This window comes from Macrosteles quadrilineatus, unplaced genomic scaffold (genome assembly GCF_028750875.1).
Source record: "Macrosteles quadrilineatus isolate MER2022 unplaced genomic scaffold, UCM_ALF_1.0 Scaffold_6__1_contigs__length_79288215, whole genome shotgun sequence".
Classification (NCBI taxonomy): Eukaryota; Metazoa; Arthropoda; class Insecta; order Hemiptera; family Cicadellidae; genus Macrosteles; species Macrosteles quadrilineatus.
Window position 1 is genome coordinate 66,116,149 of NW_026542599.1, and position 72,089 is coordinate 66,188,237.

Consider the following 72,089-nt stretch of genomic DNA (forward strand, 5'->3'; position numbering starts at 1 on the left):
ATGGAGATTTCAAGATTTGACAATTTCAAAGATTTCTGACATTTCGGTCATTGCTTTAACCTTAGTAGCTTAGAGCTTACAGCTTACAACATCAATGTTTGGCTGACAGATTCAATCATTTTAACATACAGGGTTTTCCTGAAATAAACAGCTTAACACCGGACAATGGTTCTATTGGTTAAAAAAATTACTGAAGCATTAAACTACAATAAAATTGAATCCTTTATTGCATAAAGCCCGTAAAATTTTTTTTTTTCTGATTCCGACTTGTAAGCATATTAATGTGCAAATTGAAATACATGGGACAGAAATCACACAGCTGCGAAAAAATGTTGGTTGTGGGGTTTTTGCAATGGACGATTTAATTGAATGAATTCCCAAAACAACACCGTATGAAAGTTCGGAATTCATCTGAAGATCCAACGTGACATGAATAATGGAGAATTTCTGGAAACAATGGAAACAATGAAAGATGGATTATTGTGCCAATGATCAGTTTTGCATTTTAGGTGTAGCTCCTGCCATTTGGAAAGCGTTTTAAAAATTTTTTCAAGTGGATTTTGATGCATTTATTTCAAATTCATTGTTGCAAGCCAAAAATATGTTCTCAGCACCTCTTTATAATATTGTAGAAGTGGCCCAAGACTGTGTGAATATTCAAATACTTACAATAATACTTACTTCAAATATACTTACTTCAAATATACTTACTTCAAATACGTACTTACTTGCAAATCCCTACAAATACTTTGAAAACGTGTTTACTTTAAATGTTATAATTTTTAGAGATGATAATATAAAGCATAAGTTTGTAGTAATGTAAATATTACTAAATCGATTTACCTAAGCTACATTGTAGCTCTAGAAAACACATTAGCAGTAAATCTGCCCCAACGACATTTATTTTTTATCACATTATGTTTCTTCTTTATACAAACCCAAGTTGATATAAAAAAACCTATAATATATTGGTTGATGTGAAGAAGAATGGGCTTTGGCCTATCTCAGAAACATTAAGATGTTTCAAGCTCCAAAACACAGCAACTTAGTACCTAGAAAGCACTTTGTATCTCAACCTATTTGCGCTGAATATAGATTGGACATCAGACCGTATTAGAGCCAAGATTTCGTGTGGTCTTTCAAGCCAAAGTAACAGAATATGCCAATAAAATACACTCAAGTGTTTACAACTGCTTTAAACACTCGAGTTTCCAAAATAATAAACTTTGGGCTAATAAGGGGAGAAAGTAGCATTTTAAAATTGAAGTAATAGAACAAAATACAAATCTGCTATTTTTCTTCTTATTTAACGTAATAATGAGGTACACAATACCTATTTGTAAAATATTACTAAATCCAGCTTATGATAAATAATTACATCTGTTTTCCGTTGTTTCAGGTATACACCTGGACAAATACCTTTGTTTACGAATCTATAAGTATAAAAGAGGATGTTTGTATATATATATATTTGGCAGTGATAAACTCAGACACCGCTGAACCGATTGCCACGACACTTGGTACATACGTGTAGAATTTCATGGAATAGGTTTATACACCATCAATTTCAACAGCTAATTTGCAACCAAAAGGTGAGTGAGCATAGCGAACGAACTTCAACCAGGACGTGATTGAGCCATGCGAACGAGATCATCTTGAAAATTAAGAAGTTCAACGGGGCAAAGCCCGCGGGTTACAGCTAGTAAATCTGTTAAAAAAAGTTGAGCTGAAAGTTGCTTGCCCTCACAGTCTTACAAATACAGTCCAATATACATTTTGTCAACGTTCGAACACTTAATGCAACTTGACAGGCATGAATATATTATGGGATCTCCAAACTGCTTACTTTTATACCAAAATATGAATCTTTTAAATGACTGATCTAACTTTGGCCTTTGAAATTCTTGACCTGACATTATAGTGTTTTCCCTTAACACTTCATGGAAAGATCACATTGCCACACCTACGTTTTACGTTTTAGTAATTTTAAAATAAGATTCAAATCCATAACATTTAGTGATCTTTCCCTAACCAGGTAAAACAAACAAATTGAAGCTAAAAAACGCTCATTTTACATTGTGTGCTTTTGGTTATAAGAACGCAATCGATTGCTTTTTAGTTAATAGCAAAACCGCATGATTTTGTTTTCAGTTTTAATTATTTAACTCTAGAACTGGTTAAATTTAAGATTTAAACAGTGGGCATCAGAATACCATTGACAGAAACTATTTACTACTTAGTTATATTTTTAAGCCCAAGAGGAAATTTTATATAATATTTGCGTGAAATTCAAATAAAAGAACAGAAAATACAGTTGACTAATTAGAGTTGTATTCAAAATCCAAAAATAATCATTATTGCTCTACTTGTTTTATAATATTTTTAATCAAAAAGTCCTAGATATGAGCCTGTGTGGCTCATATGCGATGGGTTTTGATGGAGAATGTAGGGTAAAATGTTTATATCTGAACAGTAAATTTACTTTTCAAATTAGTTTTATTTTATTTAATAATGACAAAGTAAAGACGTTGATCTGACCACTAGCCATGATGTATAGTGATGTTATAGACTGTTGGGTGGCTGGCAATGGGCCATATTGAAGTGATGGTCTAGACTATGGGGTAGCTGGCCATTGGCCATGGTAAAGTGATGGTCTAGACTATGGGGTAGCTGGCCATTGGCCATGGTAAAGTGATGGTCTAGACTTTGGGGTAGCTGGCCTGGGAGGCAATGCCGCACATGTTGTCGTGGTTCCTGGCAATCATGACGTATCCCTTCATTCCCCAGGAGGTTCCCCAGCAGTTCTTTGCTAACCAGTACTCTCCTCCCTTTTTAGCAGTGCCGTACCCGACAACCAACATTGAATGTCCTTGGACCTTTTTGGAGCACAAAGGGTCATTGTACACTCCTGAAACCACAATGGCACACATTCAGTCATGCAATACAACTAGAATCTAGCAAATAGTTAATTATTATTGTAGTCTTCACGGTACTAGCCAGAGCCACTATTATAGTCTGTATGATGGAACCTGTTGACCCTTCGTCTACCTGGAACTGACCCGGACCTTAAACCATTGGCCCTACGTACTTACTTTAGCTAGATATTTAGGAGACAGGTGTGATCACACAGACTATAAATTCATCTTATACTTATAACATTGATGATATATAAGTTAACCATTGGCAAGGCTACAAACTTGTTTGAGTGGTACTCCTCACACCACGATGACCTTGTAAGCTCTATTGTGGTATATTGTGGAGTACAGTCAATAGTTGAACACTCATCACGTACTAGTAATATTTCAGAAATATTAACTATGAGTATGCTTTCCACCATTACATGCAGACACGATAAGAGTAAACGGTGTAGGATAAATCAGGCAAAACCTTTGTCTCGGAAAGAAAAAAAGGAAATCGTCTGATGACAGTGATATTCTACGAAGCCTCATGAAGTTGTCAGATTCATGAAAGTAAATTGAAAGTGTTTCCTAACGTAAAAACTCTCAGAGACTACAACCAGATTGGATCAGAGAGTCAACCACCGTCTGCATCTTTCATTGAATGTTTGGCTGTTATGTAGAACCAAAGTGCACAACTTTCATTATCTTTCTTGGATTCAGCATTGGAAGCAAGACTTCACTTCATGTTTATTGATTGTCACTGCTATCTTTTGCTAAACTACTGAGGTTGAAACCCTTGGCCTGTAAGAATTCCACTGTACTATGTACCATGTACTACTTCAAAGCAATCATAATTATGTGTAGTTATAATTAATTTTACCGCTCTGGTACAGTATGAAGGAGCTTTGGCTGGCGTCGATGGCGACAGCCACTGGTCCAATCTTGGCCACGGCCTGTTGCATTTCCTGCTCATACCCTTCAGTCAGATCCACGTAGCCAGAGCAAGTGGCGCCCTTTTTCTTGGCATTGTATTTGCATTCGTTTTCCTGTAAAGTTGAGGTTAGCTTAATATAACTAATGTCTGACGTCCTACGGCATACATAGTGATAAAACACGATGGTTTTTTCGTCAGGGAGCCAGCTGACAAGGTTAACAAATGTACTAAATTCAGATCTTTCATGGAAGCTTGAAAGATTGTGAAACAGTGCGTAAAGTATAAATAATTATTTCCAATCATGCAAAGACAAGAAAAATTCAACCAGGTAGTAACGAGACTTGAGCTGTTCTAGTGGTAAGGCTCAACACGTCTGTCCCCTGGGTCTCGGGTTAAAATCCTTCGAATCAACAAAGGTAGTGAAATGATCTATGACTAGCCTAAAGTAAATAGTTTACTATTACTCGATCCACAAAACATCTGTATCTTATTTAAGTTTACCTCAGCTTTATAGGGATAAGAAGCTTCTGTGTCAATTCCGTTGTTTTGCTCGATGTAATCGAATGCGTAATCCGCAAATCCTCCGTTACACCCATCGTTATATTGATCATAGCTGCAGTCAACAAGGTTCTGCTCACTCAAAGACACCAGCTTCTTGGTCTTCAGGTAGACCTGTCCTTCCAAACTTCCGGTCTGAAAAAGGTAGAACATTTTACCTCAGAATTTCTTAGCAAGAAATGTAATTGAAAAGTAGGCTATTATATTTTTTATTTATGGGGGGGAAATGTTGTATTATTAAGGTTTGTATTGCCAGAATGTTTTTAAAATAAATAAATATTTTTTTACCCATGTTCCTTACTTAAAAAAGGTATTTATATGCCCTCATCCAAAATTATCTGAAATAAAACTAAGTGTATACACAGTAAGATTAATGCTTACGAAAGAAACACTTTAGCTGTACACTAATATGATTCGGTTAAAAAAATAAAAACTATTTTTATTTTAAAACTGAACTTTTAACTAATTTAGGCTAAAACATATTCTCAAGCCATCATCGTTTTCCTTCTCCGTATTTTAAAAGTTAATGTCGTAAATAAAACAATATTTTAATAAGTTATGCATTATTAGGTAAGTATTTATTAGCGTTAGCAGAATAGGCTTAATGAATGTATGTTTTACAATAAATCTTAATACTATAAATAAATCCCTCACACGCAGGATGCTGATGTTTTCAAAGAAAGGTCGAGACGAAATTGAAACAAAAGAGGTGACCGAGATGGTTTTAGGAAATGAATCATGAAAATTACAAGGGCCTCATTGTTCACCTCAGTCGTTGGGCAAAACCAAAATAATATTTTGGTTTATATAAATATGAAGGATTCATATTATGAATCCTTCCCTTGTAACACTATGTCCTTCAGATACTCGAAATGTTGAAATCATCTATAATTAATCAGTTTTGTAAAAGGATATTTTAAATTAAACTCTTAATTGAAAATATAACATGGAGACATACAATTTTGAGATTAAAGACATTAGGTAAACTTCGTGCAAATGCTTCTTAGTAAATAAATATTTCTTTAAACAAAATCTAATTGAGATATAAGGGTAAAGTGATGAATAAATAAGGCTTTTGGGAGAGCAGGCTTAACCTAATATTTATATTTTTTGTGAAGTATGGATCGAACCATATTGCATCGAAGTCTGAGACGCAATCCACAGGTCGAATCTGACAACGCACTGATCAAAATTTAGATTGAATTTGAAGGTCACTGATAAAAATAAAGATTGTCTCTGAACCAAGAACAATTTTTCATTTGGCTATGGATAAAGTTTGTTTTAACATAAGGTTGATGTTACTCAGTAGGACGACCAGGGTTTGGATGATAATATGACAAATAACCAAATTCATACAGTTATTTCACCTTACGATCCAATTACACATTGCATTATATGATGCTAAATAACAAATGTAGGACATTATACTTTAAAATATTATGGTTTGGACAGTGCCCTTTTAACATATTTATAAATAAAAAAATACGTAATTTAAACAAAAACAAGGTTTTCTGCTTTACCTTTACCTTGCACACCAAGCATGGCCCAAATACTACACTAATGTTTATGGGCCACCAATAAATAAATAAAAATATCAAAACTGAGTAATAAGACAGTAACGAGACCGGGGCTTAGAAAGTTCCCTATTGAGAGTTATACAAAAGTTCCATTTCCCCCGTCCTCCGCCATTACACTCCTCCCGGTAGATCATGTTTTTGTGACAGACTTATGTAACCACTTACCGCACTGAATGCATAGCTAGATCCACAATTTCCCTGGTTCTTGACGGGGGTTACGGCTCCCTTCTTCCTCCAGTCAACAGTCTTGGGAACTTCGAGGTTCTCGTCGAACTCAAACTTGGTTCCGTTTCTCTTGTAGTCCTCGGGCAGTCTGAATCCATTCATCCTCTGGCGAAACTCCTCAATAGTCTAAAAGCAATTTAGTCATATATAAAAAGCCATTGGCTTTTAAAGAGTGAAGTATACATTGAATCGATATGGCCCAGCTGACTTGAATTTCTATGAAAAGTTTTTGATTGGAATCTCGCAGTACTTTTACAGTTTATAATTGAAATGTTTTTGATATCCATTATTATACATAGTTGGCCTATTTGAAGAAAGCATTTTTTGTGTGAAAATGTTCAAAGAAAGTTTGGGTGGTAATATTCTGTTTTGTGACCTTGTAACTCGAAAAAGAGGGTTTCGAAGTGATTTCTGTGTTCAGTTCAATTAGCTCAAAAATCTTAAACAATACCTAATACATTATGTTTAGTAATGTATTCAATCTAAAATATCCTATAAACATATTTTCGATACAGTTCCTTTTTTTCAATGTTTTGAAAAAATACATAAAACCACCTTACTTATTATTTTATTTTTATTCATTCATAGCAGCGAATATACCATTTACAAATATTACATGTTTATAAATAAAAGTAGAGGGAAATAGTACTTAACATTGTATAACGCACGTATACTTTTTGTCATAACAATGATTAGCTTTAGTGGGCTATAAAGTTTGTATTTATGCTCTTTCTTCATTACCACTGTGGTCTTTGCTATTGTAAGCTTATTACAATGACATGACCACATAGGCCAAAAAACAAAGAACGCATACGGTCATACCATAGTCATAATATCATAAAATAGGTACATATTTATCATTACGAAGATAGTTTAACTGATAGATATTTTCACATCTCACCATGTCAGCGAACTGGTTGACTCCTACGGTGAAGGTAACTTCTCCTCGCTCGTGCTTCTTGTTGTGTTCACGGATGAAGTTGAGGTTGTTCATGAAGATTTCCTTTCTAGTGTGCTCCTCCTTCTCATCTCCATACAATCGCTCATGTTCGATCTGAAATAAAAGATTATCAATGTTAGAAATTTATTAATTTACTAACATTGTTTTGGTGTAAGATAAAAGTTGACATAAAATGTAATTGATTGTGGAATATTATAATTGTTTAATATTGTAGTTATATTATAAAGTATTATTTGATACATTTATGTTGTATTGCTAAATTTTAACAATTGTAAACTGGATTCAACCACACGATGGGAATTCAACGTTGAAGGGTGTAAAAAGTATTATTTCGATTTAATATTTACTAAAACTACGGAGTTAATTTAGAATAAAAGTTATTGTAAAACTATTAGATTAGAGGCATTATTTAGATAACGTTTAAGTTATACAAACATCTTATAAAATTGGGTAAATTTGTTTGGTGTTACTTACAGAAGGTTTATTTAGTATCCAAATTGAACTATTGTTTATAAATGTTTAGATCAACTTGAATTACAATTGCATTCTCAACTCTATTTAATTCTTTTACATACAATATATATCTTATGTAAACACTAACAAAACAAGAAAATTAATTTAAAAATAAAATAATTAATGTAAAGGTTCGTCATTTGAGACCATGTAAATTCCCTAGAAAATCACCTGATCAGGATTATAGTTACTATACCCACCTTTGTTTTGAATGCCTTACCTTGAAGAGTTCCCATTGGGCCTCGTCATCCTCGGGGAAGGCAATGTGGAAGGAGTTACCCAAAGCCACAAGGGTGAACAACAGTAACAGCTTCATGTTGACTACAAAGCAATATTGGAATAATCAACAAATGTTATTTAAGTTGCCAATAGTACTTAAATAAAAATGGACGGGTTTGAAGTAACCCACTGACAGATTGCACTGAAGTAAATTACTGATTTATATCAGACAGGTTTTTAACCAAATCAAGCTGATAGAACGATTTACTGTATACTACATCACCTCTTTGTCACGTCGAATATCTTAGTGGAAAGATCATGTAGAAAATTTAGTTTTGGACACCAACTTAATCTGTAACTGGCTTACAGTTTAATTTTTTTTATAATAATAATTCCAGCATGTGAAGGCTGTCTTTTAGAAAAACTATGTTCTTTTTAAATAAAGAATTGATGACAGATCCAAAAACATGGTATTTTAACTTCAGTATTATAAATGCTTTGTATTGGTTGCATTACTAATTTTCTTACAGATAAAATTAGCCACACCGAGGAAAACCTGCAGACTAACCGAATTTGTATGCTCAATTAGATTTAAAGTCTACTATTTTACTAAGAATTAAGTGGATGCACTGTTTTATGTCATAACTCAAACTCAACTAACTTTATTTACCTTTTTACAAACATAGAATAACAAATAAACATATGATTATAATTAATAGAAATTAACAGGTGTTATGAAATAAACTGTTCTCACAACATCCTCCCTTTTAAGTTTGAAAGTTCTTCAACCAGCGTATTTCCTATTTAAACAATATTAGATTAACGAGTAGGTACATAGGTTTGCTACAGGGAAATGTATAATAGTTTTCATTCTCAAGTCTACGCCAGTGGCATTTTTGTAATGATGGCAAACACTTTAAGTTAGTGTTGAATAAAATAAATAAATTTTCAAATAAATTGTTATTGAAAAGAAAACTAGCATTTTATTTACTCGCACTGTCCATTATAAATAACGTGATGATGTTAAATTTACAGCTATTTTTGGGGATTTCTTCTTAACTACTAAGTGCATAACAACGCTTCAATATACTAAATTATTGTTTTAAGCTGTAATAAATTGTCTAGAAAGAAACTTCATAAATCAGTGCTCAGACGGTAGCGTCATGGACTTAAGGCCCAAGGCGTGGGTTCGGATCATGGTTAATGCCTCTACTTTTTATCGATAAAGTAAAAAGACCTTTTGACGTTTCACACACAGGTCCATAGCCTACGTGGACGGGAGAATGTAAGGATAAAAGAGGCCACCGACCTCTTTTTTAAAGAAAAATCATTGGGTAAATAAAACAAATCTTTACCTCATAAGCTCCCGTTCCCATAGTCTGATCATGCTGGTTTGTGAGCTCATTGGATTTAATGTAATTTCACACGTCCATCCAACATTTCACAAAAATCGGATGATTTTGTTCAAATTATTGTGCCAATATACATCTATATATTATTACAACCAAGGAGCTCAAAACGAAAATTTGAGTATCTCCTGGATTTAGATCTAACCCTGAGACCTACAGTAATAGCTCATTCCCGACATGTAAAATGCACTAAAACATTATTCATAACTCAGATATAGTTTCTCGATAGTTTAAAAATCCTCACCTTCTATGATGAAATATCTATTCTATATATAATTCAGTTTTAAAAATCTTTGTACAACTAAATCTACAGTTCTACTGGACCGATTTTATTAATTAATGGGTCGTTGGAAAGCTTAAGTCGTGTAGATTTGCAAATAATTATGAAAGTTTGTTTTTGTTATGATTTTTGGTGATAAATTAAAGAAAACGTGTTTTCCATTATAAATACATTGAAAACGGCGTTTTTCACACTTTTTATTTGGGCGCGACTTTTAGCTGCCATTTTTTTATATTTCCAAGAAGTGCATGGTATCAATTTGTGGGAAATTGTATTCTCTTTCAGAATATCACCTTACACTTTGGTTGATTTCCTCACCATTTAAAAGTTATTTGCAAAAAAGCTAAGCAACCTCCGAATTTATAGTTAATAAGAAAATATTGAGTTTGGGATATTTTTGTTAAACTTTGTACAACTAAATCTAGACTTCTACTGGACCGATTTTGTTAACTAATGGGTCATTAGAAATTCTAACCCATGTATTTTTGCAAATAATTATAAAACCGTGATTTTATTAAATATTTGTGATAAAAAATTAAAAATAACAAAAATACATTAAAAACTGGGTTTTTAAAGTTTCTGTTTTCAAGATTCTATTTGTAGCCAGCTTTTGGCTGCCTTTATTAAGTATTTTCAAGAATTGCATGGTAGTTATTTGTAGTAAATTTTATTCTCTTTCAGAATATTACATTAACTTTGATCGATTTTCCCTCCATTTAAAAGATATTGGCAATAATCTAAGTGATCTCCAAATTTATAGTGGTGAGAAAATACTGAAATAGATTTATTTTTGTTAAACTTTGTACAACTAAATCTAGACTTCTACTGGACCGATTTTGTTAACTAATGGGTCATTAGAAATTCTAACCCATTTTTTTTGCAAATAATTATAAAACCGTGATTTTATTAAATATTTGTGATGAAAAATTAAAAATAACAAAAATACATTAAAAACTGGGTTTTTAAAGTTTCTGTTTTCAAGATTCTATTTGTAGCCAGCTTTTGGCTGCCTTTATTAAGTATTTTCAAGAATTGCATGGTAGTTATTTGTAGTAAATGTTATTCTCTTTCAGAATATTACATTAACTTTGGTCGATTTTCCCTCCATTTAAAAGATATTGGCAATAATCTAAGTGATCTCCAAATTTATAGTGGTGAGAAAATACTGAAATAGATATATTTTTGTTAAACTTTGTACAACTAAATCTAGACTTCTACCGGACCGATTTCGTTACTTAATGGGTCGTTGGAAAGCCTAATTTGTGTAGATTTGTAAATAATTATGAAAGTTTGATTTTATTAGTTATTTAAGGTAAAAAAATAAAAAATAAAAATAATACATTTAAAACTCCTTTTATTCCAGGTTTATATTTTCAATTCTATATTTTTAGCCAACTTTAGGCTGCCTTTATTGAGTATATTCGAGAAATTCATAACAGTAATTTGTAGGAAATTTTATTCTCTTTCAGAATATCACCCCACTTTGGTCGATTTCCTCGCCGTTTCACAGTTATTTCCAAAAACGTTAAGCAACCCCCAGGTTTATAGTAGTGAGAAAATACTGAATTAAAGATGTTGTTGTTAAACTTTGTACAGTTAAATCTACAGTTCTACTGAACCAATTTTTTAAATTAATAGGTCATTGGATAGCCTAATTTGTGAATATTTGCAAATAATTATGAAAGTACTGTTGAGGTTGCAAGCAAGATCGTTTGGCTATAAATCGATGATAAATAACTCCATTTTTTGAACAATTTGTGTTGGTCGTGATTTAGCTGCGTGCTTTAATGAAATGGAAGCTGGTATTTCAATGAGGGTTCTTAGGTCAAAACAAATAGAATAACGTAATTAGAATTAAGTAAATGTATCTAAAACTAAATTCCAAATCCAAGATATAATCAAATTTATATTTTCTGATTGAGCGATACAGTATCTTGAACTTAACTGATTAAAACTATCAATATCTCAAGTGAAAGCCTTTGAAGTATTTTAAGACCAAGACATATAAAATAACTTAAATAAAAATAGAGTTACGTATCATTGATTGCAGATAGGTACTAAAACTGTTGTATTTATTTGTTGATTCGTGATTCAGCAGTGTGCTTTAGGTAGTCCGATCTTAATAATCAATAGCTCAAATGAAAGCTGGTATTTCACCAAAATGCATAATGTAATTAGAACTGCTGGAATACATCTTTAATTGAAGAGAAAACAAATTCTTTCGTCGATTAATACATTAGATAAATTAATGATGATGCTTGATGACAAATATGTGCTTGCATAGCTTTATTTTAAGACCAAAATTATGAAAATCGGGCAGGTAGTAGAGCCCTTCTGTAAACCATCGCCCGCTTGCGAAACATTGAACTCGGAAAAACCAAAATTTAACTCCCATAAGAAATGTACAGGGAGGCAGTTTGTGCATAACTCGAAATATACGTCAAAATGAATGCCGATGCTTGATGGTAAATCTGCGCAACGTCCATACCTTTAGTTTAAGGCCAAAATTATGAAAATCGGTCGGGTAGAAGAGCTAACCCGCCTCGGAAAAGAAAAACCAATAATTTTTATAGATGGCAATAATTGGTTTACCAGTATGCATAATCTAATCATGCGAAACATGTGTTAATAATTCAACAGCTTATTGTTATATTGTTATCTAATTTTTCTTTGGTTAAATAATGTTGTTGCTAACAATTTGCATTTATGTTTAAAGTGTGTTCCTTATGTTAAATGTATGATTCTTATGTTATGTGCTTAAACTGTACCATTAATATTAGAGAGTAAAGTGGTGTATGGATTTCATAACCATTACTTTACTAGAGACCGTTGTATTTAACCACAACGGGCACTGTTGCTAGTTATTAAATAATAATCACTAAATAAAAAAAAAATCATTGAGACAAAATGATGATTTACCTGCGAGACTAAAACGTTACGTTCAATTGAATAATATATTGAAAGTTTATCGTTTTAATTCATATTTAATCCTCTTTCTTATTTGGCGTAGCCTACATAACTGTTGGAATCTTTTGATGTATGCATACAAATGGTAGATATATTAAAATTCTTGTAAAGAAAAAACATATTCCATAATAAATGCAATCCCAAAGAAACAAACTTAATTATTGAAACATTAACTATCAACAAATATTACATTGCATTATTACACATTAATTATTTGAAAACGTATATATTCTGGCGTGGTTTGGACCATAGGTCACTCTTACCCATGACCGGTTCCGTCTATATGCACTTGCGTTAAATTTAAGTTGTGGCTTGGCAACTTACACTATCTATAAATAAAAGAACATTGCAAAACATGTTTGCTTAAAAGCTATAATTTTTTTTATGATATCCAATTAAAGCTTACATTCGCTCAGTGTATTTAATTCAAATAGTTTCAATAGATGGTGAATATTTAAATATTTCAACCATTATCAAACTACAATTTTAAACGTGGTGAAATGCCATCAAAAAGCATTTCCCATCAAACTGATACAATAAATGAACAAGTAGCAACTTACCTTAGTTGTCCAATAAATAGAACCTAACTAGGTCTTTTAATTGCCGCCAATTTATAGTCTTGTTGAGTGGATCAGTGACTGATATAACTGTCAATCAAAACTGAATTGGCTTGGCAATGACAGGAAATGATTATCTTCACATATCCTGTTATAATGGATCATGTCATAATTGAGACTAGATAACAAGAAGTGTGTAGATTTTATCTATAAAAAACAACAGTAAATGTATTAAAATTAACCAAACAGCTGCAGTAAATATATCCAGAATAATATGGTACTAGAGTAGCAAGAAGAATACTATTTCAAATACAAGGGAAAATAACTGGCAATTTTGTTCGACATATAAGAGCATCACAAAATATTTTGGGTTTCGCCCCATGGACATTTTTGGATGGGTAAGTATATCAAGATTTAAGATTATTTACTATGCCCTTGGCAAATTTCTTAAGTCACTAGCAATTTCTAAATGGATCAGATCAACACACTAATGCAAGCCACTTTTAAGGTCGTTCCCTGTAGCCCAAGAGGGGGAATTCAAAATCTCGGGGGGGGGGGGTTAATTTTTTAAAATGCGACTTTTTGAAACTTGACCGGGTGTTTTGGCCCAAAACAAAGGTGTAACATATATTTGTATTAAATTTCTCAAATTTCTATCTTAAATCGTAGATTATTCTATCCAGGAATTCGTTTTGGTAGGGGGGCAGTTAATTTTTACTTTTATTCATGCACAAACAAAACTGTAGTGGACTTTATAAGGGCCCAAATTATCCCTATTTTTAAGATTTTGTGTCTGTTAACCAGTTTTTTTAACCACCCAAAATTGAGGATTGGTAAAAATTGACGTTAGAGCTTTAAAAAACAAAAATAATTTCGTGTATACTAAAGCATTGATATGCACGTAAAAATTAAGGAGACAATTCGAAACGTAAAATGTAAATTTACAATCTTCATGTTATTCTCATGCCTAGTAATAATAAGGTTGTGGCTTACTTGTTTGTAAACATATTTGGATTAAATTTGAAATTTTGGAATTTATTTGATACTGAACTATTACATTTCACAATAGTATATTTCGTACCTAGGGCCGAAAATGAGGTTTTGCCGGCTTGAGATAGTTTTTAAGTTCGAGACGAAGTCGAAAACTTAAATCGATCGAGAGCTGCAAAACCATTTCGGTCCGTGGTACGAACGCTATTTTTCACCACACTATACCCTATTACCACTATTCACCACTATAATAATGCACACTGATAGTCAACACAACTACAACTTTAAGCTTATGTGAAGAAATAATTTGAGGTATCAGCAAAAATAACAATTAATAGTTGCTAGGCAACGGTAACGATAACACAATTCTATTGCCATGCTATGTATTTTGATTGTGTATTTAAAATGCATTCATGTTTTAAGTAAGTAAGCGGACAGCTGATTTTGCGGCCCCGGGCTGTAAAACCTACTTGGTCCCCAAATTACGATGACAGATGGCATGGCCAGCAAAACGTAACTTTCAGCCACCAATTAACGTATGTAATACATCCAAAAACGTCATAGTGTGGTGAAAAAAACATTATTAACTTCCCTGTAACTGCAAAACCGATGTACTCGTTACAATAATGTTATTGAAATAAGGGATAAATCTTTCATCACGAAACTAGGTCGTTTCCGTTCAGCCGAACTAACCCAAAATCTTCGATTTCTAATCCATATTACGAATTATTCGTCTGTCCTAAAAACGAGTATTACTTTTCATTCCCATACAAACTTTTGCCTTTCCTAAACATTGCTTCCCTTTCCCAAACAAACTAAGTTCATGTTAAAACACATTTGAACAAACACTAATTGCCAAATAGCCTCCTATGTGATATATATATATATATATATATATTTTTTTTTTTTTTAGAAAATTAAACAACAGCGTATGTTAATTGTTAGTTTGAGCATCTTCAAATTTAATTGCACAATAGTATATTCGTACCTAGGGCCGAAAATTAGGTTTTGCCGGCTCGAGATAGTTTTTAAGTTCGTGACAAATTTTTCACCACACTATGATGTTTTTGCCTGTATTACATACTTTAATTGGTGGCTGAAAGCTACGTTTTGCTGACCATGCCAGCTGTCATCGTAATTTGGGGACCGAGCAGGTTTTTACAGCCCGGGGCCGCAAAATCTGCTGTCCGCTTACTTACTTAAAACATGAATGCATTTTAAATACACAATCAAAATACTTAGCATTGCAATAGAATTGTGTTATTGTCACCGTTGCCTAGAAACTATTTATTTTTATTTTTGCTGATTCCTTAAATTATTTCTTCACATAACCTCAAAATTTTAGTTGTGTCGACTATCAGTGTGCATTATAGTGGTGAATAGTGGTAATAGGGTATAGTGTGGTGAAAAATAGCGTTCGTACCACGGACCGAAATGGTTTTGCAGCTCTCGATCGATTTAAGTTCTCGACTTCGTCTCGAACTTAAAAACTATCTCGAGCCGGCAAAACCTCATTTTCGGCCCTAGGTACGAAATATACTATTCTGTATCGTGTATATAACTAATGCAATACCCTACTACTTTGATTGTTTTATTTTTGGACAAAGTACTGTATTTTTTACAAAAAGCAGCAAAATGTATCATTAGGTTTCGTACTGAAACACCTACTACTTTTACCTTCATACTGTTTCTATGTAACTTATAAACAGAACTAAATACATAAATCAAACACACATAAACAAAACTGTACGATAGGTTATGCTATGCTCACACGTACGGTGTGGAAACATTCTAATGGGGCAGATTGTAGGGATAAAGAATGTGAAAATATATCTTTAGCATGGGAAAGCATCGTGTTAAACTGCAAGTCTAACATAAACACATGACTTTAAAAATATCGAAATCTGTTGTCTATCTTAATGATCTCGGAGTCGTTTGTTTTGTGAATAATTTGTAAGCAATAACTACACCTATTTATAACTTCTTAATTGGTCCAAAAGTAGTACTCGAGTTTTGACTAGATTTTACAAGTAATGCTATTGCCACCTTTAAATTGACGATAACATACTGTAGTTTGCAGCTCAGTGAAGAGGATATGTTGAACTTTGGATGTGGTATTTTGTCATTGGACTTGAAAATATTTAATCTTTTAATCATCGTATGTTTGAATGCTAGAGCTTTATTACTGGCTTTTAATTGAATTGTTTATAATGTTAATCACCTGAAAACAATTATACGTTTCAATTCAATGGACATTTTCCTTTATGCTTTGATTATACTGTATATTATTGTCCCTTGTCTTATCTTTGCGTGCAGGCCCCTTCTATACTCTGCGGCGCGCCACAAGCCGCTGGTTTGTGCTCAATGACATCGGTGTGGGTATCAGGGATACCAAAGTGGGAATTTCAATTCACCACACCACTAGTGTTGATTTCTAGTGAGTAAGAGATGGCTTGGTAGAATTCAACACAATCTTCCTGTCAATATCCTGAGACCCTTTGAAATCCCTGTGTAGTCCTGCGATGAACAATCCCACAAACTTCTAGATTCTATTTCGTGGATGAACTGTTCAATATTGACTTCATAGTAGGTTCTGTCATACACAAAAGTTTAAAACTGATACTCAGAAAAGAAAAAACAAAACCACCTGCCACACTGGTAACAAGGGAAATGAGGGAGGCAAGGCAGTACCGTTTTGGGCTGAGTTTGTTTTGATCAGTTGGCAGCACTTGACAACACCGCTGTGGCGCGCCGCAGAGTATAGAAGCTCCCATATAATTTAATGCACCTAGAGACCGCACGTTTCTGCGGCTCCTAGGTGCGCCATCGTGCACCTATTTAGGCCGGCCGCACACCTGATGCGGCACGGCACGGCACGGCGCGACGTTTTGCCTTATGCGACTAGATTTCTATTATTTCAAATGGGGGTGCCGCACACATCATCGGGCACGGCAAGGCAAGGCAAAACAGCGCCATACGGCGCTTTGTTCTGCCTTTTAAATTTTCGTCTTTCGGGCAAAAGGCTTGAGGCAAAACGATGTGCGCATGCGCGAGGATCGACACCACGTTCAGCGCAGGGACAGCCCAGGTCAAAATAAGTGTGCACTTCCAACGATTAGTAATTATGATTTTTCCGGATCTGCTCTTAGTTCTGCAATGAATGGTTTTAAGTTCCTTTTTTGGTTGATAGGATGCACCCACGATTCTCTTAGGGAGATCATCCATTACATTCATTAGGTACCATTATTGACTATATAAACACAACAGTCAATGGTACCATATAGCAGCGATGGCAGCAGCCTCTTCTTCGCCTTCTGCATCCATTATCACAAAATGTGAACACACCTATTCAGTGTGTACACACCTGTACAAAGTGTCACAAAATGTACAAACAACCTCATAACACACAGTATCTCACTTTACTGAAACCATGGGATCGACCATGTGGGTGCTCAAGTCGCCTTGCCGTGCCGTGCCGTATGCATCTCAAATCTCCATCGGGCACGGCAAGGTGAGGCAAAGACGTCTCGCCTCGCCTTGCCGTGCCGTGCTGTATCAGGTGTGCGGCCGGCCTTAGATGCACTTACAGGGCCGCAGGACACAGTGGCGTGTGGCGCGCCGCAGAGTATAGGAGGGGCCTCAGGAATTAATTTATTTATCCGTTTCTAATAATATATGTTCAAACGTTCTAAGCTTTACATTTAAGTAATTATTTAAAACAAATCGATAAAATTCCTTGATGTTTCTATTTTTAGGATTGAGCAAATATCACTTGAACCAGATAAATGCAGAGGGAAAAGGTTGATGGAATTGGTTGATTCAATAGAAAAAGGAACTTATCTTTAATTTATTTCAATTTAAAATGTAATAACTAATAAATAGTAAAACCTAATGATTTTATTTTTATTTTTGCCAACAAAAGCTTTGAATGGTTTGATGTCTAGATAAAATTCATATAAAGCCATTGAATAAAGACTTAAACTTATGTACCAAAACATAAGAAGAAATGTAACCGATTCTGTTTTATGTTAGATCAAAAACAATTTTACATTAGGTAGTGTAGTGATGGAATGTAGGGTGAAATGTATACAGCAATTTCAGTTTACTAATAAGATATTTTTAGCTTAATAATAACAAAGTAAAGACAATTAACTGTCCATTGGCCATGATTAAGTCTAGACTGTGGGGTAGCTGGGCATTGTGGCAATACCGCACATGTTGTTGTGGTTCCTGGCAATCATGATGTATCCCTTCATTCCCCAGTTGGTTCCAAAGGAGTTCTTCACCAACCAGAAGTCTTCTCCCCTCTTGACAGTTCCGTACCCGACAACCAGCAATCCAGTGGTTATGTACTTATCAAAGCATTCAGGATCCTTGTACACTCCTGAAACCATAAGATCACACATTCAACCTTGCGGGACATTTCGAAGTTAGCAAAGAGATATTGGTAGTGCTCTTTGGACGACTCTGAAGTGACGTCACATTCTGTGCTAAGCACGTGGTAAGTGTAAAGCTTGAAGTAAAAAAGGCACCCACACTGTGCAACCACCAACTGCACCCCGTGCGGAATAGCTTCATTTTTTAAACAAACAAATGACCTTGACACCACGTCACAACCCTCATGCGTCACTATATGATGCTAATCCTACCAACCCCCAAATACGTCGGCTGCCATATCACCACCATCTGCTTAGCATAGGATATGACGTAACTTCAGGCCCAGTAACACCAAAAGGACACTACCAATAGCGTAGTCTTCTCGGGTATAATGCCAGAGCCACTGGTATAATCTGTATGATGGCCCCTGTCTCATGACCCTGATCCGGGCCTTAAACCTTTTTTGAAACGTCGGTTCCCAGGAAGGTGTATATTATGGGCAGGTTCCATCACACAGACACAGACAGACCATCTTCTCACACTTAAAGCATTGACCATCTATAAACAGTGCCAAGGCTAGGTACCCGGTAGAACAACGCTAATCACATCACGATATAAACCTGATTGTGGTCGACTGTGAAGTACAGTCAATGGTTGAACCCACATCACGTACTGTTCGTATTTTAGAAATATTAAAGAAGAGTATACGTTAAAAGTGATCCATTACTCCATGGAGAAATGGTGTACCGGTATGTGTATACTGTAGAGTCAATGAAAAAACCCTTTATCTCAGAAGTAAATTTGATTTTAAATGATGACAGAGAACTTCAGCGAAGCTACATAATACGAGCCATATGAAAGTATCTCCTAGATAATACACCCACAAATATTCAATCACATTGTATCAGAGAGTCGATCACTGTCTGCATCTTCCCTCGAACGATCGGTTGGTATGCAAAAAAGTGAGGATAAACTGTTTCATTATCTGCGTTGGATTCCGCGTGAAAATTGGGTTATATTTTAATTTTCATTAAGAAATACTGCAACTTCGCCACATAGTGTTAGCTGGACTCTGGTTGATATATTTAATCATTTAATGTACTGAGTAAGAAACGCAAGACCAATAAGAACACACGATGTACGAATTCAAAGAAATACTTGATGTGTGTGGTTGTGATTAACAATACCGCTCTTGTACAACTGGAAGGACGAGTGGCTGCCGTCGATGCCAACAGACACTGGTCCAACCTTAGCCACGGCCTGCTGCAAAGCGTTCTCACTAAATGAAGTCACATCCACGTAGCCAGAGCAAGTGGCTCCCTTGTTCTTGGCCTTGTATCTGCAAGAGCCCTCCTGTAAAGAAAAGAATAGAGAACTAATTAATGGCCATGGCTTACTGAAAATATTTTTCACTACAATAATGTCCAATAAGGGTATTTAGAAAAATTTAAAAAGTTTAAATTTAAATTTAAAAAATAAGCTTTACCTACCATTGTCAATTAGCTGGGATGTTAAAACTGTTAAACTATTTGAGGAAGGTAAACCCTACTTTATATTTGTAACAACATCAAAAGAGGTCAATCATCTCAGGATTTTAATTTCAATTCAAGTATTGGTGAAATAATCCCTGTTGCACCTAATTATTTTTTACATGTTGTTTTGCTACCAAATTATAAGGTTAATCTATGTAAAAAATATGGTACATTAAGCTTGAAACATTGTAGAAAATGGTGTAAAATATAGTTGACACATGAGCCAGATGTTACTTTTCAGCATAATTTAAAGCTAATCTTGAGGTTGTGAAAAGGTAAATTATTTGAGGCCAAATTTATACAATTAAATCCAACTAGTCTAGGTATAGTTTGAACATGTATATACGAAAACGAAATCTAACATTATTTTCAATGAGTTTGAAGGCAAGAACAATTCAACCAGATTCTAGTGATGAGGTGTGAGTTGTTCAGTTGTAAAACGGGGTCTTGGGTCAAAATCCTTTGAATCAACAATGCCTATTAGCTATATTAAAGTGCCACGACCTATGACTAGCCATAGGTCTCCTCTATAAACTAGGCAATAAACGGACTTGCGTCCTTATAACAGGTTACCTCATCCTCATAGGGGTAGGAAGCCTCGGTGTCGATTCCCTTGTTCTCCTTGACGTACTCGAATGCATCATTCATCCGTCCAAAATCACACCCTTGGTTTCCTTGATCGGTGCTGCAGTCAATAATGTTTTGCTCGCTCAAAGACACCAGCTTCTTGGTTTTCAGGTAGGTCTGTCCTTCCAAACTTCCAGTCTGAAACAGTTAGTTACGTCAAATTTTCGTAGTGCGACATTTAGTAAAAAACTTGGCTAATATACATTTTGTAATTATTTTATATTTATGTTGTAGCCCAGGCAAATTAGACTTGTAACTCCTAAAAATTTGGGGAAAGCTGGAAATCGTTTTAAAACTCTGGAAATCCTAAATAAGTTAAAAATAAGTTTGCAACTGATTCTGAATTGAGCTAAGTGTATGGGAGGAAAAACATTAGGCAGATTTTTGCTCATTATTTAGTTTTTCACTTATAACTCAAAAACAGTGCATCCCACAGAAAAAAGTGGAACTTTTCTAAAGAACATTAAATTTCGCGTCGAATGTTGTTACTGGTTCAGCCGTTCTGCTACAACAGGTTGTCAAAGTTCAGTAATTTTAACCGAAAACTATAGCATACACTGTCATCTGGCGGAACAAGCTGTAATCATCAAGAAAAGGATGACGGCAAGGAAAATATTAAAATAACTGAACGTGGACGACCTGTTGTAGCAGAACCACTGAACCGATTTTAATGATTTTAACGTCATTCGACGCGAAATTTAATGGTAAAAAATTAGCAAAATCGGTCTAGTTTTTTGCCTCCCATACACTTAGCTCACTTCGGAATCTTTCGTAAACTCATATTTCTTTATTTAGGATCTCCAGAACAGATAAACGATTTCCTGCATTCCTCCAATTTTTAGGAGCTATAGCTCTTTTTGGGCTAATTTGCCTGGGATAGTTGGTGGAAAGTTTAAACTATTTGTTAGGCTACTCTATCACATTTTGTATCCAATCCAATTACCACAGTGAAGGTGGATGATAATAGTAACAATAACTATCGTAATTAGCAAAAAGTTGACAGTACCAAGACCGCCATTTGGACCGTTCCCTTTGGACAGAAGCTTACAAACGTTCCCTTTTTACCTCCTTCCTTACACTCAATCCTTCCCCACCAGTCCCACCCTTTCTTGACGAAGAATAAACAAAATATCTATTTTATCTGTAATTTCTACACTAACAACACACACCCCAGGTACCACTTACAGCGCTGAAGGCATAGCTACAATCACAGAAGGTCTGGTGCTTGACTTTGGTTACGGCTCCTTTCTTCCTCCAGTCTACGCTCTTGGGAATTTCCAGATTCTCGTCGATCTCGAACTTCTCTCCGCTTCTCTGGTAGTCCTCGGTCAGTCTGATTCCGTTCATCCTCTGGCGGAACTCTTCGTTGGTCTAAAAGCAATTTAGCTATATATAAAAAGCCATTGACTTTTGATGACTGAATTTGTCATTCATAGCCTAGCTAGGAAATTGATATAGTAATATCACAGAGTTTTTATACGTTAAAGTTCAACTTTTGCTTTTTGATTTACATCCCTATATGTAGTTTGTGGAAGTAGGATTGTTTCCACCAAAATTCTCAAGTTGAAGTTTTTGATGGAACTAACCATTTTTATAGACAACGAACAGTGTGGAATAGTACTTAAAATTGTATGATGCGCGTCTACTTTAAGTGGAGGTCCCACTAAAAATTATACATTTTTAGCTAGCCTATGTATTATTTTGAAAAATCTTTATCTTTATTATCTATATCAACTCTACTTGAATGTAACCCGTTTTTGACCCTTCGTGAACCACCCACCCTTCCCTCTACCACTGTTTACGAAATTTGTAGACTTTTACAAGAATCGCTAAGGCTTTGTGACTATAAACAGTAAAAACAAGATTTAAGTGTCATTTGAAAGAGTATACAACTGCAAACAAAGTTATTATGTATTGGTTTGAATTTATCTCTTCATATAATATCTCTATGATTTTTCAAAAATTAAAAAAAATATTAAATAATTTCCGTAATAATACCCCTGCCACAGCTAACCTGCAGACTAAGTGAAATTCCATCTGACTGGCTGGAATTCTACTAAATTATTCCCTTAATATTGTCAGATTTATTTCCTATTTAAATATCATTAATATTAATACTGTAAGTACTTAGGTTTGCTGCTACAGGGAAGAAAATAGTGGGTTTTTATTGAAATATTGATAGCTTAGTATAAAGTAACAAAATTTCATTAAAATATGTCTATAGACAAGCAAGCTACAACAGTGTATTTATTCTCCATAAGAATTACATGGTCATTTTAAATTTACACTATTTTGGGATTTTTCCATAACCGTTAGGCATACAACAATGCTTCAATATACTAAATTATTTGTGTTTTTGAGCTCTACAAAATGGTCCCATCCCTAGACATAGTTTAAGGAAGTAAGATTGTTTTCATCAAAATTCTCAAGTTTAAGTTTTGGATGACACTAACCATTTTTATAGACAACGAACAGAGTGAAATAGTACTTAAATTGTATAATGCACGTCTACTTAAAGCATAATAACGATGTGCTATGGAAATATAAAGTTGGCATTCATACTCTTTTTTTTCATCGTCACCATGGTATGTACTGTTGTGAGCTTAAACGTTCACAATATAGTATATTTCGTACCTAGTGCTGAAAATGAGGTTTTGCCGGCTCGAGATCATTTTTTTTAAGTTCGAGACAAAGTTGAGAACTTTAAACTATCGAGAGATGCAAACCCCTTTCGGCCCGTGGTACGAACGATATTTTCCACCACACTATACGAAATTGAGAAAATATATACAATATGCACACCAACAATCAACCCAACTGCAACTTCAAGGTTATGTGAATATATATTTAGAGGTATCGGTAAAAATAATAATAAATAGTTGCTAAGCAGCGGTGACGATAAAACAAGTCTATTACAATTTATAATGTGGATACTGTTTGTGTTTAATATACAGCTGATTTTCGGCCAATAGGGATGTAAAAAACTGCTCTGTCCCCAAATGAAGATGACAGTTAGCATGAACAGCAATATATAGCTTTCAGCATCCAATTAACGTTTGCAAAACACCTAAAAAACATCATAGTGTGGAGAAAAATATCATACATATAGACTGTTACTACAATATCACCACATAGGTCCATGTTAGCAAAACATACCTATATGATCATACCATAGTCATAATATAATAATCATGGTATCAATACACCTCATTACTAAGGTCAATTGTATATTATTACATCTCACCATGTCAGCGAACTGGTTGACTCCTACGGTGAAGGTAACTTCTCCTCTCTCGTGCTTCTTGTTGTGTTCACGGATGAAGTTGAGGTTGTTCATGAAGATTTCCTTCCTAGTGTGCTCCTCTTTCTCATCTCCATACACTCGCTCATGTTCGATCTGAAATGGGACATTATCAATGTAACTAATTAACTAATATATTAACATTGATTTATTTAAACTTAAAAGTTGCCATAAAGTTTCATTAAAAGTGAAAATTTTCAGTGTTTAACTTTCAAATTAGATTATGAAGCATTTTTAAACGGATTCAGGTGGTATTGCTAAATTTTTAAAATTATTGGTGTTACGTAAAACTTGATGCAACCGCATAGTGGAAAAATTCAACTTTGAAGGGTGTAAAATGTATGAAGGGTGGATTTGGCTAGTAACGGATACCCTTGATCCATAATAAATAAATACAAGAAAGATAAGGCTACGCGTGAAACTTTACAAAATCGGGAGAAAAGGTTCGTCCACATGCCAATGCCGTAGTCAGGGTTATCGTAGAAAATCAGAAGGGTTGATAGGAAATGCAAAGTGCAAACAGCGTTTAGGACACGAAACACATTTAGGTCTCTTCAAAACAAAATCCAAAAATATACAGAACTATTACAGAATATATTGTAATGATTGTTCCAGGTCTTACTATGGCGAGGCAAAAAGACCATTGAACACTAGAATAAAAGAACACAACGAAAACACCAAAAAAGGCATAGTGGAAAAATCTAAAATCGCTCATCATTGCTGGTCCGAAAATCATCGTATGAATTTTGAAGAGGCAGAAATTGTCTATAAGGAACCTCAATTTTTCAAAGGTAAACTCAATGAAGCTTAATACATTAAATTAGTAGACCAACCAACCAGTCAGTCTTCGGTTGAAATAGGGCCACTGTTTTTACCCATTCTGAACAAGGAACTAAAGGATAGAAAACTAAATTTGCCAATAATTAGGGAACACGATTTCCCCTCAAAATTCGCACGTTATGTTAACTCGTAACTCACTATAATTTTAGGTAAAGATAACTAATGTAAAAGTTTTTCATTTAGTGACCATGTAAAATCGCTAGAAAAAACCTTACCAAAAATATTATTAATTTGTTTTAGGGGCCGTAAAAGTGTTCTTTGATCAAGAATAAAATATGTCTTACCTTGAAGAGTTCCCATTGGGCCTCGTCCTCCTCGGGGAAGGCGATGTAGTGGGAGTTACCCAAAGCAAAAAGGGTGAACAGTAATAACAGCTTCATCTTGACTACAAATTAACATTAGAATAAAAAACATTTTCCTGCCATGTAAGATTCTTTAATTAAACGTGTTGTGTTTGTGAGATGATTGATCCCGCTAAGCGAGACCAATCGTTTACGGTACCTAAAATTACACATTTCCAAGGAAGGGGTGCTAGGCCTAATCTAAAACTTAGCTGCAAGATGTTGGTGAGTTTTCCAGACGATATGGTCACGGGTGTTTTATGAAGAAGTAGAAGTAGTTTTATGAAGAAGGCGAGTGGCTGATGTGACCTTTCTCTACAAACTGATAAATAACCAAGTCAACTGCCCCTTCTTGCTGGAAAGGATAAACTTCCATGTTCCTTCGAGAATCACGAGACATCAGCGTGTATTTGAACTTGACCATACTGGGACCAACTACGCCAGATCTAGTCCCATTCCCCGGATCATGCGCCTCGGGAATGTGATAAGCAGCTCTGTGGACCTTTTAACTGCCTCCTTGGGGGTGGTTCGGCGTTCTGCGGCTGACAGCATCCTTGAGGGTACACCATAAAAGCATTGTTGTTGTTATTCCTTTGTTGTTGATTTTTCCCATGTTAATATTTGTGATCTATTTTGTTTGTATTCTTGTTATTGATATATTCATTGTTATGTTTTGTTATTGTTATATTTTTATACATTGTTATATTTTTTATGCATTGTTACTCCTCTGTTAATTATTATATCTTTATAATATTTTTTGTAACTACCTAATGTAAAATGGTGTTTGCCGTTGGTGTTTAATAAATAAATAAATAAATAAATAAGAGTTTTGGGTGTTTTGGTTATGAGTTTTACGGGAGGCGCAAGGAATAGTCCCAAGCGATTTTTTTGTAGCTAATTTTGACCGAGACTGACGTCACAGTATATAAAGGTATCGACCGAATATCCAGGATCGAGGATACATTCGGTTTTTTAGAGTTCGGATCACATACGATCCGCCATCGGCGCTGCTTGATTGCATAGAAATGAATAGCCATTGTAAAGAATAGGAGATTCGTTGTTGACTGCACTGACTAGATTCGTCTGATTCTTTAGCCAAGGCCTAAGGAATGTATATAACAGCTCAATTATCTAGGGCAGATGGGTCCAAAAGACCATGGATTAAGTTCATTAATAAAAGAAAGTAGTTCTATAAGTGGGCCTAAGGACCTAGCAAATAAGTATGCTTTAAGTCAAGTAGAGAGCAGGGTCAATATAATTCCAAAGTTAAGAGCAAAAGATTTGTGTTATAGAATTAGTCCAGAAAATAGCTTTTCATAAGCCATCATAAGCCAAGCAAGCGAATACGAGTGATTCCTGATAAATCGATATATCACGATTTACGATAGGCGATAGTTGTGTAACGTCATTATCGGTTAAAATTAGATACCATAAAGCGCTCATCGAGACGGTGGGTGTTCTAACGTGCAATCCTGAAAAACAAACCGGCGAAGGCAGGCTCCAGCGTCACGCCAAGAAGATGTTTGCATGGAAAATGTCGATGAATTAATTAACATCTTTAGTTGAGAATAAAATATCCAAATAAAAAAAATTTTGCGGCATAGGAACTTATGGTTTGCTTAAAAATCATACGTTTTTAAATTTGTGTTAAAAATGCATTTGCTCAGTGAATTTGGTTAAAATGTTTTCATTAGAAGGCGGATGTTTAAATATCTTAACAATTAATTATCAAACTTAAATTTAAATCGGAGGTGATTGCATCAATTTTGTTTTGTTTTTTTGCCATCACTACTTGGTTTGCTGCTTTGTTTGCTGTGTGATATTAAACAATTTCAGCATGGTTTGTAATGGAGAATGTTTCATTTATTTATATAAATTGGTTTAATTTATTTTTAGCATAGTTTTGACATATTGTATTTATCACTGAATGGTTTAATAAATCTCTTGAATCTCTCTCTTGAATCTTGAATCAAATTCCTGTCCATTGTAACAAACGCATAACAATAAGACTAATACAACTTACCTTAGTTGTCCAACAAAAACAATATAAATGGACTTTTTTATTGCAGCCAATTTAAAGTCGTGTTGAGTGGAGCAATTGACTGATAAGAGAACCGGAATTTGTTGGACAATGATAAGAACAGATTGTTTTGACAATTTCAGGAACTAGACTATTATTACCTTACGTCAACATTTCAACAAGCGGTGTTCAATCTCACGACATTTTCGCCTATTCATTCATGGTTTGTCAAGTGAGCTTTACAAGAATAATTCATCTAGATAAGATTCGTCAATTAATAAAAATAGATACACATAAAACGGAAACGCATTTAAACATTTTGAGTAGACCTAGTATTTACTGGTCGCGGTACGGAGACAGACCAACGTTGAAACAGACTGGCTGGAATTATGTGACCCCGATCCCTTATTAATTGTACTAAAAAGGTCAACCTGTTCCTGTCCATAAAATTGAGTGAGATTTGAAGTTTAGCTGGTCGTTTAAAATATGGTTTTACAGTGACTGTCTAGGAGAATCTACCAAGTCTTTGTATGTTGAAAATTGTTCTGGAGAATCTAATTTATTTTCCTTGTTATAAATATGAAGAGTTTCTAGGCTATTGTTGTATCTACGGTGTGATTTTTATCCATTTGCTGAGGAAAAGCATGTTTTTGTTTGTCTGCTCTGGGGTCGGGGCGATGTTCTTTGTGCAGTTGGGTAAAGGCTCTAACTGTTTGTCCAATTAAAAAATCTGGGCAATCCATGCATTTTAATTTTAATAATGAAGGATTACCGCTTTTTTAATGTACATACGCATGTTTTTCTTGGAAAATAATGGAATTTACAACCTTTCACATCAGTTTTATAAAAGCTTCTACATATTGATCTAAATACAAATTAACATAGCAACCATAAAAAACTCCGCTGCTTTACCAAGGTTTTTTTACACACACAATGATTAAAATTGTAATCATGCAATTTTACTTCGCTAAGTGTTTTGACTACACTAGCCTACATTTCATAAGGTAATGAGATATTCAAGTCACTTGAAAACAAGAGGTCTCTCTACTAACCTTGGCTTGTCCTTACCTCCCGAAACATATGTAGTCATAACCCTTAGCGTTGGAAAAGTGTATAAAATAAAATTGAAATAGTTCTCCTTCACAATTATGCACTTTAGGAACACAAAAAATGTGTTTATGCAAGTTGAATATGACAACCCATTTATCCTAATTGGCCTTTAATTTGAAACCCCGAAGAGTAGACAATATTTTTAATCATAACTTGTACCAAACAAGTAGCAAAACAAAATACGTTAATAATAGGTTGTAAGTACTTTATTGAAGTATAATAAAATAGGTAGTTTTTTAGTCTCCAGTTCACAGGGCTAAAAGATAAACTTTTTCACACGATGTTAAGGCTTTGTAATGCTTCCCAGGCCTCTCTCATGTAAAGTTTAGCCTGATCCATCAAAGTCAAGCTATCCGTGACTGTCCTATCATACCTATCTCAAACATGCGTCCACTCCACATTATAGTCATTACTCTCGCTATCACTGCAGTAGTTTTAACATTTATTTATGTGAGTTGAACCTTATTTTTATAAGTCATAAGGTTTATCGCAGAAGGTTTGTAATAAGTGCACACAAATAATTTCATTTATAAATTAAGGCAAGAGTCATTTGTTTGAAGTTCTTTTTTTATGGTCGGTTCATGGTATTTGAAGGATTACTTGGGACATTTTCCATCATGATTGTACTTTGTTCACAGAATATAGGTGGTTTGGGGGAAGAAATCGATCCATTTCACTTAATTCTACCTTTAAAACAGTAGCTTAATTATTGGGGTAGGTAACAAGATAAAACTGTAGCCAACTATTAAAACTGGTTTAGTGAATTAAATCGAAATTTAAAATTTTTTTGTTTTTATTCATCGGTCTTTTATGGATGTACACAAATTTATTTTCATAAGATTGCATGGAAATTATAACATAGTCACACCAGTCAATAGTACGCAAAATAGCTCATTTATGCCCAAGAGCAGGAATCAGTCATTCCCGCTCGCCAATCAGCCGATTTCACTGATGGTGTTTCTACACCAACCACAATCGCGGATCCGGTACGTTAACAACCGGTGAGCAAATAACATAACCTAAAAAGCGAACATAGCCTATAAAACCTTTTAAATACAACTAAACAGTTAATCTGTGAGTTACGATACGTTAATTACGGTGGTAGGAAAGATCTTGTGTGTATTACGAACACAAACAGTCATTGCCACCCTCAAAATGTACTTTGCGAATTGGCAATGACGTACTTTGCGCTCTTAATAGACAAATAGACATTTACAGCGTTGCATGAAACATTAAGCTCTAGTGGGAAGGATCGTAATGGTAAAGAACGTGAACAGCGAAGTTTAATTTTAAAAAAAAACAGTCTACAATGTAGTTGTAGTTTTGAGTTTCGTTGCAGAACAATAACAGTGACAGTGAACCGTAGGTTATTTATCTACGCCATCAGTCACAGCCAAAACACATGACTTTTGAAATATTGAGCTCTTTTGTCCACCTCAGTAATCTCGGGTCACTTGTATTATGGGTAATTTGCGAGAACTAGGTACAAATAACTATAACTTCTGCAGATAATAGTTCAAATAATTCTGCACTTAAGTTCTGGTACTTAGCTTTACTAGACTATACACGCTATTGCCACCAGTGGATTGAAGATAGCACAGTTTGCTGTTCAGTGAAAAGGAAATGTCAAACTTTGACTATGTTATTTTAGCTTTGGAGAAAAAAAATCTCTGTAATCTATATTTGAATGTTGTAGCTTCTTAATTTGTCTATCACCTAAAAACTATTGTACGTTTCAATTCTATGACTATTTGCTTACAAGCATTGATTATATATTTTTTTCCTCCTGTTTCTCATCTTGTCCTATCTTGGAAAAGGTAATTATTAATTTCTTTGTTTCCAATGCACTCGTGTTCACACAGTCTTAAAGTCTACGTTTTAGTACTGTTTGAAAATAAATCCATAAAATTCCTTGATCTTTTCCTTAAGGATTTAACACAAATAATTTAAACCGAATAATTGCACAGGTATAATTTATTTTTGTAAAAAAATATAACCGACTTCAAACGCTCTAAAAAGAATGAAATAATTTCAATAAAGTAAACTTTTGTATTATTCAAGCTCACGTATAAGTCGGCGCGGCTCTATGATGATTTTTGATACAAAATTGAAAGAGGGTGTCCATATTGCTGGTGACTATCTATAACTAAAGGTGTTAATCTGCATGTCTTTTTCATAGTTATGCGTTAAGTGTTATTTGATTACCGTAATCTGAGATCGGCATTATAGTGGTATTAACGAGTATCTGTAAAAAGATTATAACGCATTGAAATGTTTCTAACTTGGAAAAGTAACGTTTTAATACTAAACTAGCTTCTTTTCCCTATCATAATATCAAACTAAATTATTTTCCTATTCATATAGCCTAGAACATTTGTGTGTGTTACTTTCATAATGCATTTATTCTGAAGTAAACATAAAATACAAGAAAATGTTTCCTTTAATATGTAAACAAAACAGTTCAGTATGTTTTTTACACATTTATGTTATCCAGCTACAATTTATTGATTTTCAAAATACACACACAATATTTAATTTCAATCATATTTGCAGTTTGAGCCGCGCCGACTTGAAATACGTGAGCTTGCCTAATACAAAAGTTTACTTTATTGGAATTATTTCATTCTTTTTAGAGCGTTTGAAGTCGGTTATATTTTTTTACAAAAATAAATTATTTCATGATTTTTAGTGACTGTATATTTTTTTATATAATTATTACTTGAGGTTGTTTTGATAAGCAAAACTGTTTGAAACAAACAAAAGTTCCACAGAACAATCATTATTTTAAAACTGCTTGAGTCACCTGTTCAGGTTACATAATCAATGGGTATGAAAATAAACATTTTTAGATATTCCTTAAGAAAGAAAGAGCTGTCCATTACATTAGGCCCAATGAAAAACTAATTGTCTTTTCTAAATACATTGAAATGTCAAACATCATCGTTTCCTGCAATCGGTGTACTTCTACATTATAAAAAGAAATGCAGTAACGTCTCAAGCCTTTTGGAACAATATGAAAGTTATTCCTCAGCTACCAGCACTAAAAAATCTCTCAAAAGTGGAAAATTGGTCGTTAACACGTATAGTACCTTTGGAAAATATTATATGAAAGATTGGTTCAGCTAAAAGTGGTGTAAGTCATGTAGGGGTTTTTGTTTGCTCAAGATATAGCCTAGTCGAAATTGCAAATCATCTTCCTCTAGGACTTTCCGAAGCAGGCATAATAGTATTGATATGTTATAGTAACTGGGTAGAGAATATTAATAAACATTCCACATCTGCAAATAAAATATGTATATGAAAGATTGGTTCAGCTAAAAGTGGTGCAAGCCATGTAGGTGGTTTTGTTTGATCAAGATATAGCCTAGTCGAAATTGCAAATCATCTTCCTCTAGGACTTTCCGGAGCAGGCATAATAGTATTGATATGATATAGTAACTGGGTATAGAATATCAATAAACATTCCACATCTGCAAATGCATGTTTAGTAATTAAAATATTTAACACTTTTAAGATAATTGACGACTATGCACTGTCACACTTCTTAGGTCGTGTAAGGAATAATTGCATTTAATTTATATTTAGACCTTTTTTACGAATGCTTTAGTTTTCACAATACACCTTTATTTGTCAATATCATACAGCTATTCACTGAAACATATATGTTTTTGTGAGTCAGAATATTCAATGCTAAAAACAGAATTACTGTATACACAAATCAGGTCAAACGTTAAAATACATTTTTTATAGTAACCAAAACAAAATGCATTTATCTCAATGTAATTCATTTAGGCTCCATGGCAAGATATAGTTTATTGATCAATATGAAGCTACTGTTTCATGAAGAATTGTCTGTAGCTTCATTTAAATGGTTTCAACTAACAGCTGTAGGAATTTTATTATTATTTATTGCCTTCTCTGCACAAATGTAAACAATCTGCACAAATGTAAACAAAATAAATGTTGAATATTTAAGGTTTTCAGAATTTTTCACCGAAACAAATATTATACTTAAACATAATATATAAGGTACCTAATAGAAACTCTCCTGGTTATTTTGGTGGTGGAACCACACTGATCGATAAAAGAATCACAGAGAAATTGGTGAACATACATAGAAAAAAAAAACATCGCCACAAACAATTTGAGAACCTCCTCCTTTTGTTGGTAGTGGGGAAGTCGGTTAAAAATGGTGATGGAATAATTTAAAAATTAACTCATTTATGATCTTGTTTTATTATATTAAAACCTAATGATTATATTTTTTCCTAAAAAGCTTGAAATGGTCGGATTTTAGGCCAAATTTACAAATTGGGCCACTGAATGTAGCTAACTAATTGATTGTATTTCAAATCTTAAGAAGACATATTATTGGTCATTCTGTTTGTGTATGTCTGATCAACAAATATTTATATGAGCTGGTGTTAGAGATGGAATGAGGGCTGAATGTTTATATTTGAACAGCAAACACGATTTACTAATATGTTATATTTAACTTAATAATAACAAAGTGAAGACGTTGAGCTGGCCATTGGCCATGGTAAAGTGATGGTCTAGACTGTAGGGTAGCTGGCCTGGGTGGCAATACCACACATGTTCTTGTGGTTCCTGGCCATCATGATGTATCCCTTCATTCCCCAGGAGGTTCCCCAGGAGTTCTTCACCAACCAGAAGTCTCCTCCCTTCTTTGCAGTGCCGTATCCGATAGCTAACACTCCGTGGTCTAGCTCCGTGCTGGAGCACTGAGGCTCTTTGTACACTCCTGGAACCACAACATAAAACATTCAACCGTGCAATACAACTAGAAGTTGGCAAGGATCTTGCTACTGACCGTAGACTTCTCGGTAATAATGGCAACGCCATTGTTATTGGTATGATGGCACCTGTCGCCCAATGAGTATTAGTCTCCTGACTTTTCATCTACATGGTACTGACCCAGGCCTTATTTATTAAACTACTGGCCGGTACACCGACGTAGCTGGAGGTTCAAGAGACAGGTTCCATCATACAGACTATTTAAGGGGGGGGGGGAGTTCACGCCAAAAATGACCAAAATAATTTTTTTATTTTAAATTAAATTCTGAACATAAAACAGTTAAAACCAACCTTATAAGATTTTTTTTCTCATAAAAAAATACTTTGAAGTAGCACTTTGTCAATCACTAAAAGCACCGTGTTTTGGTATTCGGTCGTTGCCAAAAATGGCCAAAATATGAATTTTTAAAAATGTTTATTTTTTTATTATATATTAAATTCTGAACATAAAACAGTTAAAACCAACCTTATACGATTTTTTTTCTCATAAAAAAAATACTTTGAAGTTGCACTCTGTCAATCACTAAAAGCACCGTGTTTTGGTATTCGGTCGTTTTTCAAAAGTTTACTTTTTTCGCATGGGAATATAAATATCTCAAGTTCTATACTAGATAGAAGGATGACATTTTTTTATATTTTGTTCAGTTTGACAAGATCTACAATCTCTAGTATGGATTTGTAAAAATAATGTCATTAAAATATTTAAAAAAAAAAATAGTTTTTACCAGTTATTTTGGGAAAAAAAAAATATTTCGAAATTTAAAAATTTACTGTAATTTTATTTTATATAATTTCCTTAAACCCATGCTAGAGATTGTAGGTATTACTCTCAGGAACAGATTAAAAAAAAACAACCCTCTATCACTTTTAAAACATGAGAAATTTATGTTCTCGCAAACCCTTGCAATACACAAAAAATTCCCCCCCCACCCTTGGGTAGCGGAAAAAAAATTTCCAGTTTTTTTCTGTATGTTTTATATAACTTCACCTTAAGGTGTAGTATGAGTAAAATTGGTTTGTAAATAAAGATTTTCACTTTTTATTTGAACTCCCCCCTTAATAACTTTTCATATTTACAACATTGACTATCTATAACTAGTGGCGAGTCTACGTACTTGGTAGAGTGATGCTCATCACACCACACTGACTCTGTAAGCCCAATTGTGATATATATTGTGGAGTAAAGTCAATGGTTGAACTCACATCACGTCCTGGTCATATTTCGGATATATTAACAAAGAATATACGTTTAAAGTGATCCATCACTCCATGGATAAGATGTAAACATGATAAGATCAAACATTGAAGAATACATTAGACAAAACTTTTGTCTCAGAAGGAAATTAGATTTAAAATTACTAACTACAGGGATATTCAGCGAATCTACTTAAATGCGAGCATTTTAACATTGTATCCTAGTGTATACACCCTCAGAGATTCGGGTGGGCATTAATTGCGCCCACTGACCAGAGTCAGGTAGTCGGGTATTCCTGGATTGTGCCAAATACTCCAGGGAGCCACCCAATACGTCCATTAACTGCACCAAGGGGTGGTCCTGTTTGACTCTATTATTGAGTAGGTTGGGTTTGATTAGGTTAGGTTAGGTAAGGTTAGATTAGGTTAGGTTAGATTAGAGGATGACATGTAAACAGGGGCATTCCTTCTGCCGGCAACTCACATCTACGTGGCTTGGACATGGCGTGACTAGGGAACATTTTTGTAACCCTTTGAGGGCTTAGCGCAATTAAGGAACTCTTGGGCGTAATTAATGCACGACCAGAGATTCGATCACATTGGATCAGAGAGTCAATTCCTGTCAGCATCTTTCCTCGAACGATTGGCTGGTATGCAAAACAGAAATGAAGCATAACTTTCATTTCTTCCTTGTGTTCAGCATTGGAAATGGGTTAGGTTTATTGTGATAAAATCCTATAAATTTAGCAGTATTGTAACTGCCATCGTTTGGTAAATTAATGATTAAGAACATCATGGCCAAAAAGAACCCGATAACCCACGATGTACGAATTTAAAGGAATAATTTATGTGTGTAGTTATGATTAACAATACCGCTCTTGTAGAACTGGAAGGAGTCTTGGCTAGCGTCGATGGCAACAGACACTGGTCCAATCTTAGCCACGGCCTGCTGCAAAGCCTTCTCACTTCCTGAAGTCACATCCACGTAGCCAGAGCATGTGGCTCCCTTGTTCTTGGCCTTGTATCTGCATGAGTCATCCTGTTAAGTTACGGTTAGATTAATATTACTAATGACCACGACCTGTTGCAAAGCCTTCTCACTCCCTGAAGTCACATCCATGTAGCCAGAGCAAGTAGCTGCCTCGTTCTTGGCCTTATATCTCTATACGTCAGTATGTTACGGTTGGATTAATATTACTAATGTTCACCATTCTGCATAATACGTAGTGTCAGAAAAAGAATGCTATTTCCGATCAGGAGACAGCGTATACGGATAACTGATGCTGGAATTTATTCTTTGTATAAATATTTAGGTTGGAAACTGAAAAATAGGTTAAAATATCGTTCAACGAACGAGAAAAGAGTGCACCCACTAAACATCTGCCACTTTCATCAGTTTACCTCAGCCTCGTAGGGGTAGGAAGCCTCGGTGTCGATTCCCTTGTTTTGTTGGATGTACTTGAATGCGTCATCCATCAAACCGCCGTCACATCCTTCGTTTCCTTGTTTGCTGCTGCAGTCAACCAGGTTCTGTTCACTCAAAGACACCAGCTTCTTGGTCTTCAGGTAGGTCTGTCCTTCCAAACTTCCGGTCTGAAACAGTTAGAATGTATTACGTCAGGATGTCTTAGTAAGTAAATAAATTGAAAAGGGCACTCTTAATTCTTTTTTATTTATAGTGGTAAAGTGTTTATATTATTTGGGAGACTATTGCTGGCTACTGCATCACTATATGAGAGGAGTTTTGAGACATTTTGAGAGAGGTGTTTAATACTATCCACTATTTCAAACCTACCTGAAAAAAGTAACAAAGCCAGAAAAAAAACTTCATATCTCAAAATAAAAGTCGCATGGTGAACTGTATAAGACTTAAATGTCTTTCTTCACTCATCGTAATGACACATGTCTAACCGTTAATTTTTTTTTAAAACGTTTTAACAAAACTGTTTTTGTTTACATGTTAAGGTCTAAACACTAAAAGCTATAATACTTTTGTACCACTGCGATGCTGATAAAAAAATCCACTTTTTATTTTGATCCTTAACTGTTTAGTAAATGTTTAACTTGTTTTTAAGCTTTAAAATATCCTTTTAATTTTTATAAAGTTTAATATTACAAAAAAGTTAATGGCGATTTATAATAGTTATAAATTATAACGTTAATACTTATTAGTACTAAACGGAAGAGGTTTAATGAATTTTGATGTATGATAAATCTTATTGCTCGAAATAAATCCTTCACATACAAGATTGGGATTTTCAAAGAAAGATGTCCTCTATCTCGAGATGAAAATGAAAAAAAAAGAGCCAACCGATGTGGTTTTAGGAAATTAATCATGAAAATGACAAGGGTGAACTTAATGTTCATTTTAGTCGTTCGGAATAAATCATTCCTTTGTAACTGTACGTCCTCTGGAAATTCGAATAGTGTTGCTGGAAACTTAAAACTGTAATTATTAATTAACTGCTTGTTAATTAAACTGTAAAAGGATATTTTAAATGTAGTGCCAAATTGAAAGTAAAACCTGAGGACACAAATGTTCGATATTATTACCAACACACAAAACTAGTGTGTTGGTAAACTAACTCTTTGAGCTTTTAGTTGTGTATGAAGGGTGTTTTAATCAATGACTATTCTTGATAAATTCTTGTGTAAATAAATAACTAACTTCATGTATAAACAAATAAAAATGCCGAATTAAAAATGTCTACCATATTTCAACTTATAATTGCCTAGCCCATAAATTTATGATATTCATATCTATGTTCACTCTTGATTATGCATGTTTATACAGTCTAACTATATTTTTGACTCTACAATACTCTTCGTTTGGGACAGCCGTTTGCACCTAAACCTGTAACTTTCAACTCTACGTAAAAGTCAATTTTTCCCATCCCTTTGCTGACTTAAATACATAACAAGCATAAGGCTCCCAAGCCTCCTTTATTATTGGATCTGCCATGGTAAAGTGTCCCAGGTTGTTGGGGAATGTTTCCTTAGTTTTAAAACTAATGATAACTTGGCTGTTGTAAAGTATTTAATATAGGGGTTAATTATTTATGGGGAAACTTTTAGGGGACACGGGGGTTCACATCATCGGTACGGTGATAGGTCATTTCGGTGACTGACCTCGTTGTTGTGATTAAAGCATCAACGTAAAGAAATAGCCAAAATAGCTTGAACGTCTATAAACAGTATATCATACATTTTCTAAAGGATGATTGTTGAAAGGGGGGGAGCTTAAGATGGTTTAATGTATATTTTGTACTTAAAGTTTATTTTGGGAATTTCCTTCAAAGTTGGGAGCGTAAAAGCACAAATATATGTCTTAAAGTAATAAAAAAAAATTAAAAACACTTAAAAAGTCCGATAAATTTTAAATGTTTTGGAAGTAGGGCATTAGCAGGTGAAGGTGTGATATTTTCGGAAGACGCCAATGAGTGTTAAGTAGAAAATTTAATTCCTGACCATGACATTTTTTTCAAATCTAAGCTAGCTCTTAAAGTGTTTTGTCGTTTTAAAAAAACCTGTTTGTAGAATTTTCTAAAATCCGCCATTTTGATCTATTTAGTGGAGTTTAAATTTGAAAATTTTATTATTGGTAATTTCCCTGGTAGTTTGGGACCTAGACCTATAATTTTAGAAAATTTCAGATCTCTAGCTATTCTAGAAGTGGGTAAACATTTGTATACCTGATCAGTGAGTCAGTAAGTAAGTTACACATCGGGCTGTAGATATTGGAACACCCCAGGTTATTAAACTTACCGTACTGAAGGCCCAGCAAGATCCACACTGTCCTTGGTCCTTGATGGGAGTCACGGCTCCCTTCTTCCTCCAATCAACAGACTTGGGAGCTTCCAGGTACTCGTCGATCTCGAACTTGGCTCCACTCCTCTGGTAGCCCTCGGGCAGTCTGAATCCGTTCATCCTCTGGCGGAACTCCTCGTTGGTCTAAAAGCAATTTTGTCATGTATAAAAAGCCGTTGACTTTTGAATAGTGTAGTTGAAATTTAATTTATATGGCCCAAATGAAATAAATTTCTATACAAAATCTTTGAATGAGAATCACGTAGAAATGTTACAGCCCAAAATCTAATTTTCTCATTTTCACTCTCCATCCCTTGACATCGTAGGCCTGGAGAAAGTATTGTTTACGTAAAAATGTTAGAGTTTGAGGTTTTGGGTGGACGTATATGTTTTGCGTCCCCCTAAACCTCCTTAAGAAAGAGGAATTTAAAGTGAAGTGTGTGTGTGTGTATTTGGCTGAGTTCAAAAATCTTTGTTGAAATAGAAATGTCCAAAACCATATCATGTTAAAACATTTGTGTAAAATCTGAAAAAATCTTATTTTAACGTTTCATAAAAGTACGTGCATTTCCCTACTCATTTATATAAAAATAATTAATTATAGCAACAGATACACTATATACAAAATATTACACGTTTTTACACAAACACAGAGTGAAATAGTACTTTAAATTGTTCATGTAATATGGTATAACAAATATTGGACTTAGATAATGTGACCAAAAGATATTTTTACATCTCACCATGTCAGCGAACTGGTTGACTCCTACGGTGAAGGTAACTTCTCCTCGTTCGTGCTTCTTGTTGTGTTCACGGATGAAGTTGAGGTTCTTCATGAAGATTTCCTTTCTAGCGTGCTCCTCCTTCTCATCTCCATACACTCGCTCATGTTCGATCTAAAATGGAACATTATCAACGTTAAAAATGTATTAATATACCGAAATTGATGTATTTAAAGGTAAAAGTTGCCATAAAATCCCATTTAAATGTGAAAGATTTAAAAGTTTTCAATACTGAAATTATATTATGAAGTAGTTTTAAGTACATTTATCTTGTAGTGCTGTATAATCGTAATACTAAATATAGTATTTTGTTCTAACAATAAACAGTAGCAAACAAACTGCTAGATTAATTTAGATTATTAAGGTGAATATTGCTAATTCAGGTTTTCTTGGTTAGTTGAAAGATATAAATAAATTCGAGTCGTTATTTAATGTTCGTTTTTGTTACCATCTTATAAAACTGGACGGATTCATTTGTTGGTAGTTTAAATAGCTTTGTAGTATTAAAAGTGGTACGTATGGATTAACTTCGTCTAAGATTCAATAATTCATAATCCCCCTCAAATTGTATCTGACATAATCACTAACAAAACAATGAAATAAATTTTACGATAAGATAATTTATGTTAAAAGTTAGTCATTTTGGGACCTTCTAATACCATCAGAAAATCACCTCAACAGGTAAAACTATATAAAATTTTGTTTTTGAGGCCGGAAAATTTTCTTTGATCAATAAATATGAAGATGCCTTACCTTAAAGAGTTCCCATTGGGCCTCGTCCTCCTCGGGGAAGGCGATGTGATGGGAGTAACCCAAAGCAACAAGGGTAAACAACAGTAACAGCTTCATCTTGACTGGAAAGTAACATTGGAATAATCAACAGATGTTATGTTGTCTGAGAGAGCATATGAGTCATTATCCAATATCAGGAGGTCATTCTGATAACCTGGATAACCCCGATTGTTGCCAGCAACATTGTTAAAATAGTATAATTAGACTGATGAATCGTTCATAATTAACACAGCTTTCTGATTAAGTTCAAATTTCCTTTGTAAACGTTCCCAATGACAGAATACTTTAACAATAATTAGATCTAGTCATTAAATTCCCAATTTAGTTTACACCAGTCTTAAATAAAATAGTAGTTGAAGTAAGTCACCGACAGATTGCACCGATGTAAATTACTGATCTCTGTCGAATACGTAAATATGATAACCAATTCAGGCTGATAAGACGACTTACTGAAGGCTATATCACATTTTACGTCGTGTCAACTATCCTATTGGTAAGGTAAAAAGTGAGAAAACGATTATTTAAAGCATACTACCCCCCCCCCCCCCCAATTAACCCCAGTTCCCATTGTCTGTTCGTGCTGGTTTGCAAACTCGTTCGATTAAATGTAGGTTTTTAAGATTTTACAAAATTTCATCAAAATTTATATAGCATTTAGGTGTTTTAGTTTTTGAGGACCTCAAACTAAAAATGATGAAAAATTAACATAGAAAATTCGCTAAATCACGATTCCTCCAATTGAATCATAATCAAAAACATATTATATCATATAATCTTCAAACACCAATGGCATTTGGAATAAATAATTGATGCATCGTTTGATGTTTGCTTGCAAAAGTTTGATGTATTAAAATATTTTACAAAGAAAAAACTATGCAAACATAAATATGATTCCACTGAAAAAACATTATTAATAAAACACTATTAACTATTTGACAATTTATTTATTCTAGCCTGATTTAGACCATAGGTCCACTCTTACTCCAGATTAGGTCAGTTTGTTCCTTTTTGAAGCGGCTTGGAAAATTTTTGAATTTTTAGATTTTTAAAATTAAGATTAGGCCTACATTTTCTCTGTGGATTAAGTTCAAATGGTTTCATTAGAGGGCGATTATTGTAATACCCTAACAAATATAAAACTAAAATTTAAAAAAATGGAACATACTGCATCAAAATGCCTGTGCCTTATAAAAACTGATAACAATAGGACTAATAGTAACAACTTACCTTATTTGTCCAACAAAAACAGCATAACTAAACTTTTTGACTGCTACCAATTTATAGTCATGTTGAGTGGAACAATCGACTGATAAAAGTGCCAATCAATACTGAATTTTCTTGATGATAAGAACTGATTGTTTTGACACTTTCCATTATAAAGGATTATCTCATTGTTGAGGATAGATAGTGAGAAGTGTCTTGATTTCATCTTTCAAAAACAACAGAAATTTCATAAGTCCAAACATAAACTGTTACGTTTGAAATTAATTGACTAGGTCTCAATGTAAGAGATTTCGCCAAAGTTTAAGTACTATTTTAACTTTCTGGAAAGAGATTACAACTTTGTTCTTCATATTTTAAGTAGAAGAGAAAGATTTCTGAACCTCTAAACTATAAATCTTTAACATCTTACAGCTTGTTTTACTATCGTATGTATTAATTACCAAACAATTGATTGGATAGAAACAAGCCCAGAAATATTTACTTTGTTTATAGGTACAGTTTTTTAATATAATATTAATTTACAAAATACATTACTGAAGATTGTTGTTTAACCGTAATGAAGATGTGTTGAATAATTCAAAAGCCCCTGAAAGTAAAAATCTCAAAACCATGTACAAAATATGTATCCATTGATTTAATAGTATAGATTTTTGGATCAGTTTCAAAAAATTAGGTTTACGTGTCTATATTCTTTTCTAAACTGTATCCCTGGAAATAAATCTGAGGATCGTTTCTGAATCTGAAATCTGATCCCATATCAAGTTAGAAAGCTACAAGACTAGTTAAAAACCACAGCCAAAGCTAGGTAATCACGACAGAAAAGTCACATAGAGAATTGATTAGTAGTTAAATAAAATCCAAATTCAGGGATAAAACAATAATTATTTTACGGAAGGATGTAACATAATGGGCACGTCTGCACAAATATGCAAAGCAAAAGAGATTAAGGAATTATATATATTTAAGGTTTTTCAAATGTTTGCGGTTCGGGTGTGGGTATATCGAAACTTTTTGAAGATGAATTTTATTACATTCGTATAAGCTGAAGTTCAAACTTGTATACAAAGGTGTATACTATTTAATGCACACGCAAAGACAAAATGAAACAGTAAACTTAATTAAATTGACACTGAGTAGAGTTATCAAGTCATTATAGAAGTTGGTAATCGGCAAATTCTCAAAATAAAACCATTATGCTATGGTATGAAACTAAGTGAAAGATTGAACATCAAAGTATTAAAAAACTCTAAAATAGTAATTACATTTTTACATGATTCGACAATACTGTGGCTAGTTATATTTATGCAGAATGGTATGATCTTAGGTATGGTGAAACCAAAATTAAAGAAATTACCATTTTTAACAAAATTTTAAAGATTAACTGTTGTTATATTGTTGTCTACTGAGATAAAACCCGCCACCTAGGTGCTTTTCTCAATCCAAATATGCGTGAAGGATGAGTGTCGAATGGAGTTAGGTGCCTTGTACTTTGCTACTAAGACCAGCTGTTTCTCAGCTAGTAATATGTATTAAAAAGCCAATGGTCAAGCACATTTATGGGTCCAGTTTCGAACCATCAAGAAACTACTCACATGTCTCAGGAGGAACAAAAAAAGGCTTGCTTGCGTCTAAATTGCCAGACTAGGAGAGTACTAAACGTATTTCACGCAACCTAAATTACAAATACTTTGAGGCACTGTGTTTACGTCCTTTTTCCCTTAAGAACTATTAGATGCATCATCGTATTTTACATAATTTTCTAGATTGTTTTATTTGAATATAATATATTCCAATATTATGTTATCACCGGAGCCCTGTAGGCTTATTGTGCACAAACTTTTAAGACAGTTTGCACAAATTATCTTTATTCACTTTATACATATTATATACATGAATAGTGTCAAAGCATACAACATTAGTTTTACTTAACTTAATCTAAATGATTTAATCATAAATTTGACAATCGTTTTAGAATGGACAGCTAATTCATTAATTAAGATTGATTAAACTAATTAATTAAGAATGATTTTAGCTCTTAAAAAAAATCGGGTTTTTTATCTTTTTTTAGTAAGGCAGGCAAATTCTTATGAATAAATTGCCAATATTCGAAGGCTCCATTTTTGAAAGTTTCAGACGATGATTTTCCACCTAGTATTGTTTTATGGGATACTTCAGTGTTTTTATCTTTATATACATGCCGAATAGTTTTAAAAATATACAAACCGTACACTGTACAAATTTGCATTCCTTTAAAGTACTTTTTCACCAACTTCTTTATTCCTTAAATTTTTCAATAACTCTAATGGCCTGTTTTTGCAGTTTTAAAACCTTTTTCAAAATTTTTTGTGCTGTGTCCCACCATAAATTTTGATTCCGTAGCCAATATGACATTCTATAGGCGAGTGGTATATCAATTTTAACACAGCTTTATCACAGAGATAAGCCATTGATGTCAAACAAGCCTGAATTAATTTTACCAACCAAATATGTAATATGTTCATTACAATTGGCTGGTATAAAAAATAACTTGGCTAGCTTGAAGTTTGACCGTTATTAAAGAACGGATATGACCCCAGAAGGATTGGGCAAGTTGTTTAAAATATCTTGTTGATTACATCATAAAATGCATTACAAAAGTACAGTTATGTCAGTACATAACTGATTTAAAACATAAAATTCCTCGAATACCCTTATCTCTTACATAATTTGTTATCTTCAGAAACAGATCTTAAAATAAAAGTGGGAAAATTGAGAACAAACAAAATATATTGCCTTATAATGTAACCATTAGAGCAAAGTCACTCTTGGAGTGTGTAGATAAGTAGAAAACAACAATTAAGCTATGAATGAGAACACTTGAGCTTGTCAAAGAGATACTAAGGTTGTATATTATTTTGAGATAGAATCAAACATTTTACGCTGTAGTGTGATAGACGAAGCGAAATTGTTTTTGAGTTAGTGTTTGGAAACTTTAATAACCAAGCCCAATGTAAAATGTATTGAATATATGGAGTTTTATCTTTGGCCCAATAGCCTGTGAATCTTTCAGAATCTAATGAGATTTAAAAGTTTATAAAACAAATATATAAATCTAAAAGTAACTTTTATAACCTTAATATAAGGTTTTGACTGTTCAAATAAAATTAAATATTTTTTATGTACCCAATCAGAGACAAAATTACTCACATTATTTTCAGTTGAGTATTCTATAAAATATTAATTAAATAAATGGTATCAACAATCTGACTCATACTTTCTCCCATTAGCTTGTCAACAACCCCTTATAATGGGAAAGCTGTGGGGTAACCAGGGAACCCCCACAAAGGCTGCAATAGCTTTTGAAACATATAATATTTTTGTTTATAGTTGAAAGAACCACAACATCGTAATATCTGTTTTAGTTAATATTCAATTTTCCGTTAGTGAACACCGACACCCACACACACTCACACACTGACATCAGCTCAAAAACAATTTTTGTGTTCAGGGTGAACAAAACAAATATTTCCACTTAATACTCAACGCAAAACTTTTGACGCAAATAAAATTTTTCTGTATACTATATCCAGGAGGATAAAGTAAAAAATAAAATAAAAACGCATGAATTATGCTAACAATAATCTGCATCACAGACCTAGAATATGTGGCCGGGCAAATGCAAGGCTAAAAGAAGATGTAAACCTAAAAAAAAAATAAAAATAAAAAAATAAAAATAAAAAATAACATATATAGGCCTATCCATAAATGTGCAAAAGTAATGGGCCACATTACATAATGTGAACACGTAGAGATATAGAGCGTTACGGACAGTCTTTAAATGACACTATTACGACACAAAAGACCAATAAAAGAGACACATTGTGGGATTGTGCTGCTCCTCACGTCGTTAACACTGATCCTGGCAGCTTGTGTGACGTCATTGTAATGCAGGGTCTTCCTCTCTGAGGACCGAGCTTTGCTGGACGTTTACTCTGATCCTAGCAGCTTGTGCGACGTCATTGTAATGCAGGGTCTTCCTCTCTGAGGACCGAGCTTTGCTGGACGTTTACTCTGATCCTAGCAGCTTGTGTGACGCCATTGTAATGCAGGGTCTTCATCTCTGGGGACCGAGCTTTGCTGAACGTTAACACTGAACCTAGCAGTTTGTGCGACGTCATTTTAAAGCAGGGATCTTCTTCGGTCTGGGGAACCAAGCTTTGCTAGACGAATGGCTAATATCTAGAGACTAATAATTCATTGTAAAAATAACAAAGATAAGTTTCATGTATCCACGTTTTTAATTTCAGTTAGAAGTGTTAATCATACTTGTCAAAACTATCGGCTTAAAGAACGTACGTTCAAATAGTACGTTTATTTAGTTATCCCTTATGTTTAATTCAATTATGGATTATTTTTTTAGGAAACCTATAGCTTTATTATACGATCGCATGTATAATATGTGTCTTTATTGGCATTCTGATTGTTCGCTCTTAGTTTTACTGAAGGTTTCAATTGCCATATAGAAGTAAATTTATTTGTCTATTCCCTGTTGTGCAAAATGGCTCAACAGCATAATAATGCATTAGAACGTCGTGTTATCTAGCATCAGATTAAGAAATCTTTCTTTGTAATTGTAATTAGACGAAATGCTGAGGAATGATATTGAACACAGTTGCGAAAAAAGGCCTCGTCATAGCATTAAAGAAAGGGGTTTCTCTATTGGTTGACGAAAAACTTAAATCTGGGAAAGCATGCCTAAGCCTTGTTCAAACTGATGTATCATAACATAAATTTCTTTTATGAAAATAAAATTATGTAAAAAATACTATTTACTTGAAAGGTCTTCCTCACTTTAAAAGCACACTTTGGTCATAAGTATGACACATTAATACCATGTTATTCTGGCAGTATTTATTACTATAGAAACGAGTGAAAGTGACCCCACTCTAAAAAACTGAGAAAGGAAGATAGTGCATAATTTATTGACTAAGTTACAAATGTTGGCAAATTACCGGGTCGGGGCAAAGTTTCTTCGTGTTATCTTTTCATTTCAGTTCCTGCTACTATTAATCCTGCGACTTTTAATGCTTTTGCATACCACAGAACCTAACTTTTTAGTTGCAACAGCTGACTAAATTCTTTAATTCCATTTAAATATAAGTACTCATAAGGTTAACATGGGAAACTTCAGAGCCACTGGGGCGGAAACCGAAAGAATTTTTGAGATAATAATGTGTCTATATGTTAATCGCGAATGTGAGCTATCATCATGCCAAATTTCAGCCCAATCCATCCAGTAATGAAAGTGTGATTGAACTGATTAACTAAATAAATAGTAATTAAGTATCCTCAAACATCTATTGTGTCATAATCCTAGCTTGAAAAGTATTATTTCAAAATCAAATATAATTAAAGCATGATATGTACCGTAAGCTTTATTGTTTTTATTTTTACTAAACAAACGTTAAAATTAACCATCAAAAGAGTTTGCACTACAGTTTTTTAGTATATAATAATTATAAACTGTTATTATAATAATAAATAATTGATAATTATAAATTATCAATTATTGAGAAGGATAGATTAAATATTTAAATTTTAGTTTTAAAATTTTCTTTACCAGCGCTAAGTGTTTTGACTACACCACGTTTCGTTAGGTAAGATAATTAATTCGTCCCGTTTTCAAGTTACTTTACGTGGGGATTCATCTGAATTCACCTCATTCACCTTAACTCCCTTAAGGTTTTTTTATGAATTGATGTAAATGGAGGCTTCCGACTAATGTTGATTACTTTTAGTTTCCTTATGATTTATATATTGTTTTTTAGGCTATATGAATTGTAATCAATGTGCGGGAAAAACTTGATATGAATAAGGTTCAATAAGCAAATGAAGATTAATAGTTAATCACTTGAAAATAGGATGAGTTCTCTTACCTCCTGAAACTTAATATTTAGCTCTAATCAAATTACTAGACTTTAAATATTTAGTTTATTTTTATTTCACCGAATAAATGATTTTTTACTTTTCAGTCAGTGGATTTATTTGTTAACTAGTTGGTTCATTTGCATTTGAAGAGTTGACTCAAGGTTTTGAGTAATATATTTTAAAGTTGGTACAACAAGTGTTAGTTTACTGCTTGTTAATTAAGTCACTTAACAGTCTTTGAGTTAGCTGAATGCCAAGTTTAGAACAGTAATGGAACTTCGAATACATCCATCTTATCCTGGATCATAAACACCTTTGTATTTGACTTATTTTAATTTTATAAAGAAAATCTGTTATCTTAAATCCCTTTTTACAGGAAATAAAGTATATTATAGGGTTTATTTATGGGGTAGCGGATTTTTATCCCCCTGGAATTTTACCCCCTGGGCAAACGTGACGTCACAAACCAGGGGTTAAAATTCCGGCCGCGAACTTTTGAGTTTCGCGACATCAGCTCGATGGATTAAACGCTGATTTAAACATATATTTTCACGGTTGTGAATTTAATCAGAACACATCAAATTATAAAAACCTAGAGTGTACGACCCGGATTTTTACCCCCGGAATTTTACCTCCCGGACTTTTACCCCCGGAATTTTACCCCCTGGATTTTTACCCCCGGATTTTAACCCCTGGAATTTTACCCCCTGGCCAGATATATAAATTAGTGAGAATGACTAATTATCTTCATTCTGTTTCAATTTAATAGTAAAAATGTTATTATTAAGTAGCCTATACTAATTTTTTTGTAACATTAACTAATCGAACAGGTTTTGAATTTTTATTTTTAGATTCTAGTATTAGGATTCGATCTTTGAAACCAACAGTTGGTTAATATGACGTATAAACAACCAACTGAATGATAATTGTTTCTAACATTTCTTTACAAAATAAATAAATAAAGATATGCTACTAAATAATGCAATCTTTACAATTAATTAAAAGCAGAAATGAACAAATCAATCATTCAATTTCCAAAATCGGCCAGGGGGTAAAATTCCGGGGGGTAAAATTCCAGGGGGATAAAATTCCGGCGACCCTTATTTTCTCCCCGACAAATATTTTACAATACAATTTTACAATGTTTTTCTTAAGTATTTTTACAATAGACAATTATTTTTGCAAACTAAATGCATTTTTTTAGTTTTAAGAGAACAATTTTAATTAATTACATTATAATTGAAGTAGCTATCATCATGATCGACAACTAATTTTAAGTAAAATGTTCAACAAATAAGTGTTCTTTGATTTTTCCCCCTTTTCTTTTATAATATTTCAGCATTATTGCCAATTTTAAAAAAGTTTGTATTTTTAAAAACCCTGTAAACATGTAACATTAAGGCAGACAATATTGGTAAGACAGAATATCGTTTGAAGACCTCAACGTTAACTGACATATTTAAAAGATTTAGATGATTAAATACTTTCATGATCACTATTTCAACTTGACCACTTTTCATTAACTTTCAGTTGATTTATTTGGTATGTCTAAAAACATTTTTTTTATTTGTTTTTTACGAACAGTAAATATTTATATATTTCCAAAAGTGGTTTTTACGTAATACATATTTCGTAATAAAACTCTTAACGATTATTTTCACCCTGAATATATAACTTATGTATTTAATGTCGATGAAGGTTTTCAACATTCGGTCGGCAATGATTTACTCATTATAATTCATATTTGTAAAAACATATTTAGATGTAGTAAAATAATTAGAAGTGAAAATGATTATGAGGGCGATGGTTTAAAAAAATATCAATTGCACTAATTATTGCATTTAAAAATAATTCCATAATTCTGTTTAAACATTTCATCATGAACCAAACACATCAAATGGTCCACTGGTGTGTAATGGAACCATATTACTTCTGTTTGCAAAAACCTAATCCCATGTGTCTTTTTACATCACTTTCCAAATCATTGGCTCGAGAACATCAAACTACATGACATTATATTTAATGATGTATGTACTTTTAAAATAGTTTATATGATTGTTGAATGGAAAGTTTTATGAAATTATAAAATGGTTTTGTTTTAAAGAGTTTTCAACACAAATAGAGTTTTTCTTAGGAGAATTGTTTTTAAAACCTAGAAAGAAAGATAAAAATCTTTGATCATCAATTTATATAGGTGGACTCGATTTCTGTATACCAGTGGGTTTAAACTAACCGGTTATCATCTCATAACCTAAATTTTAAATATATATTTTGTTTAATATTGTGTATTTTTTACATGATACCTATAAGATTTTGCCATCTGGTTTTAATTGTGTCAGTCCATTCATCATATTATTTATTTCCTTTCATTTACAAAAATATTTCATCTTCTTGCAATAAATACTCAAAAATATATTCAAAGCTCTCTAAGGCGGGTTTACACGATGCCAGTTGGCGAGACAATTGTCAGGAGAGAACTGACTGGCTTGGAGTTACTGGCTTCGTGTAAACACTTCAGGCCATTTGGCGAGCCAATTGGTCCGCCAATTGTCCCGAAATTCAGTTGTCTCCGGGAGTAGACTGAGGACAGTGAGCTGGGCCCAGTGAGGCCCCCCACCCCTCGAAAACCCAGTTGTCGTGACATTTGGCGCCGTGTAAACGGTGTAGAGGCCAATAGCACTGTCTTGTCTTTTAGCAGTAGTACCCTGGTTCACTGTAAAATGTCTGGGCATGTGTTGACCACGTGTGAACAGGTTCTCGTTCAACTTGCCTGGCCTACGACAATTCCAAAACCACGTGATGCCAGTTGGCGAGACAATTGTCAGGAGAGAACTGACTGGCTTGGAGTTACTGGCTTCGTGTAAACACTTCAGGCCATTTGGCGAGCCAATTGGTCCGCCAATTGTCCCGAAATTCAGTTGTCTCCGGGAGTAGACTGAGGACAGTGAGCTGGGCCCAGTGAGGCCCCCCACCCCTCGAAAACCCAGTTGTCGTGACAATTGGCACCGTGTAAACGGTGTAGAGGCCAATAGCACTGTCTTGTCTTTTGGCAGTAGTTCACTGTAAAATGCCTGGGCAAGTGTTGGCCACGTGTGAACAGGTTCTCGTTCAACTTGCCTGGCCTACGACAATTCCAAAACCACGTGATGCCAATTGGCAAAGACAATTTTCTCGCCAACTGGCATCGTGTAAACCCGGCTTAAGGTTCTACATCAAAACAAACTCGTATATACTGGCTTTAGATAGTTTTAGGCAATTTAAAAGAATTACTCATATACCACACCACTTTTGTTTTATAGTAACTAAAATCATCCGTAATGCTAAGGGTTAAATTTTGAATTGGTATAAAGTTGTAGTATATAATGAACTCAAATAGTATTGACACACTTTTGACATTCCTTCTAGCATCAAATTGTAAGCAAGTTTAATTAGGACATAATTATCGGTTGTGAAAAGGAAATGAGCAATCTGAATAATTTATCAGCCAAGTTACAAATGTCAAATTTTGGCAAATTACCAGTTTGAATTATGGATCGCTCTCGAAATATTGAAATGGACGTTTCGGTTACTCTCTGTTTTTCGCCATAACATTGAAATGTGTTTTATGTATTGTGAAGATTTTCGCCAGTTGTTAAATCAGTTGTATACGAGTAATGGTTTATTTAAATGCAATCATAAGAATGTTGGTTAGTCTAAGTTATGGTATTGAATACAAGGTAGTACACACTGTAGTTACAAAAACACACAGACAATAACGAATTAAAAGTTTGAAGACATTGTATGCTAAGAAAACTGTTAATCTATTATTTTTAAATTTATTACTCAGATTTCCACGCATAATAATACTAATATTTGGAATTCAGTTCACAATTAGTATTTCCCAAGCTGTCATATATAGATTTCAAACCAATATTACCAGTTCCTCATATTTATTGCCATATACGGTTTAAATACTTTATTTAATGACCAATTCTTAAAAGAAACAAAAAAAAAAAAACTTTTTGTCTTGGGTGTGAAAAAACATGTAAAACTTAGGACAATCTCAATAACACACTCCAAATGTTATTCCTGAAACATTTTCTAAGTTTTAATAAATCAGTGATTAAACGGTTGACAGCTCTGTTTTATCCTCATTATAGTTATATTAGTTATATTGTAGGTTACACAACTTCCTTCACCTTTCATCAGGTAAAAATATTTAACCGAAAGAGTATTTTCTATTTCAGCCAATACGAATGCTAATCTAATTAACTAGTTCGTGTATCCATTCGAAAAGTTCCGCAAGGAACTTCTTAAAGAGAAATGGAGTTTAAAAGCAATTCCATTCAATTCCATTAAATTCTTACAAAACTAATTAGGATAAAATCATTTCATCTACACCACACTCATAATCTCTTCAACACTCTTGTGTGTTATGACTTGTATTTTACTTTAGAAGTTTTTTTTACGGCCAGTAATAGTTTAATATTTCTACACCTGATAAACAATATGACTCATAATACATCCGATTAGAATGTAAAAAACTGGGTAGCTGAGTGGTTGAAGTCAGGACTACTCTGGGTTGAAGTGCTCACCTGGTAGCCAAAAGATCACCGGTTCGATCCTGAGAAAATATAGTAGCTGCTTAAAGTTCGAAACTGTACCCTGTTCTAGAATATGACTTTTAATAAACAGCTCTGGCTAATGAGACAGCTGGTCTTAGTCAGTAACACTCCATAAGGCATCTCACTTCGATGGGTATAATCATTTTTTACCAGTAATAAAGGTTTTGAATATCTGAAACAAAAAGAGTTACAGCGTGTATGATTAAGATGTGAGATTTGTGTTTGTAACTAAAAAATACAGTAATCATGTAACATGCCTCAATCATTTATACGTACATAAAATAACCCGTTTATACAGTTAATGTATAAATATAAGTCGAAAATCTACTCCAACATTGCGAAACTTCTGGCTCCTTACCTTCGAGAAAGCCAACCGGACACACTATAAATTATTCATACTTACAGTTGTAGAATAAATCTCTGCAGCACAATCTTATAATTCCAAAAGACGGATTTCTCCTTCTTGGTATGTGTTTATAAATCAAGCTGTATTAATGTAGAATATTAATTTAGGGATGGAATAATTAAATTTAAATTAATTCTATATAAATTAAATCTATCTATAAGTTATGTGGCATAGGAAAATCTGTGTTGTGTTTACGATACAAACGACGTTATGTAGAAATGTGGTAACATTTAAGGCTACATAAATTTATGGACTTTATTTTGTTTCACGTACAAAACATAGGCTACTTACGTAATTTAGTTTATAGTACCAACCTCATTTGGTTGTCAAAGACAGTTTTAATATTTTCATGATAACGGGTAAACTAGTGCATTATTGTATAATAGTTCAACTCATAAGACCAAATCCCAGAATTAATTTGACCTTTGATAAAATAAGCTATAATGTAGCTACATCATATTACATGATAGATCCTTAACATCCCTGTGAATCATCATCATGTCACAAAGAAACAAGCTTTCGCAGTTCATCAGAATAAATATTCATTGTGATGTAGAAAGAAAAGAAGATATTTTTGGTTTTCACAGGTTGTTACTTATTTCATAACAAAGGAACTATTTAAACACTTTTTTTGTTATAAAACTCTGCCATAACGAACATGCAGCCCTACAGTGAATTGCTATTCACCAAACTGGTTTTACAAAAACATTTCCTAAAGATTTATCAGATATTAACTATATGTTTTATGCAATAATTAGGAATATATTGGCAATAATAAATATTTTCCAGTGATAAAACAGTTTTCAAATCCCTGTTGGTTCGTCCAATAACAACCTTTGTTTCATATCTGGATTGAATTTACAAGCCTTTGTCCGCCGACACAATGCTTCTTTACTTTGAATAGGACATTGAAGCATTTATCATTGTTGAATATAAACGGAAACAGTGGGTGCAGTTATGACGATGTTCACGAACCATCACTAAACCTTTATTCAAATCCACAATTTGTTTATTTATTGAAAAAATCTGAAAATATATTATAGAAATAACACTTTATCTTATCTACTGAGTCTTCTATTTACTAAACTTGTGATATATAAATCTTATATTTACTTAAATTTTGGAAAGTTTACAGAAAAAATTTTTAATAATTGAATCAATTACATATATTTTAAGAGGAATCGTTTTTTTAGATCTAGTTTTGCTTTCATTGTCAACTGTATCACTTAAATTATATTTCCGATGATGTACAAAAACTTTACTCTAAAAAAATCAGCATGCACCCTGGTGTAAGATTACATAAAAATAAATTACCTAGCATATGTGGATGTGATGATATTTAGGCATTCCCTTAAAACACATTATTATAAATTCTAAAAATATTTTACTATTTTAAAATGTTAAATACATTCTTAAATAAATAATTTTTATCTTTTACGAACAAAAATAATTCAATTCGTGTGACATTTAGTAAATGTATTGGGAAGCATATGTTGAAGCAATATTGAAGCAAGTCAAGGTCCATTTATCAACTAACAGTAACTTTAATCTCGTCTCTCTGATATGATGAAGTACCTACATTGAATTATTTGGAATATAATAAATAAAACTCTTACCAACATGTTGGTATCTCATAAAAATAATAAACACTAAAAGTACGTCATGGTACATTAAAAATATGTTGTATGTATAATACGGTTTTTTATTTAAGGAATCAGAAACCATTTTTGAGGCAAACGCTTTAAAGTTATCAAATTATTATTTTGGTAAGATTAATTATTGACGTGATATTGATCTGTATACATGATCTAAGTACTTTTACTATGAGATCTAACTATGTAAAGCTCATACTGCATGAGTAAAAGCACCTCAATGATTTGATTGACTTGTTAGTAGCTCAATTGATTGTACAAAATTTGTTAGCATCTAATGAACTTAAATATTTATGACATCGAGTAGGTTCGCAAACTACTTTAGAAGAGAGTTATAACGAGACTATCACCTTAGTGACGTCAGCCAGTTAGTGTTAAATAACGTCCGTTAATTGGCGCAGTTCGGTGCCAAGCAAGGACTTTATCGCAGTTTACGACTTTGAGTTTGTCGTTAATTAATAGAGTTGACAAAACTTGCCTTAACTATGTGCATCAGTTTTCTCATTGTGTAAACAAAAAACTACTTCTAAGCGTCTGAACAACATGGTTAAGGTATATTTCTTCTGCCTTCTTTATATGAAAGGAGAAAATCAAACAAACTTATTGAATCAAAATATAATTACTATACGTAAAGCATTAATAATTGAATTTTTAAAATTAATTAAATGCAACTCTGAACCAAAATGTTGCAGAATAACTTATATTAAAGCTTTAACTTACTTATTACTTCATATGTTGTCATTTCTTCTCGTGGGGTTGGTTTTTAGGTTATGTTACATGTATGTATCAAATGGAAAAAGTTTAAGCTGCAAAAGTAATTTTCTAAAGAAATGTATGATTGAAGGAAGCCAAAAATAAACCACTATGAATGTAAACTAGAAATGGTCTCAACGTCATATTGAACAATTACAATTACTTCGCTTTTAAATCGAGTGTAAGAAAGTATTGTTCTTGTACAACATCAGTCACAGCTGATAATGTTGAGAACTGTGAACAACCAGAGTGACACATGATTAATCTGAGAGAAACCCGGATATAGACACTTCTGACACAGAGAAATTGAGTCTCTCAGGAGAAAAGCGCTTAACCACGTAATGTGTGATAACGAAGCTCATTTTTCATTTTAAACCACAAAATATCTATATTCCTTCTCTGTGCTTTAAGAAATGTTGACAATATGATTTACTTTTGATTTTTCTTTGGTTTTATAACAATACATTAGGGAATTTCAGACAACCTCATAGTATTTAACTCTTAAATGTGTGTGTGGTTTTGTATCCATAATATCTACATTCTTGTATGTTACTAACATTGTCATTCTTTCAAAATAACTGTTTTTATTTTATCAAATGTCTTTCGAATTTTGAATATTGTTGTGTATTGATTAGTCTTTGTAATAATTTATCGATCCATCAAGTTAAGCTCCTTAAGTTAAGTTAAGTTAGTCACCTGGGTGACTTTAAAATTTTCTTGTTTTATAATACATTAATCACGGAAATACATTATTTTGCATTAAAGCACTTGCTAACTAAACAAATGGATTAAATATTACATAAAAAATATTTAACTAAATGGTAAACAAATGTAGTCGGTAATATTAAATTTAACTTTGGTTTTACATTGGGCAATACTTATTTAATTCGCATACTGTAATGCTGGAAATAATAGGTACAAAGTAGCTTTTAATGGTAAAACAGGTCATAGGTAAGCGTGACATTCCCAATAAAGTGAAAGATAAATTAAAAACTAGGTGTTTTTGGTCGGATGGCTAGAGTTTAGAACAAAAAATTTCAGGATTAATGGTGCTTAGTTAACATGAAGAAAGTCGTAAGAAGTGTGTAGAAAGCTAACGAAAACTTGCAACAAACTTTCTAAGCCCCAAAGTCTTTGCTCTTCAAAAGTATAAATGTGTGTGATGTGAAAGTTTGGTTTCTGTATATAATGTATTTTAGCTCAAGTAAGTCTAAAGCTCTTAAATATCTTGTTAGTTTTTAGTTATTGATTTGTGATTTTTAAATCTATACTTACAATAATCTAGTAATTGTAATATTCTTGCGTACCATTCATACAAAGCGTATTATAAAGAGTAGTTTTAACATATGTATTGTGAATTATACGTAGTAGGTATTATTTTATAAGAATTTCCGGTCGGATAAATGACTCTTTCAAGAGAACAATCGATAGAATAAACAGGTACTCAAAGCATTTAACATTTAACATTTAAAATATGACAATAAACATTAACAATTATCATTTATTATTCAACATTTAATATTTAACACTTAACACTTAACACTTAACACTTAACACTTAACACTTAACACTTAACATTTAACAATTAATGCTTAACATTTAACACTTAACACTCAACACTCAAAACTTAACACTTAACAATTATCATTTAACACTTAACACTTAACATTTAACACTTAACAATTAATACTTAACATTTAACACTTAACACTCAACACTCAACACTTAACACTTAACAATTATCATTTAACACTTAACACTTAACATTTAACACTTAACACTTAACATTTAACACTTAACACTTAACAATTAACACTTAACACTTAACGCTTAACATTTGACACTTTACACTTAACAATTAACACTTAACACTTAATATTGAACACTTAACATTGAACATTTAACATTGAACACTGAACACTTAACACTTAACACTTAACACTCAACACTTAACACTTAACGATTAACACTTAACATTTAACACTTAACACTTAACATTTAACACTTAACACTTAACATTTAACACTTAACACTTAACACTTAACAATTAATACTTAACATTTAACACTTAACAATTAATACTTAACATTTAACATTTAACACTTAACACTTGACACTTAACACTAACTTAACACTTAACACTTAACATTTAACACTTAACATTTAACACTTAACACTTAACATTTAACACTTAACATTAAACACTTAACACTAACTTAACACTTAACACTTAACATTTAACACTTAACATTTAACACTTAACACTTAACATTTAACACTTAACATTAAACACTACACACTTAACATTTAACACTTAACATTTAACATTTAACAATTAACACTTAACACTTAACATTTAACACTCAACACTTAACACGTAACATTTAACACTTAACACTTAACAATTAACACTTAACACTTAACATATAACACTTTACACGTAACACGTAACACGTAACATTTAACACTTAACATTTAACAATTAACACTTAACACTCAACACTTAACACTTAACAATTAACACTTAACACAAAACAATTAACACTTAACATTAAACATATAACAATTAAAACTTAACACTTAACATTTAACACTTAACACTTAACACTCAACACTTAACACTTAACAATTGACATTTAACACTTAACACTTAACAATTAACACTTAACATTAAACATATAACAATTAACACTTAACACTTAACATTTAACACTTAACACTTAACACTTAACACTTAACACTTAACACTTAACACTTAACACTTAACACTTAACACTTAACACTTAACACTTAACACTTAACACGTAACACTTAACACTTAACTATTAACACTCAACACTTAACACTTAACAATTAACAATTAACACTTAACACTGAAACATTTAACACTTAACACTTAACGTTTAACAATTAACACTTAACACTTAACATTTAACACTCAACACTTAACACTTAACACGTAACACTTAACACTTAACAATTAACAATTAACACTTAACACTGAAACATTTAACACTTAACACTTAACGTTTAACAATTAACACTTAACACTTAACACTTAACACTCAACACTTAACACTTAACAATTGACATTTAACACTTAACACTTAACAATTAACACTTAACATTAAACATATAACAATTAACACTTAACACTTAACATTTAACATTTAACATTTAACATTTAACACTTAACACTTAACACTTAACACTTAACACTTAACACTTAACACTTAACATTTAACACTTAACACTTAACATTTAGCACTTAACACTCAACACTCAACACTTAACACTTAACAATTAACACTTAACATTAAACATTTAACACGTAACACGTAACACGTAACACGTAACATTTAACACTTAACAGTTAACACTTAACACTTAACTATTAACACTCAACACTTAACACTTAACAATTAACAATTAACACTTAACACTGAAACATTTAACACTTAACAATTAACACTTAACACAAAACAATTAACACTTAACATTAAACATATAACAATTAACACTTAACACTTAACATTTAACATTTAACACTTAACACTTAACACTTAACACTTAACACTTAACACTCAACACTTAACACTTAACAATTAACATTTAACACTTAACAATTAACACTTAACAATTAACACTTAACATTAAACATACAGGGTGTTCATTTGAAAACTTTCCATATCTGTTATGTGCAAAGGTAGGGCTTTTAACACTTGTTTGTTCTCATTTCCCCCTAATTTGGACATGCCAAATCCAATAAAATTATTTTCAATTTCGAAAAATGCCTCAAAAGGGCCCAATTTGGGGGGTAGGGGTGCTTTTTGAGAAATTTTCAAATGTAAACATTGGTTGTGTGATACATCAATTTGAAGGTCTAGTCACCCCGATCATTTTGGTACAAAAAAAATTTAATTATCTTTAACCGTATTTACAGGGTGGGTCAAAACGTTTTAAAAAAGGACTTTGAAGTTAACTGCCGTATTACCCTAACTACTGAACGGAGCAGCGCCAAATTTCTTTCCAAGCTTATTCTTGAGCTACTCTTTAAGATAACTTCTAGTAAGGGCATTTTCCATGTTATTTTCTATTTTTTTTTTAATCTCAAATTTGAGGAATAAAAGATAGCTGAAAACTCGAAATTCTTAAATAGTAAGGTATGACAAATTTCATATCATGTGAAAGGTCCTTTTTAAACAAACATTTTACGTATTTAAGTTTTCTTTCTATCTCTTACCGTTTAAAAATTGCAGTAGAAAAACCAAATTGTCTATGTTAAAATTGTAACTAGTTTTCTAATAAAACAGCTAAAATTCGTCTCTAGACACATTTAATGGTGCATTAACTGAAGGAAACAGTTCATAATTATTGACAGACGGATAGACAAACAAGTTATTACGTTTTACTTTGTGAAAAACAAGTCTTTTAGCTGATGACAAAAACATAAACGTGGGCCGCTTTCTGTAGTACCATTGACTAATCAATGATAGTACTAATTTCAAAAGTACTATTTTCTGTAGTACCTAATCGAATATGGTGTATACTTCAAAAAATTATTTTTAATTATTGAGCAGAACAAAAGAGTTCCAGGATAACTGCAAAGTGTTTAACAATAAATATCAAGGCAAGACCTTGAATCGTATAGCTGTAAATGATTTAATTAGGAAAGTTTTTAAAACTGGCTCAGTTACCAGTGACAAAAGAACGGGATGAATGGTCCAAGATAAACTGACACAAGTAAAAGTAGTTAAACAATTTGTAATGAATCCTACTACATCGTTAAGCAAAGTGCAATGTGTTTTATTAGAAAACTAGTTATAATTTTACCATAGAAAATTCAGTTTTTTTACTGCAATTTTTAAACGGTAAGAGATAGAAAGAAAAACTAAATACGTAAAATGTTTGTTTAAAAAGGATCTTTCACATGATATGAAATTTGTTATACCTTGCTATTTAAGAATTTTGGGTTTTCAGTCATTTTTTATTCTCCAAATTTGAGAATTTTTTTTGAATTAGAAAATAACATGGAAAACGCCCTTACTACAAGTTATCTTAAAGAGTAGCTCAAGAATAAGCTTGGAAAGAAATTTGGCGCTGCTCCGTTCAGTAGTTAGGGTAATACGGCAGTTAACTTCAAAGTCCTTTTTTAAAACGTTTTGACCCACCCTGTAAATACGGTTAAAGATAATTAAATTTTTTGTTTACCAAAATGATCGGGGTGACTAGACCTTCAAATTGATGTATCACACAACCCATGTTTACATTTGAAAATTTCTCAAAAAGCACCCCTACCCCCCAAATTGGGCCCTTTTGAGGCATTTTTCAAAATTGAAAATAATTTTATTGGATTTGGCATGTCCAAATTAGGGGGAAATTAGAACAAACAATTGTTAAAAGCCCTACCTTTGCACATAACAGATATGGAAAGTTTTCAAATGAACACCCTGTATAACAATTAACACTTAACACTTAACATTTAACACTTAACACTTAACACTCAACACTTAACACTTAACAATTAACATTTAACACTTAACATTTAACACTTAACACTTAACATTTAACACTTAACACTTAACACCCAACACTTAACACCTAACACTTAACATTTAACACTTAACACTTAACATTTAACACTTAACATTTAACACTTAACACTTAACACTTAACACTTAACATTTAACACTTAACAGTTAACACTTAACACTAACTTAACACTAACTTAACACTTAACACTTAACACTTAACACTTAACACTTAATATTTAACACTTAACATTTAACATTTAACATTTAACACTTAACACTTAACACTTAACACGTAACATTTAACACTTAACACTTAACAATTAACACTTAACACTTAACATTTAACACTTAACACTTAACACCCAACACTTAACACCTAACACTTAACATTTAACACTTAACACTTAACATTTAACACTTAACAATTAACAATTAACACTTAACACTTAACATTTAACATTTAACACTTAACACTTAACGTTTAACACTTAAAACTTAACATTTAACATTTAACACTTAACACTTAACACCCAACACTTAACACCTAACATTTAACATTTAACACTTAACACTTAACACTAAACATATAACATTTAACACTTAACACTTAACACTAAACATATAACACTTTACATTTAACACTTAACATTTACATTTAACATTTAACTTTATGACGGGTAGTCACCAAAAATTATTTTCTAAATTTTGGGATTATATTTCAAAAGTAAAAGACCTGGTAAATGGATTTCACATTGTCTTTTTCTAGTGTCAGAACATTGGCATTTAGTAGACAGAATTCTTGATGACACGTAACATACTCAATCGACCGACCCACAAAAACCGTAGACTTAGCAATTGTACTTTGGAGGGACTGAGGTTGGAGTTGACCGAAAGGAAGACACTTAGCCCCAGTCTATTCACGGGGACACTTCGCTGGTCACCGGGTTTTTGGTAAGGCGATTACTTTATTAATATTTCAACTTTATAATTTTTGTGATTGTCCAGGCTAACTTAACTTTTTAAAGTCAGTGATTGAATGAAGTTAATTGTAATCATTTTTATAATAATTGATTTCATTTATAATTTGTGTGAATAAATATAGTGACTATTAAATTTCTGTTTGAATATAATAACGTGTCAAAAAGAATTATAATTATTAGAGTTTTACATATAAATTTCATTTGCTTAGGCCTACTTAAATAAAAGGAGCCTGTAATTATTTTATCATCCATTTTTATTATTGTCTTTATTATTATCTTTATCATATTGTCCATCCACTTTATTTGAATAATGATTAAACTTTCTTTTACCTCTCACTAAAGTATTCTTATTATTTAAATCGATCCCGGTTACGCCCCCGGTTACAATTCCAATCGTGGCAACTTTTAACATTTTAACAATAAACATTTAACACTTAACACTTGACTGTGAACTGTTGGACTGTGAATTTTTTTTCAAATCTTTGCTAGCTATTACCGTTTTTGAGCTAGAGCCGTTTAAAAACCGCATTTTTCTAAAAAAAAGAGGGGTTTAAGAAAACTTTTTTGGTGTTTATAATCTGGAAATGTAACTTTTTTGGATTTTCTGGGTGGTTTGGGACCGTGATGGACCTTCACAAAAATTTCAGACCCCTATAGTCCTCGCCACACTAAGTTGAGGCAGCCCAAGGCCGCACGGCGTATATGCGGCCTTTGGCTGCCTCAACTTAGGGTGGCGAGGACTATAGCTATTACAGTACTATATCGGTTCAATATGTCAATTATGAACAAGCTATTGCAAAGTACTTAAGGTGGTTTGGTAAAACAATTGTTAAAAATAAAATAAATATAAACACGGTAATTGTTTGCAGCCCATTAAAACTTACACTAAAAAAATTAAAATATAAATGTATGCTAATGTTTATTGTTAAATATTTAACTTAAAATTATATAAAATATACATAATAAACCTACAAACACATCTTACACTTTATTATTTCGCTTATTTATTTTAAATAAAAACTTATCCTATAAAGATTGTATTTTTCACATCTGGTTAAAAGGTTCTCAAAAGAACACGAGAATGTATAGTATCTACTTTGACAGTGAAGAATTGTAATTCCCAAAGGTAAAGAATTCACCTGCGGCATTTCTTTAAACTCTTTTAAGACTTTTTCTACATTTTCCATCCTTTGAAAATCCCATTTTGTAATTATGAATCTGGCCAAAGTTTTTCCCAACGAATCCTGTGTAACAAAAATGTTCATTTTTTATACGTTAAGTTAGAATACAATTAAAGTTTTAGATTAGAAAGCAATTTGTTCAAGATTCAGTTTCAGAGACAATATTGAATTTCTTAATAGACAATATATTTATTTTCTTAAAAAAAAATGTTTGTGTTTGACCTTAAGCAATGCATGTTAATGGTAATATTTTAAATGGTTAAATATAAGACGCTTTTGGTAACAGTACAAAGGCCCAAAGTTAAAAGAAACGAGTTATAAATAAGGTAGTCCAAAAACCCTTAATGAATCTACTCTTCCCGAAAGGAATAACAAGGTAAAATTATAATAATTTAAAATTTACAATTCTCTACAACAAATCATTTAGCAAACCAATGGGTTCTAGGAAATTGGCAAAAAAGTGTATGAATATTTTTATTTTTTCTTATTTCAAGGAAAGGTTTTTGAAAGAAACGTAATGCAATATTTGCGGTTCAATGAACCCTCAAAACCGAATCACAGGCCAGAATTTCGCTGAATCTCTTTATATTTCTGCTTGACTTATTTTATAATTTTTATATGTATCTAATTTAAACTAATGTTTTAATATTGATTTATAATATAATCATATTTTTGGCCAGCAAGAGATTTCTGAAATTACGGAGGGAATATTTGCATTATTTGAATGATGATTATCCTTCCATTACATTTAGGTTATGTCTAACCCTTATTTAATACATAACATTATATTAATATCAAATCAAGTATTTGAAAATAAAAATGAGCAATCCTGTACTAATTTAAGTAATAATATAATGTATGTAGGTGAGCTGAGAAAGAACTATTTAAGTACCTTGAGTTAGTAGACACGATTTAGTTCTTCTAGGAAAGCTTTATAATTGAAGAACTGTATAACAAAAGGATTGTTCAATTAATGATTTGTTCTGTTTCAGGATACAGAAAAAATATATACAGAATGCTGCAACTGTTTATATACCTACGTGAAAACGGGAGTTTTGACAATATAGTGTTAAATTGAGCACAGCAAAAACCGGATCTAGATATTTGTTATGTTATGATATCTGTTTTGTTTTGGCATGTTACTTCCCTACAAACAGAACAAGAATATGCTAAAACATAAATAATAAATAACCTACCATAAATGTTGTTCAAAGGTTTACTGCGGACATTTTTAATCACGAATGTAAAAAACAATACACAACGTTTCGGGATCAGATTTCAGATCCCGAAACTTTGTGTATTGTTTTATACATTCGTGATGGAAAATGTCCGCAATACACCTTTGATCAACATTAACTCACCATCACCAACAATGAACTTCAAACAAAGAATTTACTACCATAAATGTAAATTATGATGAGTTTAGGATGTGCAAGGCATTTAACAAAGGTATGTGATCGGCCCAGATAAAGAAGGCATGTGATCGGGCCAGATAAAAAGGTATGTGATCGGCCCAGATAAAGAAGGTATGTGATCAGCCCAGATTAAGAAGGTATGTGATCGGGCCATATAAAGAATGTATAATCGGCCCGGATAAAGAAGGTATGTGATCGGGCCATATAAAGAATGTGTAATCGGCCCAGAAAAAGAAGGTATGTGATCGGCCCAGAAAAAGAAGGTATGTGATCGGTCCAGATAAACCTAATGCTAACAGCAAACCAATATTGAACACAATGCTGCTATCCGAGCAATAGGTAAGATTCCCAATGTGCTGTGGTATGCTACCTACTCATGTACTAACATCCAAAATCTGTACAATCTCTATATCATGCACCGCATAAATTAAAAAGTATTAGGCCTAGGTGGATTGTTTGGATTGTTCAAAACAGGGTTTTCACACTACTTCAGCTTAGGTGTAGGGGCTCTGACATTATTACCTAGACAAACATATATTGGTTATTGTCAGGATTTGAACCCAGGACCCAAGGAACTGAAGTCCTGCGCTCTACCAATACACCAGGTCGCTCTTCTTCCAACTGATCATTATTACTGTCACATTTAATATCTCAAAATACCCTTACGGATGTTTCTCATATTCCAAAACCATATTCTATAAAAATCCGTAAGGTAAAAAGGTATTATAACTAATATAAGATATTGAAAAATCAAATTAAATTAATGCTACATTAATTAATATTTGTCCTTACGAGTGTTTCCTTACAACTAATTATATCAGTAGCTTTTTTTTATTCCTACGTTAGAAGGAAACATAACAAATATTTATATAAAATCCTTAAAACATGGAAAGGAAGAGTAAAACAAATAAAAAAAGCAAAATATTTAGACAAGTAAACATCTTTTTATTTCCGAAGGCTTGAATGAAGCGAAATCACGAGTTTTCGAAGCGTGAAAAGGTAAAACCAACAAACATTGCTCTCCGTCCCTGTGTAGTGGTTTGATGAATATATCTCAATGATTTCAACGGACTCAAAATATCATTCGTTACGTACGTAGATATGGTTGACTGAATACAGTTTATCAATTCGCTTCCTCTTAGTATAAACATATAAACAATACTTTTGATACGTGTATTGTAGTTTAATTAAGTTCTATAACTTATAAATTTGTTTTTATGAGTATGACATTACTTTGTTGTACATTACAAAATTTTAAATTGAATTTAGAAATGCTGGATAAAATTACACTGGTCAATTTTGTTTTATAGTTAATAACACATATTAGTCTTGCGTTTTTTCCTGAGTGGTTAGCTCAAATGGTAGCTCCATGGACTTTGGGCCCAATGCAGCGATGTCGACATCGAATCGTGGAACAAGTTTTTTATCAATACAGTTTACCCTTTTACTGAACCAGCTCACCCCTTGCTTTGACGTTCCATCATTGACAAAAGAATCAACAACGCATGTCTGTGGATCGACGCACGAGGTTCTGTGGCTCATGTGGACGGGCAAAAGTATGGTAAAATAGTCTACTTTAAAAAAAGAGAAAATAAAGATCCTCCTTTAACATGTTTGATAATTTGTGAAAAGAAAACAGAAAGTTCTTGGATAGCTTTTGGTGTACAGTAACAATAAGATAAATAAACTTAGTACTAAAGCCCCCATTGAAAGTTTTTTTACGATATAAATCATGTAAAGTTATGTATCTTATGAAGCACTCTGTAATCATTTAACAAAACCATGACGATACATGTATGGTATTATACCTAAACCATCTACTTCAGCCACTCCAAAGATGCATTACAACCCGATTGCGATGTTTTATCCCGATGAAAGTTCGAATGCATCAAAGCAACAACGGGATAAAAGCTGTGCTGAGCTCTTGATCAATTGTCTGGTGTTGAGAGTTGTTCACTCCAACAACAAAGAGATGGAGAAACTCACAATGTTGAGTGGTTGGCTGCAACCTCTAGCAATTCAAACTGATTTATATATTTATATATTTAAGAACAATGAGTGATTTATATATGTCTAAAGAGGTGTTTCTAACTGGTTTGATTTGTTCAATTATTGTTGTGTTTATCCACAATTTACTGCTTAGATACGGTGATGTCTTCAGTTGAGTTTACTAAACGGTCTTACAAATGAAAAATGTACAATTAGACTTTAAGTTTTCCTATCTGTTTTTGAATCAACTCTTTTTACTGTCTACGATTCTTTCCATCAGGTTGTGTTTAACACGTTATCAACTTGTTTGGATCTAGGAGCTGAGGACTATCAATAGTTGAAAATTATAGCACAAAATCAAGTAGGAATAAACTGTATCAGCAATCTCACGCAGCTTTTTCCCATTGTCAACAACCCTTATTATGGCAAAAGATGGGTAGTCCTACCATGTTTGCTTGTGAACCCTTATTATACTATGTACATGGGTAAGTACAAATGCATCTTAAATCGAAAACTTTACCTTAGATACCTATCTATTTCACGAAATTGGAGTTTACCCTTGAATTTCATGAAACAATCACATTGAAAATCACCATCGCAGACTGCGAATTGAATTATCCTTCAAAATCATGGACTATAATATTTCATATCATTAAATCCTATTAACCGATCCAAACAAACAGATGCTCTGAAAGTCATCTATAATTTCGTTCTCCACTCTTCAATGGTTTATAATCAGTTGGTTTTAATAGCTGTCGCCACAGAGCCAATCACGTAATTACAACACATCTGCCAGTGATTAGCTTATTAATTTGTGACAGATTGATGAGGAAATGTAGTGTAATTAGCTCTAAGTGATGGTCGTCGTGCATTAATCATCTACACATCGATGTAAGCATTGAATATACACAATGTGCATGACGTATAAATGTTTTATTTGATATTTTTTATGTTTTACACTATTTAAACTGTTTGCATTTTTATGTAAGGGAATGCTTAAAAACCCTGGTCGTACAATCTAACGTCAACCTTTGGTAATAACTATCCACTATAATGCATTGGCAATGAGTTCCAAATTCAAATCAAAGTCAAATTGTTTATTTCCAGAAATTGAACAATTCAATACACAAATACAAAAAAAAAAATTTAATTCAAAAATTTATTGAAGTAAAGTAAAATCAAAGCCAGAAATTGTGTTGAACCGAAATGCAGCCTAACTGTAGCCTTAACTTTTACCCATTTATTAATTGGACACCATTTGCTACCACTTAAGATAAAATATATGTAGCTTGAAAATTTAATAAATATGTAAAGTCCAAATGTTTGTGTTTTCTTTGATTAAATGACAGGTATGTAACAAGAAATAACCTTGGTAAAAAATAATTCTATTTATTTTCAACAATGGTAAATTTATGGTTAAGGTTTATTTTAAAGGGTTTTCAACGTTTCAAATTCAAAATGTAATGCACGATGTTAAAATTTAGTGTTTTTATTTTATTTAAGCATGTTCAGAAGAACTGCAAACCTAACAAAAACTGGAATAATTTAACCGGGGGTGTGAAGGTCACTTCCATTAGTTTTTATAGGAATACCTTTGTTTCAATGGCTTTTCGAATATTTAAGTCATTGTTAGGTGAGTCTCTTCAAAAGCTAAGTGATTGTGAAATGGATTTTTAGCATTCAGATATTGTTATATTTTATTCATACTTGACTAAATAATTTTATATCCAGTTGCTTTTATCCCACTTTCAACTGTAAGATTGGAAATTCTAGGAAACAAAAAGGATGGACCTCTCAGGTTAGAAGAGTTATCGTTGTATTCTCCTTAATGACCTAAGTCTAAGCAATATACAATTACAAAAATATATTATTATTACCATATTTTATAAGAAAAACTGTTTACTAAGATAAGCTGGTAGCACTTTTATAATGGTAGTTTGGCAGGTGTGATATATTTAACAACAATTTCTTTATCTAAACACCATATAATCTCTTGGAAAAAGATACCTTTTATTGTAAAATAGTTCATCTAAACAATTAGTTTTAACTTTGCATTTTTTCCAAGGAGAAATGGACTCAAAAGTTTTTTGATATTGGTTAATACGTCATAAGCATAGTTTTGTGCAAAGCTACAGACACAATCACTCAATAAAAACTTTAACAAACGAAGAAATTATATTATACACATACCATTGTTCCTTTGAGCTTTCTCATGTATTGTCCTTTACCAGCTAAGTGGAGTGAGACGACGATAACATTGAGGTTCAATAACACAATACAATGTGTGGTATGTTCTATTGTACTTGTGTATACGAGCGTTATACTGTATTGTATGTATACTGGTGTGTGTGTGTCCAATACAATCATTATAATCCATATCCATCCCAACAAACTCTATGAATTGTTTGCAAAAAATAAACTAATAAACAAAGTAAAACACTTTGTGAAACATTTGGTTTAAATCACTTAGCTTAAATAAAATATATCGTGATACTGTATTCGGGTACCCATAACAGATTTTTGGTATCTTATATTCTTAAAACAAATATAAACATGCATTGATGTCGTTGAAAAGGCAGAACGATTGAGGCAAAATTGTATTTGTTATTTGAAGGGGTTGACGACGGAAAGCTCCCTTTTAAGAAATAAATGTTCTCTAAAGGACTTTTTTATGTTAAATGCGATTTTACATTTGGATGTGTAATTTATGATGATTTGTCTATGTTTATACACCAACTTAAATGAAGTTTTCCTTGATGGAAGGAACCCTTTATGTAGTTTTATTGTACATTTATTTATTCAAATGCACTCATTTAACAAAATTAAGTGCATGAACATACTTTTACTGTTTTCAGTAAAATAATACATATTCAAATGAGGAAGATATTAATTTTCCGTGATAAGCAGATCAAATATGTGATTAATGTGTCTTACAAGACCTGATAGGCGTATTTTTTGTGAAAATTGAAATTTGTTTCAGTATTACTTTTGTTTAATTAAAACAAATTTAAGTTCAGGTATTATTAGGTCGTATTCGTAGTTTTAAACCTACATTATTACATAGTCAAATATTATTAAATAGAATTATTGTTGGATTAATTAACTCTTCTGTCAAAAAACTTGATACAGTGTTATTGAAACTGGTATGTACCGTTGGAAGAATAAATACAAGTAAATCTATAGTAACTTATGTTTTAAATTAAATGTACAAGCTTTTAAAAAGCTGTTCCCTACTAAAAAGCCGACTATGTTACCAAATTGAGCAATGATCTCATAAACACAAATTTAAAAACAACTTAAAACATCCAAATAAAATGAAATTTCTCTAAGAAACAAACGTTTAAAAAAGCTTACTCAGAACAAATGCACTACTCAAACCTATACAAGCATTTTTAACCATTTACAAATCTTAACAAACACCGTATTTAGCAAGGGTGATCATCATTACAGTTCAACACCACGAATCAATACCGTCCTTCACATTGTTCAGTCCACCATTGTCCTTTGGCCGTTCGTCCTCAATGGTCCTCTGATATCATCTAAGCATTCATCTCTAAGCCTAGGATACGCTGTTAAGCGATCAATACTAGGATTTTCCAATACACTAAGCTTGCTTCAGATAATGTTATTGTTATGCGTAATACCTCTACCAGATTTGCCAATTAGGTACAGTACTACATTTTAATTTTGTATTTAATCTAGTAAGCTGGAACGTAGACGTAAGAGAAATTAATAACACAAATTTGGGCAAAGTATATATTCTTCCGATATTCCAAAAAATCTATACGGAAGCCTCTAAATCACAAATAAAATATAATTAAGACGTATTACTCATAAAACATCTACCAAAATAATAGAATAGTTGGGTCTTATAATTGACTATATATACCTACAGGTTATATAGTCAATGGTCTTATGTAATTACGGTACTGGCTTAAACTGGACTCTGGAATTGACAGGAGGGACTACAAGTACTAGGGGTACTAGGATATGGTTGATATTTGTCTGAAAACACCAAACAAATACAATAATTACTATTCTTGATAAGTTATAAAAATTCAATGTGGATTGTAGATTCTTACAATTATTTGTGAAAATGTAATTCTCTAGAACAAAATTTTACAGGTTTATCTGAACTTTTCATGTTTTCTACAGTTGTTAAAACAGTTTAAAAATTATTTAAAAATTATACTTTACTTTACAATCCAAATATAACTCTGACAACTTCTACATACAATAAACTCTCTGAAATCTTCCTATAAAACAATTTAAAATTGACTTACAATTTCTACAGCAACCACTAGTTTCAAGTCTTCAATTTCCAGTAAGCCTAACTGACAACCTTCTTTGAACCTCTAATCAACTATGGCTACCAACTTACAAGGTAAAATACTCTGCTCGTTTACTTCTTGTGTTTCTTAGTATTGATTAAATATAATTTTAGTTTTAGTCATTTCAAAACTTGCTATTATTTACTTTACCTCGGCAAACCGTCTAGTTTGGCTAGTCTCTTCTCGATCTCTTTAAATTTCATTTAATACTGTGTGGAGTGATTTAATAATAGTAGGCTTCAGTTTGTTGTGAAAAAGTTTATGAATAAAATTTCTATTTAACATTTTGTAACTCAAACTCTTTAACAGCAGTTAAATAAAGACAAAGTATGGAGCGTGAGACTTGTTTAACAAAAGAAGAAATGTTTCAGAAGAAATAGTCTTAAATCCGGTGTTTAGCAAGAGATTTATAACATTACCGAGAGAATCTGCGCATTCTTTGAATAAGAATTGTCTTCTTTTACATTTAAGTTGTGTGTAATCTGTACTTAGTACTTTACAAAAAAGATTTAATTCTTTGGTTGAAATGAAAACATAAAGCTTTACTTTCTTAGTTAAATTATTGTTGTATATTATTTTTTGTGGTTCTGGATTTTCCTGTATCTTAAAATTCTTGAGTTCTCTGAAATTGACTTTACATAGGTTTTAATATTTTATCTCCTGTAGAGAATCGACTACCTCGCCACCAATGTTTAGCTAATTAGAAGTTTGGAAAACGATCAACTTTTAATTAAAATAGTTGGAGTATAGATAAAACCCTGATACGTTGTTTTTAATCTAAGGAAACAAAAAACCAATGATTATTTTTGCTGAATATGGCGTATAATATGTGTGTGCGTGAAACTATTACCATTTTGTACGCTATTTTCGAGTTTCAGGGTGACCTAGATATGGAATATTTGGAATGTTCTAGGGTGTTCAAAAAATGCAAAATAAAATGTGAAAATGCGTATTGCGTAGTAGTAGTTGGTTTAAGATGTTGTTACCACAGAAAAAAAATTGTAATAGTACCCAAGACTTGTGTACATCTATGAAAAGAAAACAAACTGATTCTTCAACCATTATTTTACAGTCTAATAGTACGCGGGCAAAGCCGAGTTTTACTGCAAGTACTGCATAATTATATGTTTTAAGTATTTTTTTTATAATTAGCATTTTTAAAGCTCATATTACAGAAATAAATGCTATTTTATGAAAAATATGTTGCGTTTAAAAGTATATAAATAATGCATATTAGTGTCATACCATCTACATATTAATGTATCTCGTTTTCCAGCATCATAGGATATAAATATTACTTTGAAGAATATGTTTGAACCCGTACACCATCCTAAGTTCATGAATAAATAAATTGGAGATTTTATACTAATGCAATTTAAAAGGTGTTCAAACCGCCTCAGGTTCACTTCTGTAGGTCAAAAGAACCAAAAATGGTAAACAGAAAATAAATGAAAAGGCCTAGTAACTTGTTAAATAATTCAGCCTGACCCGAATAAGGATTATTAGCATTTTAGCTTTACTGAAAGCATGGGGGAAATATTCGGTATTATAAGTTGAAAAACAACGGGTAGGAGCAGCAAGATAATCATTTTAACCAAGCATGCAAACATTTTCCGACAGTAAATACGTGTAGGCTGTGTTTGGTTCTGAAAACCAGTATATATTTTTAACCACATTACTTGAATAAAAAAGTTGTTGCTAACGTTTAACTTATTTGATGAAAAAATAAATGATATAAATCTATAGAACCAGTTATTTTCTGGTTTGACGTATTATTAAACTCCTAAAATTCCATGGTTCATTAACAAGAAAAAACTAAAAAAATAATTTAATGTTAAAATGTTTGCTTTGATCTATCATATTACTAAAATCTTTTACCTCGAGTAAATCGACAAGAATGTATCCGTGCAGTGTTACATCATGTATTAAAGGGTACAATACTGTACTAGATTTTAAACTACTGTGTTAATCAGATAATTACCAGTAAACTACAAAACAAGCCCGGAGACATGTTAACGAGACTGAGCCAACGTCCCCACAGACCGAGAGCCAATCTGTTAATGTACTCTCAAAGATCCTTGTTGCCAAAATACACGTCAAAAACCCTGTGACAGTCCTTTCTGTAGTCGTATGATGGTTTTTTGAGAATGAACGTAACCTCAGGTACACGAGGTACCCTGAGGCATTTCTTTAAAACTTCATCATTCATAACAATAGCTCCTGTACAGTGAAACGCATTGTTCTAAACGTGTAATTGTGCTAAGGTCAAAATAGCAATTCCTGCGAGTACTTTCGGACACTTTACACTGCAATGTACTGTTAACTGTGGTAATATGAGGTGTCTAAAATTGTAAAGAGGAATTTTTAGTAAATTTTTAGCTAGTTAAACAATAGCTTGTGGAAACCTACGGACCTACAAAGTTGTACTGTCAAAGGTGTACTTGATTAGGGGAGTCAAATTTCTGTAGCTGTTGGGTTTTATCTG

General features: G+C 32.7%; 3 protein-coding genes across 3 annotated transcripts; all 3 read right to left on the reverse strand.

Annotated features, from left to right (window-relative positions):
* Window positions 1-2,497: 2,497 nt before the first annotated feature.
* LOC128996350 (procathepsin L-like) lies at window positions 2,498-13,176 on the reverse strand. Its single transcript, XM_054421621.1, has 7 exons — window positions 13,104-13,176; window positions 7,889-7,989; window positions 7,096-7,248; window positions 6,135-6,320; window positions 4,336-4,527; window positions 3,781-3,946; window positions 2,498-2,908 (listed from the first exon to the last, which is right to left on the reverse strand). The coding sequence occupies exons 2-7, from the start codon at window positions 7,982-7,984 to the stop codon at window positions 2,700-2,702; spliced, it is 1,002 nt and encodes a 333-aa protein (XP_054277596.1). The 5' UTR covers window positions 7,985-7,989; window positions 13,104-13,176; the 3' UTR covers window positions 2,498-2,699.
* A 4,976-nt stretch (window positions 13,177-18,152) lies between these two features.
* LOC128997591 (procathepsin L-like) lies at window positions 18,153-25,119 on the reverse strand. The gene is made up of 6 exons (XM_054423230.1): window positions 25,052-25,119; window positions 23,871-24,023; window positions 21,812-21,997; window positions 20,573-20,764; window positions 19,655-19,820; window positions 18,153-18,474 (listed from the first exon to the last, which is right to left on the reverse strand). Exons 2-6 carry the CDS (start codon window positions 23,961-23,963, stop codon window positions 18,266-18,268), a joined length of 846 nt encoding a protein of 281 aa, XP_054279205.1. The 5' UTR covers window positions 23,964-24,023; window positions 25,052-25,119; the 3' UTR covers window positions 18,153-18,265.
* A 7,588-nt stretch (window positions 25,120-32,707) lies between these two features.
* LOC128996349 (procathepsin L-like) lies at window positions 32,708-39,720 on the reverse strand. The gene is made up of 6 exons (XM_054421620.1): window positions 39,590-39,720; window positions 38,798-38,950; window positions 38,013-38,198; window positions 35,649-35,840; window positions 35,121-35,286; window positions 32,708-33,000 (listed from the first exon to the last, which is right to left on the reverse strand). Exons 1-6 carry the CDS (start codon window positions 39,683-39,685, stop codon window positions 32,792-32,794), a joined length of 1,002 nt encoding a protein of 333 aa, XP_054277595.1. The 5' UTR covers window positions 39,686-39,720; the 3' UTR covers window positions 32,708-32,791.
* Window positions 39,721-72,089: the final 32,369 nt, after the last annotated feature.

Excerpts from the sequence above, each read along its gene's own strand:
- LOC128996350 (XM_054421621.1), bottom strand. The coding sequence starts at position 7,984 with ATGAAGCTGTTACTGTTGTTCACCCTTGTGGCTTTGGGTAACTCCTTC. Across the intron at positions 4,528-6,134 it reads CTAGCTATGCATTCAGTGCG|ACCGGAAGTTTGGAAGGACA; the intron begins GTAAGTGGTTAC and ends TACCTTTTTCAG. Across the intron at positions 3,947-4,335 it reads CTTATCCCTATAAAGCTGAG|GAAAACGAATGCAAATACAA; the intron begins GTAAACTTAAAT and ends TCAACTTTACAG.
- LOC128997591 (XM_054423230.1), bottom strand. The coding sequence starts at position 23,963 with ATGAACAACCTCAACTTCATCCGTGAACACAACAAGAAGCACGAGAGA. Across the intron at positions 21,998-23,870 it reads TCAACCAGTTCGCTGACATG|ACCAACGAAGAGTTCCGCCA; the intron begins GTGAGATGTAAT and ends AATTGCTTTTAG. Across the intron at positions 20,765-21,811 it reads GTAGCTATGCCTTCAGCGCT|ACTGGAAGTTTGGAAGGACA; the intron begins GTAAGTGGTACC and ends TAACTGTTTCAG.
- LOC128996349 (XM_054421620.1), bottom strand. The coding sequence starts at position 39,685 with ATGAAGCTGTTACTGTTGTTTACCCTTGTTGCTTTGGGTTACTCCCAT. Across the intron at positions 38,199-38,797 it reads TCAACCAGTTCGCTGACATG|ACCAACGAGGAGTTCCGCCA; the intron begins GTGAGATGTAAA and ends AATTGCTTTTAG. Across the intron at positions 33,001-35,120 it reads CTTCCAGTTCTACAAGAGCG|GAGTGTACAAAGAGCCTCAG; the intron begins GTATTGTTAATC and ends TTGTGGTTCCAG.